Below are 60,948 nucleotides of genomic sequence, written 5' to 3' on the forward strand. Positions count from 1 at the left end.
AGGACTCATCCTGTGATTCAGCATATGTATGAATGAACGGTGTATAAATAACCGTGCAGTGCAGCCTTTTAAACTTGCCGCGGCAGTGACAAGCGCCTCTCTCTGCTCTGCTCCTCCGCTTCTGCTGGCTTCAGTCACGTGACGCTGGCTCTGAACGAAAACGCGCTGTGGAAATGCGTTGGCCTAGTACTTTTTGTCCCTCTCTGCTATTATAGTTTTTCAAGATGGCGGAACTACATGGAAGCCTCCGTGGACCTACCCGTCCCATGTGTATAAAGATAATAAATTCTTCGTTTACGAGGATTAGTCTGATCATTGGCATAGGTATTTGTACACCATTGAGGGCATATTTATTAATAAAAAATATTGATTTTAGATAATAAAATACCTAAAAAGCTACACATAGTCCCTTTAACTTTACGTTTGCTTGATCCCCCTCCCTGCCCCATTTTTTCAAAAGGACCCATATGAACAGCGTTATACGGACCGTAAATTACAGTTTTTTACAATCACTTTGCTACTATTTTCAGAACCTTGATGTCATTTGTCAAGACACAAAACTCAAAACGGTTATCACTTGTACAGGCTGTCTAATGTTCAAAACATTGCATTGTGCATTCACATCTTTAAAGAAATCTTGCACTGGCACAATCATTGGTTCAAAAAACTAATTTACTGTGAAATACCATTGAAACATAACTATAGATCACTCACACACAAGCAACCGATAGTTTCACTGTGTCATTGTTCGTACAATCATTAAATATTGTAGAACAAAATAGGTGATACAGGTTTCATTATGGTACAACATGTACAGTAAATACATCTCTGTAAAAGTACTGCAGTAGTAGAGAGAATACTACAGACACAGTGGAATCATTGAACAAAGTTTGTAATATATTGATGCAAAACACTACAGTACAATCACAACATAGGTTTATTTGAATCAAAGCAAAAATAATTAGCTATGAAATAGAATAGAAAAGAAAAAACAGTACTGTAAAACATCTAATGCAGTGTTCCTCAACTTGCTTGCTTGTACTGTAGGAAACAAAACAGGAGTGATTATCTATACAGTGCAGTACTGTCAATACTGTAAATAGTCGGAAAAGGTGGTACAGTATTTGGGACCATAGACAGTGTCTGATGAAGCATTATGATAAAATATTAGGCTACATCCATGGATATTGTAGTCTAATTGGTTCATGCTCCACGCTAATTGGTGACAATGAATCTCGTTATCTTGAAACTTTCATGATTTAAACATGGAAGATTGTTTGTCTGTTTCCATACAGCTACTGTATGCATTAAGAGTAATGCAACAGTTACTTATTATTTTGAGCAGTTGTATCAATAGATAGTTAGATCATTGTAAGGAAATGAATAGACACGCATTTGAAATGTGATATGTGAATTGCCTTTTGAAATAGTAGTACTTTGATGTTAAGTTGTGTCATATTGAACAGGTGATTTTTGTTGAATGAACAAATGATCTAAGTTTTATGTGTATTGTATCCAAGCAATTGAGAAAAAGGTTAGAGTTTTGAAAAATGTGCATTTTGATCATTGGTTGTGAGTTTTGTTTAGAGTTGTGAAAAATTACATCAAGGTTCTGAAAATAGTAACAAAGTGATTGTAAAAAACTGTAAACTATTAGTCGAGTTCATAACTAGCCTTCTTTGAAATGTGATAGTCTTTTTTAACAGTATTTATATATTCTGTAGGCATATGTGGTGAGCGCACTGGCGCCGTTGTACTGTGGCTGCCGTCGCATCATCCAAGTGGATGCTGCACACTGGTGGTGGTTGAGGAGAGATCCCCTGATATGATTGTAAAGCGCTTTGGGTGTACAGTAGTACATATGAAAGCGCTATATAAATGCCCGATTCTATTCTATTCTATTCTATGTATTTGTGTGCATATCATTTCTTCACTTTCTGTTTCCATTTGCATTTTTACAAACATGCACATTTTTAAATAAAAGTAGAAGTAGTTTTTTTGTAGTTCAAAAAATCTTTTGACTCCTTTCCTCTGTGGACTTTTTCAGTGTGTGTGTGTGTGTGTGGTTTAGGTATGTTATGAGCACAAAGTGTACCAGAAAATACCAGAAATTTTTTATCTTGTGGGGACATTTTTTTTTTGGACCCCATGAGTAAAACAGCTTATAAATCATACTAAATTATGTTTTCTGAAAATGTAAAAATGCAGAAGGTTTTCTGAGATGTGTAGGATTGTTTTGGGTTAGGGGATAGAATACAGTTTGCACAGTATAAAAATCATTATGTCTATGGAAACTCCCCATAAAACATGGAAACTCGTGTGTATTTTCGTTCTTGTCTAACCTACATCAAGAGGACCAAATGTCCCCTCAAAGATAGAAAATTAACTGTTGTTAATACATTGATAATGTAAAAATGCAGAAGGTTTTCTGTGATGGGTTAAGTTCCTATTGGGTCACTGAAGAGTTAAAGGCCAATCTCTTCTTCTCTCTTCTCTGCGTCTTCTGGTTGCTGTTCGAGTGTGACCTCACCCGGCCTCAGAGCTGACACACCACATCAAGACACAGGCCTCAACACATCAAGACATGTGTAACTTCCTCAACCATCACAGAGTCAAACTAACATTGCAAGTTCATCATGAAGCCCGGTTGAAATTTATTCATATAGTTTGGGTATTCATTTGGTTTAGTCATATTTCCTTAATATTATTTTCTAATATTTTATTTATATACATGTATTGTATGTGTATTGGTTTCCTTGTATAATATTATTTTCATTGAAAAGGAAGGAAAATGTATGATTATGTGTTGAGTTAAAAGTACTTGCCACTGTTAAGAGCTGGGATTGGTTAAATGTTGAGGGGGCGGGGATGGGAGTGACGTCCGGGAAGAAGAGGTGATGGCTGGAAGATCGATCTGTGTCTGAGTACTAGTTTGATAAAATATACCATTTTAGGACAGTTGTCCATACGAGAACTGATTTAAAGTTGGTAAAATGTTGTTTGAACGTGTGGGGATAGTAATTTCCCCTTTGATTTTCAAATGACTGAGTAGCGCGATTCTCAAGAAACCGCGCTTATTACACGTGAGAGACACGAGGTCGCGTGTGTGGAAAACTACCGTGAATCGTCTCTCTTACCAAATCCATAGAAGACATCCCAGATAGCGCCCTGAGATACCAGGGATTCTCAGTGGCTCCTCTGGCAGCGTTGGACGAGTTCACTGATCTGTCGTCAGTTAATCGGACCGCAATCCCCCTCGTGCTGGAAAGTGTGTGCGTCATGAAAGCTGGCTCGAACTAACGATTGGTAAGACAGTTGTTTATTTTGTTTACTCATTGAGTGAAGCGGCAACCTGTTTTGTGCCTCAACGAACCCAAGCATCGTATCAGGCCTGCAACAGGGTATTTATTTTATTTAGATTTATTTGAATTGACACCCGGGTGTTTTTGATTACTGTTGGGGAATGTTTATTTGAGCCATAACCGTTGTGTTGAAACAACAAAGACTTGTTGGACTTGAGTATACGAATCAACACATTGGTGATATTTGGGGCATTTTGTGTATTTACTGTCCATCTTATTAGTGTATCTGTTATCTAAATCACCAGAGTAATACGGAATATTAATACAGTGTTGTATTTGTAAATTGTTGATTTGAGTTTGAAGGAGGAAAGATCCTTTTATTGTAAAACTTTAAAGGGTTAACTTTTTTTTTTTTTTTTTGAGTAAACTACTAAAAGTTTATATTTTACTTAAGACTCTGTGGTTATTTTAGTCTATTATTAAGCACACCAATTGAGAAGATAAGGGTTTATTGAAATACAATTAATAATATTCAGAGGCTACTTAGAGAGATCTAAAAAATAAACTAACCCAGGGCCCCTCCCACTTAAATCGAAGGGAGAAGGGCGCTACATCATCTTTTCTTTGTTTAACATGGAAGAAATTGATTGCAACTTTAACACCATTGACTCAAGTATCAAGTCTTTATCCTGAGACTACATGTTCAACGGACCGTCTACTCTCCACCTACTGACATAATGCGTTAACATTATGGGAAGTGCGCTAGCCAGACGGGATTTAAAGTTTGGCTGGAGACCCAAGTGTGGTTTGAAGACGAAAAACGTACCAAGCACAATGTTCTCTCACCATTCCTGATTTCTACTCAACACATTCGGCTGGTCTAGTGGCTGTCAGAGCAGAAACGAAAGCTACTGCTCTCTGTGTGTTTTTCTGGTTTCTCCGGTCATTTGTTAATATGTAAATTGTGTGAGCTTATTTCATCCATTAGATCGAAAGATCTGAAAAAGTCCATAAATGTACCCGCCTAAAGACCCTCCCCTCGAAGAAATCAGGACAGAAGTGTTTGAAAGTGGACAAAAGAGACGGATTAAAACACCTGGTGTAAACATGTATGTGTCTCCCTCGTCTACTTGTGATCCAATCGACCAAAAACATCTTAATACCAGCTGTAAACAGGGCTAAAGATACTGAAACCTAACGTGTGTGTGTGTTCTGTTTTGTTTGCCTTTGGCTTCATGTTCTATTGTCCTGTCTTGTTTTGTAATGTGTAGGGAAGACCTGAAATGATTGTAACACATGTTAATTTTAACGCTTCAAATTTTTCCAACTAGGAACAACACACTCAAACACACAAATAGTGTTCAACTGTTGAAGCTGGTGCACATTTGCTCATTTTATTCAGTTTTGTTACACACACACACACACACACACACACACACACACACACAGCAATTATGTTAAAAAACCTGTGTTGAATAAAAATCTTTCAAAATTAATTTTTTATACATTTTCTAATGTTACATCTCACCTCTGGGTGTGTTTCAACTAACCCGGACTATGCGGTGTATTGAAACATTTCACTCATTTGAAACTAAGCCACACATTTTTCTGTTTGTGCTCCAAAGATAACAGCCATGTCATTTAATAGCTGACACTTGTAACTAGTTCCTGAATCACATTTTGAACTGGCTTAAAAAAACTCCAAGATACAGACAGAAATGTCAAAAATGTTACAGCCATCCCTGGTCTGTCGTCTGGTGCATACAGTATGTTGCGATATATTCTGGATATACACTACTTTTTTCTTTTGAATGGCCGTCAGAGACATCAGTTTTTTTGTCTGCCCATATACTGGATGTATCACACTGTATCTGATGTCCATGTGGTGAACAGTGCCGGTGGAGCTGAGGTCAGTCTCTGTGTGAATGTGTTGCTTCTTTACTGACTCGTGTGTTTTTGTAGTTGGTTTCTGTCCAAAGGCCACAGTGCAGATTCACACTCACACATTATTATTTTACTTGCACACTCACTACAGGAACCAATGTAGCCACAACACATTGTTAAATATTTTAAAGGATGACAAGGAAATATGAGACACTGGGGATGATTGCAATACTTTTTTATCTCAAACTTTAATATAATTTTCCATATTCTTTGCTATGAATTGTGTTTTAAAATATTTTGTGTTGTAATATTTGAAATATATATATTGTAAAACCCATGATTAAAAAACTAATAACAATTAAACATAACAGTTTGTGTTAATCACTTTCACAGTTTTGTCAAAATGGTGACTTGAATAATGTAACATTTTGTTCAGTAATTGTGGGTGAAGAAAGTGTTTTATTTAGTATTTTTGAGTAAATGTTTTATATCAAATTGAACAAGAGAATCTGCTTATTCAGATTATACCACTACTACAGTATCTTTTAACATGCTTTAACCTGTTCACAAATCAAATTAGCCATAGTAAAATGTTGATTGTTGTTGTGATGTGGCTAGTTTGAGTTTGCTGCTGCTACTCTGCTTGCTGACGCTTATGTGGTTTCAGGCGATGATGATATTTCTGCTCTGAAACGGAAACAGGAGGAAACAGAGACAGTTCAAGAAGAGACCAGATCCTCTCATGCACACACACTCCACTATAGCACACACACTCCACTATAGACATGATTTACCTTCTGATTCTCTCTGGGATTTTACTTTACATCTCAGGTAAAAATAATATATATATATATAATTTTGTTTAAAGTATTACTAAACCATTGTACAGTCTGTTGTTAATTTTTTAAAATGGTTTAAGTTAAAATTATTCTATACACATCATGTGCAGTTTGTGTTTTATGTTTTCTCCCCTACGTTTATTCTTGTCTACAGGTGGTGCTAGAGTTAATACACTGGAACTTAATATAGCAGTGAAATCTGGATCATCTGGCATTATTCCATGTGTGTATGGTAAACAACACAAAGAAAACCGCAAATATTTGTGTTGGGGGAGATATTGGACCTCTTGCCATATATTGGCATATGCAGGAAAGACAGGAAAATATTCCATCAGTGATTATCCAGACCAGAGTATTTTTACAGTGCGATGGGACAAACTGGAGATCTCCGACTCTGGATATTACTGGTGCGCTGTGGAGATTGGTGACTATGGCACTGTAGACGCTGGTTATAAATTGTATCTGACGGTACAATCAGGTAAAAAACTTCTTTCCAAATTACGATTTACGAATTAGCCTACAGTTTTTTTTCTGACAATGCAATTTATTAAAATAATAATGTTATAAATAATGTAAAAGGTAAGTGTTGTTGTTGGGTTATATATTTATTATAAAGATAATATAATACAATATAAAAATGAAATAATGAAGCTATAAATAACATTGTAAATAATATAAAAGGTAGGCTAAAAGTGTTGCTAAGTGTTGGGTTATAATATGTATCTCTGTACACACAAGCAAACTGAATTACACCTTTAAAGTATTGGGTTTCAACTTACTCAAATATCTAATGATATACGTAAAAAAAAAAAAAAAAAAAACTTAAAAAAGATTGAAAGTGATTCCAATTTTGACTTATATTACTAAGATGCGATTAGTTAGTTTACAGATTTATATATTAGCCTATATACTCTTTATCATAGAAATGGACCATGGTGAACATACACTATCATTCAAAAGTTTGGGGTCAGTAAGATTTTTTTAAATGTTTTTAAAAGAAGTATCTTCTGCTCACCAAGGCTGCATTTATTTGATTAAAAAAAAAAAAAAACATATATAAAAAATATATATTTTAAACTGTAATTTATTCCTGTGATCAAAGCTGAATTTTCAGCATCATTACTCCAGTCTTCAGTGTCACATGATCCTTCAGAAATCATTCTAATATGATGATTTGATGCTCAAGAAACATTCATTATTATTATCAATGTTGAAAACAGTTGTTCATTTAACATTTTTTCAAAATTCTTTGATGAATAGAAAGTTCAAAAGAGCAGCATTTATTTAAAATAGAATATTTTCTAACATTATAAATGTCTTTACTGTAACTTTTGATCAGTGTAACTCATCCTCGATAAATAAAAGTATTGATTTATTTTATTTATTTCCCCCAAAAATAAAATTAAAATTCTTACTGACCCCAAACTTTTGAAGGGTAGTGTTTAATGTTACAAAAGCTTTCCATTTCAGATAAATGCTGTACTTTTGAACTTTCTATTCATCATAGCATCATGAAATAAAAATGTAAATAACTGTTTTCAACATTGATAATAATCATAAATGTTTCTTGAGCATCAAATCAGCATATTAGAATGATTTCTGAAGGATCATGTGACACTGAAGACTGGAGTAATGATGCTGAAAATTCAGCTTTGATCACAGGAATAAATTACAGTTTAAAATATATTAAAATAGAAAACAGTCATTTTAAATTGTCATAATATTTCACAATATTATTATTATTATTATAATTTTTTTATCAAATAAATGTAGCCTTGGTGAGCAGAAGATACTTCTTTTAAAAACATTCAAAAATCTAAAAACATTCAAAACTTTTGAATGGTAGTGTATAATTTGTGAACCCCTTTAAGAGAGTTTAATTAATATAAAGTACAAACGTTACTGCCACTCATCAACGGCAGCTGTCACAGTTGGCGACAAGAACAATCCTCAGGCTAGACCGTCCCATTTAAAGTCCAACTGAAATCAAAATGGCAATGTGAACAAGCCTAAAACTTAATAAAAAGAACTGACTCATAAAGTCATAAGGCTCGTTTGAGGTGCGCATCGCCTGAATATAGGCAAGACTAGTATGCGGCTACAGTGAGGGGAGGAGTGAAAAAAGTGCAGGCAAGATAGATGAGATGGCAAATAAACAAATAAACAATTCTGAATAAGAAACAAATTGACTAATTTTATTTTCTCTTAAGTTAAGGCCAGCAGTCATACAGTCACACAGAGTGGCTGCAGTGTGACAGTGAAGGGAGGGCATCCTTCCTCTTTTATAGTCTTAACTCTCAGAATGGTATCTCTCTCTAGGCCAATGATGGTATTTTCAACCATATGTGGAACATTTTTAGATTTGTTCATCATATTCTACCCTTGAGTGGAGGCCTTACGGTGACAGAGAGCACAATGCAACTGAATAAAACACATGCAAATAGAAAAAAACGGCCGCAAATTAAGAAAACATCTTCATCAGCTTTTTAACACACGTGTGCTCCAAATACTCACAATACAACTAAATACAGAAACACGGTGCAAAAGTTCATAACTTTTCTTTTCTTTCCTTTTTTTTTTTTTGCAAAACATACAGAGATGACATGTTTATGACAAACAACTTTGAATGCAATATACAAAATGCATTAACAATATGTTCAATGTCATCAGATGAGAAAAGAGTTAACAATGAGCTGAAATGAAAAAAGAGAGAGAAATAGAACATCAGGGTAAGATATTAATCTATACATCAGTTACATTGTACAAATATTGTCATGTTATGTTTAAATAAGTTTCATAAGAAACTTTAGGGAATGCAGGGTCCAAAGATGAGATGGCAAGTTTTAAAGTTGAGGCACTCACTCACACACAGATATATAACATCTAAAACTTTTTGTATAAAATGTATATTTGCAACAGTAATGTTAACAGCAATAATAAGAAATGTCTGTTGCAAGAACAGCCTATTCAGCTGATGGACACCGTCTGCGTTGTCATAGGAACATCCCAGGTGAAAATAATGAGGAAATTACGTTGTCTTTCGTTGCTCACTTCGCCAAGTGGCACAGCTACATAATGGCACACAAGTGCCCTGCTCACTCCAAAGTCCCCACTTCAAGCGCTCTGCCCTTCGAAGGGAGTAGGGCATAGGAATGCTCACGAGCAATAAGCATGTCCCAGTCTGGTTCGTCACTTATTGGGGTCCCCTGGAAACATTCCCTTGTGTTATGTGCTATTTGAAGCGCGTTTCTATATTTGGTTGTGTTGTGAGTATTTGGAGTACACGTGTGTTATAAAACTGATGAAGATGTTTTCTTAAAGGGGTGGTATAATGCCCTTTTCTCAAGATGTAAAATAAGTCTCTAATGTCCCCAGAGTGTGTATGTGAAGTTTTAGCTCAAAATACCCCACAGATATATTTTATATAGCATGTTAAAGGTGTCACTTTTTGAGGGTGAGCAAAAACGCACCGTTTTTGTGTCTGTTCCTTTAAATGCAAAGCTTCAAGAGCTTGTGTCCTTTTACCTCACACAGACACGCACTGAAAATTTCAAAAACTTTTATCCTTTTATGTTCAAACCGGAGTCAGAAAGATGGAGAGACTCAAGAAGTGACAACATGTAGAGAACATTTCTGAATGGTTAGTTGGTGAATTTATGTAACTTATGTGTAGTTATCTTCTAGTCATTGATTAGCATATTCTGTCTTGATAATCTATAAATCGTGTTCAGGGGGCGGGGTTTATGTAAATTCTAGGGTTGGTGATGTCACTAACCCGGGAGGAATGTCGTGTAGTTCCTACCAGCCGTTTGTTGTAGTCCTTAAAAAGTAATTTCTTTAATTTAAAAGAAAATATCTCCCTTTGCATTGAACTTTGAGCGTTGTAACTTTGCAGATGTTGTGTATGCTCAAACAGCAACATTACACACCAACTAAAGTTAGAAAAGTGAAATCATAATCAACCACCCCTTTAATTTGCGGGTGTTTTTCTATTTGCATGTGTGTTCTTCAGTTGCAGCGCGTTGAGCTCTCTCGGCCACCGTAGGGCCTCCTGTCACGTACCAACACCCTTTTACCATTCCATTCCAATTAGAATAGGGATTGTGTGTGCTCTTTTACTGTCCATATGATGGTCACACACATCTTAAAGATAAAACTTCTCGTAGTGGATCAGACACCTTTGATATTCAATAAATATGATGAACGAGACACCCAACGTACTTGTTATTTATTTCCATTTAAAAGACATGTTTATTAGGCCCACAGATATGCTTTTATTTATTTTTAAATAATTATTTTACAGGCCTAAATATGACAACAATCACATAACCCATAGAGAAATCGCACTGTCAGAAAGTTTAGGAATAGTCACACATAATTTATACACATAAAAGCAGGATATCAGGGTTTTAAAATCAAACATTGTAAAAGAAAATAATATATTACGGTTGTTTAAACCAATGAACATTAAGCTGTGTCGTCAGCAAATCGTTTCCCATCGCTTTTACTCAGCGCAGTCGGTGGAGATCAACTGCAGAATCCGACACGTCCGCCTCGCCTTCACAAGAGTTTTTTTTTACATAGCCTACGTCAGCAGGACATCAGAGCCTTTTATACAGTCTACGGTACAGGACCACACTCGGACACTTTCTAACCGGCATTTCGCGGTGATCACCGGTGATCGCTTCTGCGCAGATTTTGCTCTTCTCAAACAAGCCTATTCAATCTGGAGTTGGACTGGTTGCTCTGTAGCCTATTTTTTAATGCACTGAAAAGAACCGTCTCATAAGAGTGATTCGTTCTGGATCACATTACTCGCTGAATGTCGTTTAAAAAAGCAGTTAAGCGGTATCAGTGCAGGAGACTTTTTTTGAATACGGAAACAAAAATTATATTATTTTTTGTTAATTTTTTGTGTTTTAGAACAGCGTTCCTGCATATCGGTGGAACAATGAACTTTCTATAGTACAGGAACCAAACTTCCACGTTTTTCGGTTCTGTGACTGTAACTGTTAAAAATAAAACCAGTTTTGAATAAAGTGTGTTACCAACCATAACAAGTAAACACTTACAAATATCAAATATATCAATATCAAGGGAATTTGGATAGGCCTATTTACATTTTATAGCCAATAAGACACTTGATGGACAAATCTTATTGTCTTTTTGACTGTTTTCAGCTCCTGATGTGTATGTGAAGAGCAGCAGTGTATCTGGACATGAAGGTGATAATGTCAGTGTCCAGTGTTTCTACACTTCTGGATATAAGAATAAACTCAAACAGTGGTGCAGATATAAAGATGAGGGCTGTTACACTGAGAAGAGGACTGACACATCCCAGAAATCATCAGTCCAGATCAGTGATGATGGGAGAAGCTCCTTCACTGTGTTGATGACTGGACTGAGACTCAGTGATTCTGGATGGTACCTCTGCTCTGCTGGAGATCTCCAGGTTTCTGTTCAACTCACTGTCAATGAACCCAAACCTGGTAAGATCACAAATCAGTTCAGCTATAAAAATGTTGACACTCTTAATGGCCTAAAAATATCTGCATGTTTTTCTCCTTTCTGTGACACATATTCCAACAACTACACCATCTGACCCCGAGACAGACAAGTAGGTGTACTTTTTGACCATTTAAAAGAATCAAATGCATCTAAATACTTTTGTAGCCCAAAAACCTGTTGATCCTGTTCCCAAAACTGGTCTAAATGATTTGCTCACAATTTGGACTGATTAGGTATTTTTTAAGGAAAGAAGTACACGAGAAGAGCATACAAGTACATTGTTTTTGTGTTCCACAGAAGCAAGAAAGTATAAGTATACAGATGACAGGTTTGGAATAAGACTCGATTGTACTTTCATATTTGAGTGAACATATTTTTCTTTCTCTTTTTGCATTGTTTTGCAGGTACACAACTCAGACATCTGCAAACAGAAATCCCACAAGTGTGAATGAAATAATAACCAGTAAGGAGCAGCTGAACTGGGTTAATCAGATCAAATATTTTTAATGTGTTTAATTACCAGTTATGAAATGACATGTGTAATCATTTATCCATCAGAAAAAAAAAATACTCTGGAGACAGTCGTTGTTTAGATGCACTGCATACAATGGAAGCCAATTTCAGCCACATACGCAAATAATAATGCTTTAGTAAATCATATTTATGACATAAAAGTAGAATTTATGACATAAAAAGTCATAATTGTGACACAAAAAGCTGAAATTCTATAAAATGTCAGAATTATGACAAAAGTCTAAATTATCTGACATGAGTCAAAATTATAACATAAAAAGTCATAATTACGACTACATTTTTAATTATGACATTAAAAAGTATGAAAAACGTATAAAATCATGCTTAATTCATAATTATAACAGAAAATTATGACATAAGTCTAAATTATAAGAAAAAAAGTCATAATTATGAAATCAAAAAACACTATAATGACATAGTCAACTTTTTATGTCATAATTATGATTTACAAAAGCATTAGTTTTTTCCTTATGTGGTGGAAACGGGCTCCCATAACAAACAGCTTCTTTCATTAATGATAACACTAAGAAACTTGTTTCTCTGTTTCTGTTTCTGTTCAGTAGTTATGATTACTGATTCAAGACCTGAGACACGCATGTAAGTGTGAACATTGTTATTCAGTCATTCATAGCAACTGATACCAAACTATTACATGTCAACATAATGTAATGTTAATTTTAATTGCAGAGATGAAGCTCATCCATCTCTAACAACAGCCTCAGCGACTATTAATACAAAAGTACACCGCCAGGAGGAGCAAAACAACTATTTAAGGCATGTAAATTAATTAATTTGCTTATAATGCATCTCTAAATAGAAACAAAGCTTTAACAGATGAATTTGCTGCACATTAAAAGTGAGAATAGTTCTGTATGATAAACACAAATATGTCTCTCCATCACTGCAGGCATGATGTGATTCTGCTCATGAGTCTTGTAGCGACGCTTGTGCTGTTCCTGCTTGTTTTTCTCGTTGTAATAGTAACCTGGAGGCTGAGAAAGAAGCCGGGTGAGTTTTCTCTTTACACTTCTGGAGGACTGACAGTATATTATTGTGCTTCATTTACAGCTATTTAATAAAGAAATTAAAAAAATGACATAATATTTACCTTATATATAGATTTCATTACAGTATGTGAGAAGAAAGAGGCTGTAAAGTGACTCGAGAGGCATCAAACTAGCACAATTACAAAAACAGGGACAAAAAATGGGTCAAATTTACAGTTTTGCATCATGATACACACACATTTGACAACAAAATGATACGACTGACCAATCAGAATCAAGTATTTTATATCTTTTGTATATGCCATTCATAAACCCTGTCAACTTTAATTGTAAAATCTTAAAAATAAAGGTTCCAAAAGCTGGTTTTCACAACAATACCATAGAAGAACATTTTTTGTTCCCCAAAAAACCTTTCAGTGCAAGAACTTAATAAAATAACCATTTTGAAAACACTAAAGAACTTTTTTCCATTATAAAGAAACTTTTATGCAATGGAAAGATTCAATAAAGTTTTTTTTAACAGTGTCTATGGAAAATATTATGATATTTAATCTTCATATCTCACTCTGACAGAGAGGGGTCACATTAGAGAAGAAGAACATTTTAACACCAGTAATACAGTAAGTAGAATACAGTAATACAGCAGCCGCTACTGTAAGTCATCAGTCCTCTCTGTAGACATTTACTGAGATGATGATTGAAAATGAATGATCATCAGTTGTGTTTCTTCACAGTCTTCTGCCTCAGTGGACGGCTGTTTGGTGACGGTGATTTACAGTTCTGTGATCTTTCATAAGGCAGTAAGTGTCGTCTTTGAATGCTCTGAATGACTGAGTCACACTGCAGTTTGTGCTGGGACGTCCCGTTTGTCCAAATCAAAAGGGAAACTTGTTTTAGGATGGGGTGCTGGGGGAGGGGGGTCAACACATTTGATTAAGAAACAATATCGTGTCTATAAAACACATCAAACTCCACGAAGAGTATTGGTGAGAAGAACACTTGTTACACAAAAATACACACCGGGACAAATTACACACCGTATTTTTAACTGCACATAACATTAGTGACATCATCGACACTGCTTGCAACTGTAATGCAATGGGAATTGTCTACGGGAAGTAAATTTCGCCTTTAAATAAAAGGGTTTTGAGCTGTTGTTTACACTGCCACATACAATAAAAGTGCATGCACAGCGACAGGAAATTAAAATTAGCACAAAAACTTTTGCCTACCTTGCAGAACACTGAAGGTGGACTTGGATTTTCTATTTTGAGATTCAGTTTCTTCACATCATTTACAGCTCATGTCTGACACGAGAGGAAGGATTGGGATAGGCTTATCCAGTTTCGAGAAAGAAAACATCACATGCTAAATGAAATGAATCCTAGTTAGAAAGAACTAGGTTTAGTGCCCACATACAATTTATATTATGTTTATTAAAAATTAATTACTAAATGCTTAAATGGAAATAAATGGAAATCCTCAGCACCCCTGCTTCCCATTGCCCTTTTTTGTAAATGATCACTATTTTTGCATTTCTGTTATGTGACATTTGTAGCACAAAAAATGACAGACTAATGGTTGTGATACAGAACTCTTAAAGCTGATCATGTTTATTCACAGCCTTTATCATCAGTGTATCCAGAGGACGACGGGATCTACAGCTGTGTGAACTTGAAACTTGAAAGGCTGTGAGTTCATATCCATTCACACCCTGCTCCTTAATGACGTTTTGAGCAAATGAGAGTCATTTGTGAAAGTAAATGAAAGTCATTGTAAATTAATAATAAATCTATTTGTACCATTTCAGTTTTTAGTTAGTGTAAACCTGTTAAATGTCATTTTGGAATAAGACTGCTGAAGTAAAAACACTTTAAAAAAAAGTTACTTTAAGTTTACTGTAAAGAAAATGTTCTGTACTAAACTTATTTTATGCAAACATATATATTTTACAAAAAAATTTGGACTCTGAAATTGCTAAAACATCAAAGCCACATGATAACCAAGCTGTGCTCCAAAGTTGGCTATAGGCCTAAAAATAGCCACCAAGTGTCACGGTTTGTTGTAAACACGCGTATGAAGATGAAGGATCAAAAGTCTTTAATATCGGCAACAGGACCACAGGATAAACTTCCACAAAGTATTGACGAGGCCGAACAAACTGAACAGAGAGAAAGTACTAGGCTGAATCTGAAATCGCCCCCTATACCCACAAAAAGGGCATTATTTGAGGGGACAGACATTTGTAGTGGTGTCCGAAACCATAGTGGACGTTATTGAGTGCACTTATTCAATCCCATAATGCACCGCAATTAGTGCAATAAAGAGTGTACAACCGATGTACGCTCAACGGTTGTCCGAATTCGCTCACTCCTTTTCATTCTCTCCCTCAAGTGAACAGTGTTAGTGGACTAACGTAGGGAATAGTGAATGAGGGATTAGGGAGCGATTTCGGATTCAGCCCTAGAGATCCTGAGGTGCACACCGCTGAACTACCGTTTTCAAGGCAATGTCTGATTTGAACAAGATGAATACTGAGATCACTCAATGTGCTGCAAGTGCAACTGAAGAAAACACAAGCAAATAGAAGAAAACTCCAGCAAATTAAGAAAACATCATCAGTTTGATAACACACACGTGCTGCAAATACAGACACGTGTTTAGCGCTGTGAGTGCGTTTTGAGTTTTTGCAGCACGTTTTCTTAATTTGCTGGTGTTTTTTTCTATTTGCATGTGTTTTCTTAAGTTGAGCTCTCTCGGCCACCGTAGTTTAAGCTTTCGAATGATACCTAATTTAAGATGAATAATAAGATATGTGATAGGAAAAAAAGGCAATACAAAAGAGCACTAAGCTTCCCACTGGTGGGACACTGACAGTTAACAGGTTGTATGCAGCTAAAACTGTGTGTGTGTGTGTGTGTGTGTGTGTGTGTGTGTGTGTGTGTGTGTGTGTGTGTGTGTGTGTGTTTAAATGTAGTTGGCTTTTATAGTTGAAACAAAATGAATAATTCCAGTCTTGAAGTGCATTTCATTTCTCTGCATCTTTACATCACAGGGACATTCCAAAATGGATTCTTGACCAAATGGAGGACAAAAGGGACACAACAACACGTTAGAAAGAGCTGAAACCTTCATTTTTCTTTTCATGCATGTCCAAATTAGGCCTACATAAATTTTGTTAGTAGTTATTAAATTACAGTTCATTTAAAAAAAAAGTTTTGTTTTTAGTTTATGTTTTGTTTTTAATTAATTTTAATTGCACAATAAATAAGGACATTAAATTCTCTGTGTAAAATTGCTCATATGTGACCCTGGATCAAAAAACCAGTCACATGTCACACACGGGTATATTTGTGGCAATAGCCAACAATACATTGTATGGGTCAAAATTATCGATTTTTCTTTTATGCCAAAAATAGGATATTAAGTAAAGATCATGTTCCATGAAGATATTTTTTAAATTTCCTATCGTAAATATATAAAACATTTATTTTGTGAGTGAATGCAGCACAATCGCGAACATTAATCAACAACTTTAAAGGAGATTTTCTCAATGTTTCGATTTTTTGCACCTTCAGATTCCAGATTTTCAAATAGTTTTATCTCGGACAAATATTGTCCTATCCTAACAAACCACACATCAATGAAAATCTTATTTATTCAGCTTTCAGATGATGTATAAATCACAATTTTAAAAAACTGACCCATGTGACTGGTTTTGTGGTCCAGGGTCACATATAGCCTAATACACATCTGTCCTGCAAGTGTGACGCCATCTGATGGTGAATTTTATCTACAGTTTTACCATGTACCTCTTCATCTGCTCAAATTTATATCAGCAATTTTTAAAACCAAGTAATGTATCATTCGTGATGCCTTGACCTGTTCAACAATCATCTCATATGTGTGATGTTCTCATTGTAACTTTTTAACATCTCAGTGATGTTTTCGTTTTTCTTTAAGATTTGATGTGAAACTTCCTGAAATTTTTAAAGGAATAGTTCAACTAAATTTTTTAATTCTGTCATTAATTTCTCACCCTCATGTCGTTCCAAACCCGTTCGACTTTCGTTCATCTTCGGAACACAAATGAAGCTCTTTTTAATGAAATCTGAGATCTTTCTGTCCCTCCATTGACAGCTACGCAACTACCACTTTCAAGCCCCAGAAAGGTAGTAAAGACATCATTAAAGTGATCCATGTGGTTTAGCCTCAGTTTTATTGAAAGTGGAAGTTACGTTGGCTGTCAATGGAGGGACAGAAAGCTCTCAGATTAACCTCAGAACTAACCCTTTAATACAGGGTTCCTAAAACTCGGTCCTGGAGGGCCACTGTCCTGCACAGTTTAGCTCCAACCCTGATCAAACACACCTAGCTGTGAATTTCTAGTGATCCTGAAGACATTGATTAGCTTGCTCAGGTGTTGGAGCTAAACTCTGCAGGACAGTGGCCCTCCAGGACCGAGTTTGAGGAACCGTGCTTTAATATCTGCCTTTAGATGCTATAGAGACCATGCAGCGCCGGTTCTCTGTAATATTCTGCAATTATGCGTACAATAACTGAGTTAAATGGTTTAATCAGTTCAGTCTCGTGTGTATCATATGATGTATTTATATTGTTACTGACCAGCATAGTTTAGCAGTTTAATGATTTATTGGGTATATACTTGTAATTCAGGCATTATCTGAGTGTTTTGTTCTACTGTGCTGTATTCTATAGAGTCTCTGTCTCCCTCTTCTGGTTCTGTTTGGGATCTACACCCCTGTAATGGGCTAATGATGTGGGTTGAGATGATCAGTGGAGGCAGGTGTTTCAGGTTAATGAGAAGCCTTAAAAACCCTCAGATTGTGGCGTTCCTGGAGGAGAAGGAGGGGGTGAAGATATTGCTGGGTTTAGTCAGCTGGTGCTTTGTGTGGCTGTTGAAGGAATCAGTGTGTTTTTATTGAAAGAGTGGGATGATGTTGCCCCCCCCAAAAAAGCAAGGTTGGAAAAACAATGAGGGATACAAATGCTTCCCTTTGCTTTTTGGGGCTTTATTTTGTTTAGTTTCAAAGAGTCAGTGAAGCAGGGTTACTTGTCTTTTTTATCTTTTTAAGCCTGGAAATAAAGTTTAGTTTGTCTTTCAACATGAAAAATGTGTACCCTTTAAAAATCTGTTTAATGCACTAACAAATGCTTGCCTTCTATATGAACCTGACCATTTAAATAAACCGTGTTTGAACAGTCTTGTATTGTTTTAGTCTTATTTGCATTCGTCATTATTTATTTTGCTTATTATTAGTTTGAATTTGAACTTTGGACATGTTTTTATGGTTTCGACTTTATTAGTGAATATTTATAATTATTTTTTGAAAGTCATTCGAATTAAGACAAAAAGCTGTAGAAAATGTCTGCAATTATTACCCAAGATAAAAGGTACAGACTCATTCTGTGATCTCATGAGAATACGTGTATGTATTTTTTACGTAAAGTGTAGTTCTATCACACGTACATTTACTTACGTTTTATACACACAAAAACGTATAATACTGACGTATTTACAGCACTAAAACGTAAAATATTTACGTATGAACAACTCTACTGACCTACAAATTTGTACGTATTGCTATTATGCATAATGTTTTGCATTCAATTGTCTTATCAATTACATCTTGAGTCGCATTTATTAAATGCAGTTTACTCTTTTAAGAAATAATAACATTTCGCTCTGTTCGTGTCTTCTGCTGCAAACTAGTTTCGGAGGATAAGCCTACATGGTGTTAAACAAGAATACACTTTAAAACCTTAAAAATCTTTGTTTGCAAGAAAGAGATCCAAATTCAGCCCTTTATCCAGCGATCTTCATCTCCATTCTCAGCAGCAACCATAAACTCCAAATCCCGCGCTCGTGATGAATTAAAATAAAAAAATGGCGCCCTCAAGAAGCGTTACGACATGTTTTACGGCAGTGATATTATCAAACGCTCATTGGCTATCGCCTGCTTCGTCACAAATTGCGACATGCCGTGTTTCAGTCGGTGAACTACACTTGAAATGGAGAAGCGCGCGCGCCTAGCCTGGCAAGCCAGACCTACATCAAGATGTTAGGTCTGGCAACTCACCATTGGCACGGCTCAATCTGACGGACGGGGTAAACGCTTGTCTCTCAAAATCCCTCTGCACGCAATAGGATAGCGCTACAACCAATCAGAGCAACGAAGAAGGCTAGTTGGTATATTAAACTTTTGCCGTATCCACTCAGCAAAACTCCGAACACATCTTCCTTTTTTCTAAATTACTTAAGTGCCGTTCTTTGCTCTTTTCTCAAAGAAAAGCTTAACTCCAAGTCCTCCAGAGTCGCGGCCAAAGCCAATTCGAAAGACCGCTGTTCGCCAGGAGCAGCAGCCATTCTTTGTTTTCAAGTAGCAGGGAACCGTCGCAACTCTGTCGTCATTATGTTAAGCCCGCCCCGCCTACTCTATACACAATGTGATTGGCCTGACCTGAGTTTGGTTTTTCCAGCTCAAAAGTCAACTGAGAGTTGCTAGACCACACTGGCTGTAAAATACATTTAGCTGTCACTAGAGTGCGTCTAGATTTCTAGGCTAGCGCGTGCCTTCACCAAGGGGGTAATCTTTCAGAAAAAACTGAAGTTTCCCCGGGGGCCGCCATTGATTAGCAGACCATCACCTGCTGTTAGCATTCCATTGACTCCCATTCATTTTGGCGTCACTTTGACAGCGAATAACTTTACATCTGAGGCGTTTAAAGACTCCATTTGTCCATTATTTATTTGTAAAGAAACACGAAAATGTATAAAAGGCTCCATTACCTTGTATCTTACGTTATGCAGAAGCAGTTTTTGTAAAAATAGGCTAACGATTGCGTCATAACCACGCGACTCTCTGTCGCACAGTAGAGAGATTACCGTATAGACAGGAGGAGAAGCTCGCGCGCAATCGGGGGGACGTGGAGGCAAAATGACAAAATAATTAATCAGAATACTTAGCAAAAGTTTCTCCTGCTCCAAGCTCATGGACACCTCCTACTCACACTCTCCGTCTCTTGCAAGTTTCGGAGGGGAATGATTCAGATTTCTCTTGGCACAGCTACTAGAAGACAGACGGGTTGCTCACGTCACATCTACGTCGTCAAGCTCAGTTTGAGTCTGCGCAGTACGCTCAGCCATCAGGAAGTGAGTGCTTCTAATTGACTTCACTTTTCTCCGTTGAATCCAATGTGTCCATTTCTTTTACTGTCTATGGCCTTCACGCAGAGCGAAGCCGGATTAACATGGATTAATCATTTAAATTCTGATCTTTACCTCATACAAAACTTTTTTATACTGCCAGAGAGGACTGTGACTGCAACACATCGTCATGTGAACGACTTTTGGTACCGGTTTTGACATTTTCGCAATAAATCAATTATTGTGATTACACATGTCTGTTGTTTTTCTTCATAATTGTAGCCTATGTAGTTTTAAGAAATGATTATGGGTAGGTTAGGGGTAGGAGTAGGATTAGTGGCTCAAAATATCTTTTAATGCTATATTGTTAATAAAACTGCCATTTCCCTACACATCTCTGTCCATTACGTTTTATCCTTTTTATATTCTGTATAAAATGGGTATGTTTAGGTTTGGGAGTAGGGTTAAGGGATCTTACATTTATCTATAAAACGGTAAAAGGGAAATTATACAGATATATATGATATGAAAGATTCGTAAATAGTTAACGTTTTGTAGCTGTAAAATCGTAATAATGGTAGGTTTAAATGTTGCAGATACGTCCATATCATACGTTTCAGCATCTATCCAAACGTACAAAAAGTACGTTTTCTATCTTTGAAAATTACGTATTAATACCTACGTATTAACAATGAGACCAGGCTGCATTACACTAACCAATCTAGTGGGGCATGTTGTCACAATGATGGAACCTGCCATTTCAAAGCAAAATTTTAATGGTAAAACGATTATGAAACGTCAAAGAAAAAAAGAAAGAAAAAAACTTTTTAAATTATTTTGGCCAGCCAATGTTATAAATGTATCCATTTATTTGACATAACTGTGATAACTGTCACTGTGTCACAACCACCAGCTGAGGGCACTCCATCATTCTGCTTTATCTCACCATGAACTACATTTCCCATAACCCATTGCCTGGATAATCATGTTCTGATTACTTCCACTTCTGTGTTATTATCTTGTTCATTTTTGTCTATTTAAGCCCTGTGTATTCACTCTTATTTTGTGAAATGTCTTGTTGCACTGCAGTTCTGAGCGTTATCCTAGTCTCCTGTGTCTTGGGTTTTTGATTCTCTGCCTGTGTGTTTGACCTTTTTCCTGTAATCTGTATTACGATTCTGGACTGTCCCAATAAATCTGCATTTGGATCTTCACCCCAAGTCTCTGAGCAGTTCGTAACACCCTGAAATTGATAATGTATGAAAAGGTTCTCAATTCTGCTTTTTACATTACATCCCTGACTCTTGTCTGAATGTGTGTCAGTGATGTTTTGTTGGGCTTGATACTCAAACAAGAATGGAATTGTAAGATGCTTGTGTAAATTCTGTTCTGCCTGGTTCGTATGATGCATGAAGCACACCATGCACTATTATATAAAATATCTCTTTTTATGAATTAAGGGTCAATAATATAAGGCCTTCAGTGTTTTGTACATTATATTTGTGCATATTTCTTTGGGAAGTGTTGTACTGTAAGGCTGCCTCGGCTCTTTGCTTTGATCTGAATCTTTTCAAGTGCATGTTTAACTAAAATACTCTTGTGTCAAACCATTCCTATAGCATTTCTGTGTGTGTGTGTGTGTGTGTGTGCGTGTGTGTGTGCGCGCGCGCAGGATTGATGATGTCTCTGCAGACTTCAGTTTTCATTACATAAATGAGTACAGAAACAGGAACGGCTCATTATCAGAGATCAGAGGAAGTCAGATTTTCATTTCAGGTTCTGTCTTTTACTCATTCGGACGGTCACATGGCTCTTCCTCCGATTCTCCTTGGTGTTTTACTTTACACTGCAGGTAAGAAAGAAATTACATTCTACCCTCAAAACATGCGTTTGTGTTTGTTTGTATAAACTAGCCTGTTCTTCTGTTGTTTCTTTACTTTGATTTCACTTCTTAAAGACAGCAGGGTGAGCAAGTACTGCATGTAGATTTGATAATAAGTTAATAAGTGTGTATATATAATATATTCTACTTTACAGCCACTGTTCAGTTTATATCCAGCTGTGTAAGACTTGAACATTGCATAAAAAACCTTTAAACAGCTTAAAAAATGACAGTACTTCCAGTAACCGTACAGTTGCAACACTCATTGTTGACATTTGGGAAATGTGGATTGTTGACTTTTGGAATTTTTTTAAAATGACAGTTTTATAATAAATCACTAGAATGTTCTTAACACAAATGTACCATTTCATTTGATGTCTATATCCCACTACTTCTAAAATCACCTTCCTCAGACCATGACTTAACACTTTCATATTGTCATATTATTATGTTACATTATATTGTATTAAACTTAAAAAGTCCCCCTTTCCATATTTCACCTGCTGTAAGTTCAACAACATCAAACACATTCATAAGTTAATGGAGGCAGGAGGTCAAACCAAATAAAAACCACTGAACACGCTGAACAAATAATTATTTGATGCATATCATTTTTATTTAATTTGAAACTTGTTTTAGCTATTTCGTACCAGTATTATCATTAAAGCTAAGTGTTCTAAAGTAGAAGACTTGTTAACGTGTGTGTGTGTGTGTGTGTGTGTGTGTGTGTGTGTGTGTGTGTGTGTGTGTGTGTGTGTTTGTGTTTGTTTGTTTGTTTGTTTTCTACAGATACTTTGAGCATGAAGACATTAGATAATGTAACTGTGAGAGAAGGAGGATCTGTTACAATCCCGTGTCTGTATGACAGTCAGTATATGTAACGGTCACCAGCTGGAGTGCCCTTGAAAGCCACCAGAGGGCACTCCACACCAGACTATCTTGTTCACTCACAGACTACATCTCCCATCATTCTCTGCCTGGACTCATCAGCACTCATTATCACATTCACCTTTAACTCATTATCTTGTTTAGTTCACCCCATATAGCCTGGTTCACTCCATTACTCACTGTGAAGTTTTGTATGTTGTTGCACTGCTGAGCTTTTTCCCTGGTTTTCTTGTCTCTTGGTTTTTTGGATTTCTTGCCTGTCCCGTGGTTTACTCTTGTGCCTCTGACCCCTGCCTGTTTTGTTTTGTTTGGACTGTCTTCCTGTGCTTGACCTTCTGCTTGTTGGATTACGATTCTGGATATATTTAATAAAAGCTGCATTTGGATCCTCTACCCTCGTGTCTCGGAGCAGTTCGTAACAGTATAAACCAAACTCTTAGAGGGTTTTATTGGACATTCTGCCATATCACAGCCCGTGCAAATGATACAGGGAAATGGACAAATAACTGATTATCCAGGCCACAATATTTTTACTGTAAAACTCAACAATGCAACATCTTCAAAAAATATTTATGACTTTTTTGTTTGTTTGTTTGCTGTCTGTGTTCAGCTCCTGATGTGTCTGTGATGAACAGCAGTGTATCTGGACATGAAGGTGATAATGTCAGTGTCCAGTGTTTCTACACTTCTGGATATCAGAATAAACTCGAACAGTGGTGCAGATATAAAGATCAGAGCTGTTACACTGAGAAGAGGACTGACACATCCCAGAATCCATCAGTCCAGATCAGTGATGATGGGAGAAGCTCCTTCACTGTGTTGATGACTGGACTGAGACTCAGTGATTCTGGATGGTACTTCTGCTCTGTAGGAGATCACCGGGTTCCTGTTCAACTCACGGTTCAGAAGGACAATAATACATATAAAAATACATGTAAGTCATTTATTTCAGTAATCTTGTGGAAAAGTATTTAATTGACACAAGACATTATATCTGGACTATGTTATGTATATTTATACTATGGGGCTGTTGAATGCTTGAATCTGATAAATGATTTCAAAGGTCCTTACAGACTACAACAGCAGAAGAACCAACACTGACCAGCAAATAAATATAGCAAATAATAGTATATATATATAAAAAAAAAAAAAAATGATTTCCATGTTTTTGGCACAAAATTACACTTTATGGTGTTTTATTAAAGGGATACTTCAGGATTTAGCATTAAGCTTTGTATTAGTAGAAAACCTGTAGTATTTTCGAATTACCGTGCTTTGTTGTGGAAAAAAATTATCTTTTCTTTGTATTTTATTTTCAATGATTTAGCAAGTGAATGCCATGCGTTCTTTGGATGTATTTTGAGTTTCTTTTATGATGCTGATACAGCTGGAAGGTGTGTGTGAGACTTCAGAGGTGAGAAGACCCCCGGGCTGGGGAGGGTTCAAGGGGGGGTCCCTTTTGTTATTTTGTTTAGTGGGGGCTGTAAGAGATAGCCTTTGAATAGAACACTATAAAGTAGCTGGTCAACCTCTGCTCTGGGTCTCACTCTGCCTGCAGCTGGACTGTGGGTAGACTGGGAACATTTCTTGCAAGAAATAAATATCTTTTAAGGACAATTTGAATCCTGATGTCTCTTATGCCTGATGCTGTTTTGTTAGTTATTGTTTTTGCCACAACAATTGGTGTCAGAAGTGCGATCCATGAGGTTTCTTCTGGCCCCGAGAAAGCGTATTGACGGACTGATCACCCTAAAGCACAAAAGGCTTTAGTCTTACCTCGCCGAATTGAGAGAAGAGCCAAAACTGCTATCAGGGCCAGGAGGAACCCACTGGAATCAGAAAGAACTCGGTGGCAGTAAAAGCATCTCGGGTAAGAGACAGTAAAATTATTTTAATTTGTGTGGTGTAATTTGATACAACTGTGGGTGAACCATAGTGGCTGGAACTATCTCTTTGGTACGGGCAGAGAAGGTTTTCGAGGGGGAGATTGTCAAATCAAGTATATTTGTATAGCGCTTTTCACAATACAGATTGTATCAAAGCAGCTTCACAAACACAAAAGTCGAGTCAAATTTTATGCCGAAAACTAGCTCGTAAGTGGACGGAAGAGCCACACGGACGGAAGAGCCACACCTGATTAATTAGTTTTACTCAAAATCTCTGTAACCTGAGGAAGTCTTGTAAAAGTGGACGGAAGAGCCACACCTGATTAATTAGGTGAACCAGAATTAATCGAACGCTAGAAAGTGCTCACGGAAAGATTGAGTAGACCGTAATTACAGGAAGCATATTTGCTAAACCTTGCCGATTTGAGGTGACAAAATCGGATCTGTTGAAGACGTTTAACAGATTATTAGACGCGCGTCGAAGGAAAATCCAGGAGAGATAGAAATCAGCCAATATGGGGTCATCTCAAAGAAAGCTTGAACAAAATTTTATAGGCTACACCAGTTTTTCTGTAAAATGGGAAAAAAATTACAGCCAGAAATGCATGCAAGAATTTGGGAAACGGAAAATTGTTAAACAAAGGGTTGTTGTTTTGTTCATGAGTGTAAAACTGTGAACAGACAGTAGTTTGTTGAACTGAAGAAGATAGAAGAAAACGAAAATAAATGCAGAAAGGATTAGCATTTAGGGAAAGATAGAATGTTTTTAGAACGTTTTTCTTGATAGAATTTACAAACAGTGAATTGTTGAATGGAAAAGAAGCAGATAAAAAGAGAACAGAGTCGATGCAGAAAGAACTGGCATGTACTGTAAGAGATAGAATTCATGGAACTATTTATGAACGCCTGTTAAGGTAAATTAAGTTGAAATGGTATGAAAAGTGAGTTTTAGATAAAAATAAGGCATTGAGTATGATTAACAGGGATTAACATGATATAAAGATAAGGAATGTTTATTAAGTAAAACGATTGTCTTTTGAACCTAAAGGGTCCAGCTATGCTGGGAGTACAGCAACAGCGCTTGCTTGTTCAAACCAGCTTCTGGATGTTAAATGTATACTTGTTTTGTAATCAGTGTTGTTGATGATAATATCAAATTAGAAAATGTCCAAAGATTGGATATTTTGTTGATATTAAGCCATTTAAGGAAATATATTGTTTTATAAAGGAAATTATGGGTTGGAGATAATTTCCCTAGACACGTGTGACTAAAGTTAATCAGAAACTTTGTGAAACCCATTTAGAATATTTAGATTTTCCGTGTCGCTTATGAAAATTAATGTTCTGCCAATAATAATGATGTGAATGTGCTTTATTGTATTAATGTTATGAAAACAAGGGTATTTAAGAATAGATTGCCATATTTTTGTAACAAGAGTTGAAGGTGCAAGCGGCTAGGATAGCTGTCTGTGTAATTTAGAGACTGAGAAGATTTAGAGAATCTTGTGGTTTCTGTGAAACAGTAGAGATAAGTGGGACTGAATAATTGTAATACAATCTTGTGATTTAAGTTGAATCTGCAAACTAACCATTTGATAGAAGAATAAGCTTTTAAAACCAGTGTTGATGAAATTAATGACACGTTGAAGTTTTAATACTGTATTGTTGGATTACAAATTTATTAAATGTTTAATTTAGTTTGCAACATACAGTATAACAGTAAAAGTTGAGTAAGTTAGCATTTTAAGGTTAGGTTAGGATAATGGTATCAACAGTTTCTGCCAGGCTGTTTTCTCTATTATAATTCACCCTATTGTCGTTAATGGCTCGAGCCAGTAGCCCCAAGACACACCTTTTGTCTTTAATGGCTCTTCGAGTCCCAGTATCACTCAGACTGATGGGATTAGCACACGAATGATTCGTCTATGCAATTTGCAATGCAATAGACTGTTATGCTGACTGAATTAGGATAGGCCAGACATTCAGTCTAGGGTGGTAACTGAACAGTCCTGATAAATAGTGAGATAAAAGAGAGCAAATGCTGTAAGCAGCTGCAGAGATTTGCAGATGATGTTTTGTAAAAGTTTGATTGTGATTGGAAAGATAAACAATAACTTAACTGGCTCCAAACAAAGAAAGTGCCAAAATGACACAAATTTAGAGAAAAGTCTGTGTTAATATGGGTTAGAAAGTAGATCAATGTTAATATGATGAAGATTGTTTCAGCTATTGAAATTGAATTTGCAACTGGGACTGTAAAAGAAAAGACAGAGAACTGCTTATCAATGGCTCTGTTTGCATTTCCTGAATACAACACAATGTTTCAGAAGTGCAAAATAGGGTGAAGCTGTTAGAAAGATAAAAGGCAGAATAACAGAGAGTGTTTTATTGCGGTCAGCGGGGTCATTCAGTGACTGTATGCGCACTGTATGACTGTAAAAGTAAATGAGGGAGAAATAAAGTTGATAGTTGGAACTTTTGAAAGTTGTAAGAAGATTGAAAGATTTAAGTGTAAGGAATTCCTTTTGAAAGGAAAGAACTATAAAAAGTACCGGTTGACGTAAAATTACGGATAAGACTAAATGAGTTGCAAAATATTTTAAAAGTACCGGTCACTAAAAGGATGATTGTGTTTTGAATGAAACGCTTTGATAAGGTTTTAGATGGTATGGAGAGACAAATCTAATGAATGATTTATAATGATAATCAAAAAAATTATCACAAGCAGAGAGCGCAGCCTCAAAAGTTGAATCATAGAAGCAGATTGATAAACTCCTAGAGAAAACATTGAAGTCAGGTATTAAATTATGGCAGTTGAAAACCTGACAACTAAAATTGAAATGAAATTTTCAACGTTATTAAGAACTAGAATAATTCTTATTATTTCTTTAAGATAAAATAAACAGAAGCAGTGTTACAGGATTAACAGTTGCTAAATGTAAAATGTGTAAAAGGCATTTGATTAAACAAAGGCTTGTTAATGTTGATTTTAAAAGATAAGATTGTGATTTGGCCAAATCAGGTTTGCTTATCTGAATCTGGCATGTGCTGTGACTGAAACTGCCACAGTTTCAGTGCAACAGAGACTCATTCTGAGTGGATATTTGTAATGTCTAAATTACAATACATGTAATTTATGGAAAAGATGCCTTAAGATGGGCTACAGTTGAAAAAGATGGTAGATAAAGTCTGAAGTTAAAAGTTTATGAGAATGCAGTGTACCAGTCCTGATGCCTCAAGAGTCTCTCTCTCTCATTCAATATCAGCTGAAAGCTGTTGTCTGAGCCTGTGTAAAGCACAGTGTTTCAGTTGAAAATCATAGACACAGAGATGTTAAAGGAAATCGTTGCCATTCAAAGGGCAATTTGTACTAAATGTTCTAGAAGTAAAACTGAATGACTTTAAAGAAGTCTTTAAAATAATACTGTTTAGGACTTGTTTATTTTAGGACCAGAGACTTTTAGCTCTCATTTTAGCTTCCACCATAAAACAGGGCCGATGGCTCCGGCTACAGAAGTAACAGTACACTGAATGTACGGTTGTGATCTAAATTCACTGACTATAATCTAAGCAGCTAGGTTGCTACCTTTAAGATGATTAATGAATTTAAGTGATTAAATACTGTTGTTATTAACTTGTCTCCCTGTGAACACTATTAGGTCCGAATGGCTCTGATGACTCTTGAATGCGCCTTTTCCTAAGCTCCAGAAAACAACAGATTATGTTGAAGAAAACGGTCACAGATTCTGTGATGGTAAAGAGCGGTAACCACGTGTGTACGAAGTGTTTACCCCAGAGACGGGTAAGACCCTCTGGCCAAAAGGGCAACCTAAGACAGGGGAATTCACGCCACAAACACTGGGCATCTCCTGATGGAGGTGTTTTTATGTGAGAAAGGTATTAGAGTTGAGCGGTGACTGTGAGGCCAGCAGCATCAGCAAATCATTGAGAGGCGAGATGAGCTGTAAGAAGTTACGGCCGTCTGACCCAGAAAATGTGAGTTCCTCTATATACCACTCACCAGAAACCGCGTTGATTGAATGGCTTGTTTTTCTGACAAGTGTCTGCAACTATGCCAGGGGACAACACCCTGAAGAAAAGACAATTATAGGTTAAGAGCTGATCTGAATGGGCATTCAGGAGCCAGCAGAGACCATTGAACTAATGGTTATCTGTTGTAGAGACAGTTTAAAAAAAAAAAAAAAAGTTGTAATGTTAGTTGCCTGATGGGCAAGGAAAACACAGAGATTTGTGTCGATGCTGAACTAATGTGTCAGTTCTGACTCCTGTAGATCATTTAGACATGACAAAGGACCACTATAAGACATGGTGGTGGCTAAAGATGACTCAAGAGAATTTTCTGGAAAACAAAGGTTAGGTAAATTGAGTATTTAAACTAAAGATAACCTTAGAAAAGATCATAGAACGATTGAATATGACTATGATTATTTTAGTTACAGTCCTAGGAGGCTGTTGAAAAGATTATTTGCTTATAGTGAGAGAGAAAGAGACTGCTTGGGATGGTACTCTGTCTGTTCTTCTGTTATCAGTCAGCCAAAGAAAGCTGAAGCAAAGTAATAATTATGCACCAAAACAATCCAGCTGACTTTTCTAAAATCAGATGAATAATGAACAGACATGCTTTGAAACTGGTTAAGAGGCCATAAAAACATTAGATAAAAAATACAGGAAAATGTAAGGTTAAAATGTCATTTAAAATTTAAATCTTTTTAGAGAAAAGATATGAATAAGAAATATGAGCAGTTCATAGTCAGGGATGAGTGTGAGTGTTAATTCATGTTTGTACAGTATGTGTTAGTTTAGGACAACTATTCTGTCTGAATAGTGTGTATAAATTTGTCATTAACCTCTGGAAAGAGTGTTTTAGCATTATAGATGGGTTAAGGCAAATGACAAATTTGAAAATAAGCTGAGGATTGTGAGTCAATCTGATGAGAAGGCAACACAGAACATAGGATGAGCTTTAAGTTGATTGATCATCGAGCTCTGTCTGTTAGATATTACTTTGGTAATTTATGATGTACAGTAAATTTGATTTACTTTCTGGACAGGTTTAAGTATTGATGTGTAAATTAGAATTGTGAAGTCGTAGATAGCCGTCAGTCATGTGTTGAGAAAAAAGTTATAAATTTGACAGCAACAAACACGTACAGTAGGCTAAGTAAATATCAGATTATCCAGAGAGCCCTTAACAGTTATGTATTGTAAAAAGGGGAGATTGTTATTCGACTGACGTTGACGAAGTGTACACGACCTGACCTGACCAATTGATGACCTGGAGAATGTTCGTAGATGACAGTTGATTAAGAGACCAAACAATAGGCCTGAAAATCAAGAAACGCTGTGAGACTAGGGGCCGTTGCCTTAAAAAACAATTTGATAAGAAGATGAAATTGTGGCTTTAAGTAATATTTTTATTTCAGAGGCAGAGAAAGATGGGAAATTTGGCTGAAGGACAACGTTTGGGTTAGCAAACTTTATCCAAACAAATGTTACCAAATAAATATGAACAAATATTGCAGTTTTCCTTTAGCTCAAACATTAGAGTTTGGCACCTGTAACGCCAAGATCATGGGTTTGATTTCCGAGGGAAAGCAAGAACTAATAAGAATGTAAATGTGTACCTTGAAATGTGGGTCGCTTTGGATAAAAGCGTCTGATAAAAGCAAGAGAATTGTAAGTTGTAAGTTAAGAGAATTGAGACATGAATCTGTCTGTAAGTGTGCAAATAACAAAGATTGTTTCAACAGGAAACGCCAGGGCAGATGTGGCAACAAAGGCCACGGCATGACAGCCGACAAAATCAGGGCAGAATGTGCCCAATAAAATAATGGCTACGGCTAAACATCCTAGCCTGGGCTATTATTGTGGCAGAAAGAAACAGTGCCTAACCTTGCGCAGCGCTTAACTTAAAATGTTAATTTTGCAGGATGTCAGGATGGATTGAATCTAACAGAACTGATTCTGTATTGTTTTGTTAACATGAGCAATGTGGGTTGAGTGTTTTTTTCAGGGGAAAAGGACCCTGAGTGCTATTCAATGAGCAAGAAATTATCAGATGATATGTTTCAGGTTGAAAATTCCACAGGTCACAACCAAAAGGGACGACAAGACAAGCGGTCACTAACAAAATCACTTAAGGTCTGCTTTCACAGGTGACAGCAGACAGTAAATGACTCATTCCAGTGGGGGTGCGATCGTGATCTAAGGGAAAATCTTGTAAGGATTTGAAAATGATTGAAGAGTGTTAGACCTGAGTCCAAGCATCTCACCTTAAACTACAAAACCAACGTCAGCAACCCCACACGCCAACGCAAAGAATAAAGTGGGGGGGATCAATGATATGTGCTAGAAACATATCTCCCCTGCCTACGGTGGAAAATCCTCTCTACGGCATGCAAAGTGTCATATTGGTGAAAACGGAACATCCATGGGGCAACGAGATGATCAACATATCTGGAGAAAATGTTGACCAATTAATGGTTGAAGAAAAGTTTTGTGATTTTATTTGATTGAATCAAATTAGGGCTTAGTATTGATATAAATCTAATAATTTGACTTGTGCAAAGAAAAATGTGTTTTCAGGTAGAAGATCTATTAATTAATGTGAAGTATGGTGATAAGAAAAAAGACGGTATGTAATGGAAAAGTCAGGGATAATTTCAAACAACGAATGATCAAATTATAAAACTTTTCTGGTTAGATTTTATTAAATAGATTTTAATTAAATATAGCTTTAGAAGTAAAACCATTTCCTGACAAAATATTGTGATTAATTGAAAAAGGCTGAATACATAGTGTTATGATTGTATGTGTTATTCTGATAATTTTCTTATCAATGGGTACGGTCTATCCTAAGGGTGAACAAAATTATGCAGATCGTACGAGTAACAGAAGTTGAAATTATAATCATTTATGTTTTTTCGGTATTATAATATCCTTTATTCTTACTATACTTTAAGTTATACTGGAGTGACTGAGGGTCCGATTTATCGGGAATGCGGTAGCAGTGCTTATCCATTTAGCCCGGCTTCAGATAAAATGTTTACTTGCTTGCTGCTAAATTTTATTTTATTTTTATTTTTATTATTTCTTTCAAGGTTCAAGTAGAGTGATCAGGTATATGAAAATCAGATATGAAAGGTAACTGTGATGTAAAGACTTGAAACAACTCTTATCATTTATGGGTTTGATGCAGAATTAGAAACAATCGTTTTTTTTTTTTTTTGAAAAAAAAAAAAAAAAAAAAAAAAAAAAAGTAAGTTGTTATGACCAAACCTAATGTTAATGAAACCAAATTGTTTATCAGAGAATGATAAAGAGGAGGAATTGTTGTGGAAAAAAATGATCTTTTCTTTGTATTTTATTTTCAATGATTTAGCAAGTGAATGCCATGCGTTCTTTGGATGTATTTTGAGTTTCTTTTATGATGCTGATACAGCTGGAAGGTGTGTGTGAGATTTCAGAGGTGAGAAGACCCCCGGGCTGGGGAGGGTTCAAGGGGGGGTCCCTTTTGTTATTTTGTTTAGTGGGGGCTGTAAGAGATAGCCTTTGAATAGAACACTATAAAGTAGCTGGTCAACCTCTGCTCTGGGTCTCACTCTGCCTGCAGCTGGACTGTGGGTAGACTGGGAACATTTCTTGCAAGAAATAAATATCTTTTAAGGACAATTTGAATCCTGATGTCTCTTATGCCTGATGCTGTTTTGTTAGTTATTGTTTTTGCCACAACAGCTTTCTACCCTCATATCCCCCTGAGACGAGAGATTTAGGTATTTTTTGTCTGGAAAAAATCCTCCGATGATGCAAAAATCTTCATTTTGCGTCATCTGAGGATTTTTTGGCCAGAGGCTAAAGACTACAGCCAGTAGTAGGGGCTGTCCCGCATGTGTTCAACCCGCCCATAGAGGGTGGGATCTCACTCAGAGAATGTACACATAGTGTCAGCCATCTTTTTTTGGAAGCTAAGCTAGCAGGCTCTTGTTCTGTGGAGAAAGCTGAGTAGTAGGGGTTGCCATCCTCTTTTTCCCGGACATGTCCGGCTGTCGAGATTGTCCAAAATATCCAGGATTCGGCTTTTGCTTTCTGCGGTCGCCATTCATTGTTTACATGCACACCTTTTGTTTCAATCTAACTGAATTCATTCCGGTTGGTGAATCTGAATGTAGTGTTTACATGAACGCTAAACAAGTGATCAGTTGATGTGCGTTTTAATGGTGCGTTCCAGGCCATCTGTAACCCGTGTTTTTCCAACCTTATACCCGTGAAAGTGCACTGGAACGGCAGTCAAACCCATGACTTCCCACCCGTGAACTCGTACTAGATCGATGTACTCCCAGTTACGAGCTCTGACGTCACATAGCCCGCGAAACCATACAAAACAACAATGGCAGCCCCTACGGATGCAGTGTTTCTGCAGGCGGTACACGGTGAGAATACACTTTAGGACAATATAACGTTGCAGTCAAATTAATAATAATATAATAATAATAATAATAAATAAACAAGGAGTAAGCACCTTTGGCGACAGAAATTATTACAAATGCGCATAAGCCCTGTTAGGTCCTCCATGCTGGTTTGTTTACATCTAGCTACCACAATTCCTTGCGCTCAGGTAGTTTGGCGTGACTGGCCTGGAACGCTACAAAGTCGTGAGTCGTGGTTTGAAGTTGTGATTTACGTGCTCAAAAACCTGCCTGGAACGCAGCATAACATTGCTAAGAAAATTCCCGCTCCTCCGTGAGAGATACGAGACCGGTGCGTCTTTGACTGCAGCGCGTCCTGCTCAACGGTAATCACGCCACCGGCCTCTCATCGTTCTCCCACGGCTCTGGGTTCGGGCCAAACAGCACCCGGGCAGCACGCCAAATACGCATTAAACTTTACCCCCTCTAATTGTATGTAGCCTAAATGTGAACTAGTGAAATTATGTACGGAAAGCACATATTCTTTCTCCCGCTCTCCAGGAGTCTCTCTCTGAACGATGTTTTGAGGTGTGGTAACCGTATATAAGCAGAATAATTGACTCCAGCCCATTGAATTATTGAAATCCCGGGTGTGCATTCTTTTTTAATAATTCAACGGCCCGTCTGCAATTATTCCTTACATAATTCACCTATTATAGGTGTAATTTCATATTTATAAATATTATTTTATGTTGATATAATAAAACATAATTGCAATAAACTAGAATCAAACATTATTACATTACATTACCTTGGTGAAAACTCACTTTTTTTTTTTTTTTTTTTTGCAAGTTATGTTTTTGGTCTTTTTTTTGATAGGACAGTAGAGATTTTGACAGGAAAGCGTGGGGTGGAGAGAGAGGGGAAGGGGATCGGCAAAGGACCTCGAGCTGGGAATCAAACTCGGGTCGCCGGAGGCGCAGTTGCGCTATGTCGGCGCGTTAACCATGGGGCTATTGGCGCCGACCAAAAAAAAAAAAAAAACTCACATTTTAGTCTTTAGTCTTTTTTCATTTGTATAGCATTTTGCCTGCAAGTAGTTTTTTTTATTTATTTGCATGTGGTTTTATGATGTGATTCTTCCTGTTTTAAGATTTCCCCACACAAGGACAAGACGTCTGTTCTGAGGTATGTGTTTAGGCCTTGAAATATCTACACATCAGACATACACATCTAAAACTGCAGCATGACTTTAGATTCATACCATCTGAATTATCTTTAAAGTTTTGTTTGCGCTCTAATCAGCATCTTGATATGCCACACCTGTGAGGTGGATGGATTATCTCAGAAAAGGAGAAGTGCTCACTAACACAGATTTAGACAGATTTGTGAACAATATTTGAGAAAAATAGGCCTTTTGTGTACATAGAAAAAGTCTTAGATCTTTGTGTTCAGCTCATGAAAAATGGGGGCAAAAACAAAAGTGTTGCGTTTATAATTTTGTTCAGTAATTAACAATAAGAGATATATATACAGCAGACTTGCCTCTGTTCGTTTACAGTTTATCAGCATCCCTCCACCACCCCTTTAGTTAGCCAAATGCGCATAAAGCTTTACTCCATCTAATTACATATAAGTGTGAACTTGTGAACAACAACAGTGAGAATAACACAGGAACAGAAGAGAACTAACTATCACAAGACAATTTTTTTTAAAGTTTTTTTAGGCTTGTATGGAGAATTACAGTTCCATGAAGCTGGAACTCCTCGCCCTTAAATGGGCGATGGCGGAAAAGTTTAGGGATTATCTCCTGGGCCATCAGTGTACTGTCTACCGATAACAACCCACTGAGCTACCTGAATTCAGCCAAGCTGGGTGCAGCTGAGCAGCGTTGGGTGTCTCAGTTGGCAATTTTTGATTTTGAAATCAAGTATCACCCTGGTCGGGTTAAAGGTAATGCCGACTCATTGTCAAGGCAGTATTCCTCTTGCATTCCGACACAGTCCTTTGGTACACCATTGCCCAAGACACTCTGCCCAGTTGACATCCGCCAGGAGGTTGAAGGTGAGTTGGTAGGTGCAGAGCAGCATGCTATTGTCGCTTTCCCATCTCGTTCTAAGGAAGAGCTCCAGCAGATGCAGTTAGATGATCCAACATTGAGAGGATTTCTTGCATTTTTTTTCCAGAAATAAGTACCCATCTAAGGTGGAGCGACAGTTAATGTCTAAATCTGGGCTTGAGCTCTTGCGGCAATGGGGTCGATTGTTTGTTATGGAGGGATTGCTGTACCGCCACCTCCAACTTCCCGATGGTGGGGAGGAGGTAGATCAATTGGCATTACCAGAGGTTTTATGGAATGAGGTATTTACGCAGTTACAGAATGGGCATGGCCATCAAGGCAGGGAACGGACCTATGAGTTAATTCATAGGAGATGCTATTGGCCAAGCATGAGTGCCTATGTTCATGAGCGCCTATGTTCATGAGCATTGTCAGAACTGCCGACTGCGCCACTTGTGACCGTATGACTCGATCAACTTACACTAGTAAGGCCCGTACTCAAGACCCCAAATTTTCAAGCCTCCCCAAACAGGCTTTCAACTACAGGAAAAGGACGAGCAGAGACAAAACCACAGACTACAATTTTATTTATCAGTTAGTTACTAAAAACACCTTGAGCTCAACATCAATGATTAAAAAAACACACAAAAAAAACACACTTTAATCAATGTGAATGAATCAGCCCAATGGGCTTCATTTTAGTCGGTTCACATGGACCGGCCACCCATACACTGGCCAAAAAAAAAAAAATATATATATATATATATATATAATAATAATAAGAAGAAAAAAAGAAAAAAAAGAAAAAGAAAACATTTTTATATATAGGCTATATATATATATTTTTTTTTTTGTTAGTGTGTATATATATAAAAGAAATTCTACACATGAGGAAACTAACTCTCACCTGTGTCTATATAGCTACGTGATTACCTGACGTAGGCTACCCACCCACTTTATGCAATCTGTGCGCTATTTTTAAAGGGGCCACGCAGACTATTGTTAAAGGGGCAATCCCACTACAATTGCTTTACATGAACATCTAACAGATCCACAGATATAAACACATTAAGTTAAAGGGACTGTGTGTAGGAATTTCTCCCATCTAGTGGTGAAATTGTATTTTGCATTCAAACGAACAATGCTCTCCAGCGCCTCACTTTTTCAAATGCGCGTTGCATCTACGGTAGCCGTTATGTACCAAAAAGCTATGACAGGATGTCTTATAATAGCACTTCGAGTTTTTCTTCGGGTGAACAGGTTTGTTATTTAAAACAAACTTAAACTTGAAACAATGAAAAAAAGAATGTTACAGTATGAATTACTGACTGTGAAAAACATTAACTATGGTAATTAGTAGTAATGCCTTTACTCGTTATATTTTTTGAAGTACGTGCATAGATATCATCATCATCAGAGCCTTCTCTAACGTTACTTTACTCAATAGCTGCTATTCATCAAAGAGCCTGTTTAACTTTTAACTATAAATGTTCTACTGTCAATATAATAAAGTACACAACCAAGCAATGAAAAAAAAGCTTGTAATTAAGACCGTAACATTGACTTACCTGTCGAGAAGAAAGCAGGCATCTTCAGGGTCTCTTTTGAAAGCTTTCTCCTGCATTAGCTATCCCGACATTAACCCTTGTTTTTGTAATCTCCGGTCACGTTTCCTTTTACGGTCTATTTTGGACTTTTTCGACGACGAGGACTCATCCTGTGACTCAGTATATGTATGAATGAACGGTGTATAAATAACCGTGCAGTGCAGCCTTTTAAACTTGCCGCGGCAGTGACAAGCGCCTCTCTCTGCTCTGCTCCTCCGCTTCTGCTGGCTTCAGTCACGTGATGCTGGCTCTGAACGAAAACGCGCTGTGGAAACGCGTTGGCCTAGTACTTTTTGTCCCTCTCTGCTATTATAGTTTTTCAAGATGGCGGAACTACATGGAAGCCTCCGTGGACCTACCCGTCCCATGTGTATAAAGATAATAAATTCTTCGTTTACGAGGATTAGTCTGATCATTGGCATAGGTATTTGTACACCATTGAGGGCATATTTATTAATAAAAAATATTGATTTTAGATAATAAAATACCTAAAAAGCTACACATAGTCCCTTTAACTTTACGTTTGCTTGATCCCCCTCCCTGCCCCATTTTTTCAAAAGGACCCATATGAACAGCGTTATACGGACTGTAAATTACAGTTTTTTACAATCACTTTGCTACTATTTTCAGAACCTTGATGTCATTTTTCAAAACTCTAGACACAAAACTCAAAACGGTTATCACTTGTACAGGCTGTCTAATGTTCATAACATTGCATTGTGCATTCACATCTTTAAAGAAATCTTGCACTGGCACAATCATTGGTTCAAAAAACAAATTTACTGTGAAATACAGTACCATTGAAACATAACTATAGATCACCCACACACAAGCAACCGATAGTTTCACTGTGTCATTGTTCGTACAATCATTAAATATTGTAGAACAAAATAGGTGATACAGGTTTCATTATGGTACAACATGTACAGTAAATACATCTCTGTAAAAGTACTGCAGTAGTAGAGAGAATACTACAGACACAGTGGAATCATTGAACAAAGTTTGTAATATATTGATGCAAAACACTACAGTACAATCACAACATAGGTTTATTTGAATCAAAGCAAAAATAATTAGCTATGAAATAGAATAGAAAAGAAAAGACAGGACTGTAAAACATCAAATGCAGTGTTCCTCAACTTGCTTGCTTGTACTGTAGGAAACAAAACAGGAGTGATTATCTATACAGTGCTGTACTGTCAATACTGTAAATAGTCGGAAAAGGTGGTACAGTATTTGGGACCATAGACAGTGTCTGATGAAGCATTATGATAAAATATTAGGCTACATCCATGGATATTGTAGTCTAATTGGTTCATGCTCCACGCTAATTGGTGACAATGAATCTCGTTATCTTGAAACTTTCATGATTTAAACATTGTCTGTTTCCATACAACTACTGTATGCATTAAGAGTAATGCAACAGTTACTTATTATTTTGAGCAGTTGTATCAATAGATAGTTAGATCATTGTAAGGAAATGAATAGACACGCATTTGAAATGTGATATGTGAATTGCCTTTTGAAATAGTAGTACTTTGATGTTAAGTTGTGTCATATTGAACAGGTGATTTTTGTTGAATGAACAAATGATCTAAGTTTTATGTGTATTGTATCCAAGCAATTGAGAAAAAGGTTAGAGTTTTGAAAAATGTGCATTTTGATCATTGGTTGTGAGTTTTGTTTAGAGTTGTGAAAAATTACATCAAGGTTCTGAAAATAGTAACAAAGTGATTGTAAAAAACTGTAAACTATTAGTCGAGTTCATAACTAGCCTTCTTTGAAATGTGATAGTCTTTTTTAACAGTATTTATATATTCTGTAGGCATATGTGGTGAGCGCACTGGCGCCGTTGTACTGTGGCTGCCGTCGCATCATCCAAGTGGATGCTGCACACTGGTGGTGGTTGAGGAGAGATCCCCTGATATGATTGTAAAGCGCTTTGGGTGTACAGTAGTACATATGAAAGCGCTATATAAATGCCCGATTCTATTCTATTCTATTCTATGTATTTGTGTGCATATCATTTCTTCACTTTCTGTTTCCATTTGCATTTTTACAAACATGCACATTTTAAAATAAAAGTAGAAGTAGTTTTTTTGTAGTTCAAAAAATCTTTTGACTCCTTTCCTCTGTGGACTTTTTCAGTGTGTGTGTGTGTGTGTGTGGTTTAGGTATGTTATGAGCACAAAGTGTACCAGAAAATACCAGAAATTTTTTATCTTGTGGGGACATTTTTTTTTTGGACCCCATGAGTAAAACAGCTTATAAATCATACTAAATTATGTTTTCTGAAAATGTAAAAATGCAGAAGGTTTTCTGAGATGTGTAGGATTGTTTTGGGTTAGGGGATAGAATACAGTTTGCACAGTATAAAAATCATTATGTCTATGGAAACTCCCCATAAAACATGGAAACTCGTGTGTATTTTCGTTCTTGTCTAACCTACATCAAGAGGACCAAATGTCCCCTCAAAGATAGAAAATTAACTGTTGTTAATACATTGATAATGTAAAAATGCAGAAGGTTTTCTGTGATGGGTTAAGTTCCTATTGGGTCACTGAAGAGTTAAAGGCCAATCTCTTCTTCTCTCTTCTCTGCGTCTTCTGGTTGCTGTTCGAGTGTGACCTCACCCGGCCTCAGAGCTGACACACCACATCAAGACACAGGCCTCAACACATCAAGACATGTGTAACTTCCTCAACCATCACAGAGTCAAACTAACATTGCAAGTTCATCATGAAGCCCGGTTGAAATTTATTCATATAGTTTGGGTATTCATTTGGTTTAGTCATATTTCCTTAATATTATTTTCTAATATTTTATTTATATACATGTATTGTATGTGTATTGGTTTCCTTGTATAATATTATTTTCATTGAAAAGGAAGGAAAATGTATGATTATGTGTTGAGTTAAAAGTACTTGCCACTGTTAAGAGCTGGGATTGGTTAAATGTTGAGGGGGCGGGGATGGGAGTGACGTCCGGGAAGAAGAGGTGATGGCTGGAAGATCGATCTGTGTCTGAGTACTAGTTTGATAAAATATACCATTTTAGGACAGTTGTCCATACGAGAACTGATTTAAAGTTGGTAAAATGTTGTTTGAACGTGTGGGGATAGTAATTTCCCCTTTGATTTTCAAATGACTGAGTAGCGCGATTCTCAAGAAACCGCGCTTATTACACGTGAGAGACACGAGGTCGCGTGTGTGGAAAACTACCGTGAATCGTCTCTCTTACCAAATCCATAGAAGACATCCCAGATAGCGCCCTGAGATACCAGGGATTCTCAGTGGCTCCTCTGGCAGCGTTGGACGAGTTCACTGATCTGTCGTCAGTTAATCGGACCGCAATCCCCCTCGTGCTGGAAAGTGTGTGCGTCATGAAAGCTGGCTCGAACTAACGATTGGTAAGACAGTTGTTTATTTTGTTTACTCATTGAGTGAAGCGGCAACCTGTTTTGTGCCTCAACGAACCCAAGCATCGTATCAGGCCTGCAACAGGGTATTTATTTTATTTAGATTTATTTGAATTGACACCCGGGTGTTTTTGATTACTGTTGGGGAATGTTTATTTGAGCCATAACCGTTGTGTTGAAACAACAAAGACTTGTTGGACTTGAGTATACGAATCAACACATTGGTGATATTTGGGGCATTTTGTGTATTTACTGTCAATCTTATTAGTGTATCTGTTATCTAAATCACCAGAGTAATACGGAATATTAATACAGTGTTGTATTTGTAAATTGTTGATTTGAGTTTGAAGGAGGAAAGATCCTTTTATTGTAAAACTTTAAAGGGTTAACTTTTTTTTTTTTTTTATTTGAGTAAACTACTAAAAGTTTATATTTTACTTAAGACTCTGTGGTTATTTTAGTCTATTATTAAGCACACCAATTGAGAAGATAAGGGTTTATTGAAATACAATTAATAATATTCAGAGGCTTTTTTAGAGAGATCTAAAAAATAAACTAACCCAGGGCCCCTCCCACTTAAATCGAAGGGAGAAGGGCGCTACATCATCTTTTCTTTTAGCCTGACGTCGTCATACTCAATTCTAGTCAGAATGTGAGTCTGATACTTCTCCATTGAGCTTTGATTATGGGGCGTGTTTCAACCGAACCAGGAAAAAAAATTCCTCTGCACTCAATTGGATAGACCTACAACCAATCAGAGCAACGGAGTAAGTGACGTATGTTTTTCATTCATGTTTCCGATCGCGGTTCTCTGTTCCTCTTTTAAAATTAATGCGCTGTCGATATCTTCTATAACAGACGCGATGGCGGAATCTCCACATGATGTTTTATAAACAAATTTCAGGAGGAGCACATTCAAATAATCAATCCAATCAACCGTCTATCAGCATGAGAGGAAAGCATATATTTATTCACTCGGTCAACTCACCTAACATGACAGTTTTCAGCATCCCTGCACTCACTCTTGGCTTGTTCTTCCACAGCCAGGAATACGGGGGGAGTACTTTGGGTTCGGGCCGAATACCGAGCCCGAAGCCTCTCCTCAGACAGCACGCCAAATATGCATTTATTCTATCTGACTTATTTGTAAGCGTGAACTCATGAAATCTCAATTCTTCAGCGGCAGTCATTTGAATTCAACCCAAGCGCTCGTTGATGACGTGGATGATGACGTTACCGTTGCTTATCTGTCCATCATCGTATAAAGCCCGCCCTGACAATTTGATTGGTCCGAACAATTTTTGTTCGGGCATAATAGCTCCTCAACGGAGCGAGTCCAGACCGAACTTCCCGACCAAAAAATATTGTGGGCGGGGTTCGGGCTGGCACCCAGGCTACTTTTCTTTGTTTAACATGGAAGAAATTGATTGCAACTTTAACACCATTGACTCAAGTATCAAGTCTTTATCCTGAGACTACATGTTCAACGGACCGTCTACTCTCCACCTACTGACATAATGCATTAACATTATGGGAAGTGCGCTAGCCAGACGGGATTTAAAGTTTGGCTGGAGACCCAAGTGTGGTTTGAAGACGAAAAACGTACCAAGCACAATGTTCTCTCACCATTCCTGATTTCTACTCAACACATTCGGCTGGTCTAGTGGCTGTCAGAGCAGAAACGAAAGCTACTGCTCTCTGTGTGTTTTTCTGGTTTCTCCGGTCATTTGTTAATATGTAAATTGTGTGAGCTTATTTCATCCATTAGATCGAAAGATCTGAAAAAGTCCATAAATGTACCCGCCTAAAGACCCTCCCCTCGAAGAAATCAGGACAGAAGTGTTTGAAAGTGGACAAAAGAGACGGATTAAAACACCTGGTGTAAACATGTATGTGTCTCCCTCGTCTACTTGTGATCCAATCGACCAAAAACATCTTAATACCAGCTGTAAACAGGGCTAAAGATACTGAAACCTAACGTGTGTGTGTGTTCTGTTTTGTTTGCCTTTGGCTTCATGTTCTATTGTCCTGTCTTGTTTTGTAATGTGTAGGGAAGACCTGAAATGATTGTAACACATGTTAATTTTAACGCTTCAAATTTTTCCAACTAGGAACAACACACTCAAACACACAAATAGTGTTCAACTGTTGAAGCTGGTGCACATTTGCTCATTTTATTCAGTTTTGTTACACACACTCACACACACACACACACACACACACACACACACACACACACACACAGCAATTATGTTAAAAAACCTGTGTTGAATAAAAATCTTTCAAAATTAATTTTTTATACATTTTCTAATGTTACATCTCACCTCTGGGTGTGTTTCAACTAACCCGGACTATGCGGTGTATTGAAACATTTCACTCATTTGAAACTAAGCCACACATTTTTCTGTTTGTGCTCCAAAGATAACAGCCATGTCATTTAATAGCTGACACTTGTAACTAGTTCCTGAATCACATTTTGAACTGGCTTAAAAAAACTCCAAGATACAGACAGAAATGTCAAAAATGTTACAGCCATCCCTGGTCTGTCGTCTGGTGCATACAGTATGTTGCGATATATTCTGGATATACACTACTTTTTTCTTTTGAATGGCCGTCAGAGACATCAGTTTTTTTGTCTGCCCATATACTGGATGTATCACACTGTATCTGATGTCCATGTGGTGAACAGTGCCGGTGGAGCTGAGGTCAGTCTCTGTGTGAATGTGTTGCTTCTTTACTGACTCGTGTGTTTTTGTGGTTGGTTTCTGTCCAAAGGCCACAGTGCAGATTCACACTCACACATTATTATTTTACTTGCACACTCACTACAGGAACCAATGTAGCCACGACACATTGTTAAATATTTTAAAGGATGACAAGGAAATATGAGACACTGGGGATGATTGCAATACTTTTTTATCTCAAACTTTAATATAATTTTCCATATTCTTTGCTATGAATTGTGTTTTAAAATATTTTGTGTTGTAATATTTGAAATATATATATTGTAAAACCCATGATTAAAAAACTAATAACAATTAAACATAACAGTTTGTGTTAATCACTTTCACAGTTTTGTCAAAATGGTGACTTGAATAATGTAACATTTTGTTCAGTAATTGTGGGTGAAGAAAGTGTTTTATTTAGTATTTTTGAGTAAATGTTTTATATCAAATTGAACAAGAGAATCTGCTTATTCAGATTATACCACTACTACAGTATCTTTTAACATGCTTTAACCTGTTCACAAATCAAATTAGCCATAGTAAAATGTTGATTGTTGTTGTGATGTGGCTAGTTTGAGTTTGCTGCTGCTACTCTGCTTGCTGACGCTTATGTGGTTTCAGGCGATGATGATATTTCTGCTCTGAAACGGAAACAGGAGGAAACAGAGACAGTTCAAGAAGAGACCAGATCCTCTCATGCACACACACTCCACTATAGCACACACACTCCACTATAGACATGATTTACCTTCTGATTCTCTCTGGGATTTTACTTTACATCTCAGGTAAAAATAATATATATATATATATATATATATATATATATATATATATATATATATATATATATAATTTTGTTTAAAGTATTACTAAACCATTGTACAGTCTGTTGTTAATTTTTTAAAATGGTTTAAGTTAAAATTATTCTATACACATCATGTGCAGTTTGTGTTTTATGTTTTCTCCCCTACGTTTATTCTTGTCTACAGGTGCTGCTAGAGTTAATACACTGGAACTTAATATAGCAGTGAAATCTGGATCATCTGGCATTATTCCATGTGTGTATGGTAAACAACACAAAGAAAACCGCAAATATTTGTGTTGGGGGAGATATTGGACCTCTTGCCATATATTGGCATATGCAGGAAAGACAGGAAAATATTCCATCAGTGATTATCCAGACCAGAGTATTTTTACAGTGCGATGGGACAAACTGGAGATCTCCGACTCTGGATATTACTGGTGCGCTGTGGAGATTGGTGACCATGGCACTGTAGACGCTGGTTATAAATTGTATCTGACGGTACAATCAGGTAAAAAACTTCTTTCCAAATTACGATTTACGAATTAGCCTACAGTTTTTTTTCTGACAATGCAATTTATTAAAATAATAATGTTATAAATAATGTAAAAGGTAAGTGTTGTTGTTGGGTTATATATTTATTATAAAGATAATATAATACAATATAAAAATGAAATAATGAAGCTATAAATAACATTGTAAATAATATAAAAGGTAGGCTTAAAGTGTTGGTTATAATATGTATCTCTGTACACACAAGCAAACTGAATTACACCTTTAAAGTATTGGGTTTCAACTTACTCGAATATCTAATGATATACGTTAAAAAAAAAAAAAAAACTTTTAAAAAAGATTGAAAGTGATTCCAATTTTGACTTATATTACTAAGATGCGATTAGTTAGTTTACAGATTTATATATTAGCCTATACTCTTTATCATAGAAATGGACCATGGTGAACATACACTACCGTTCAAAAGTTTGGGGTCAGTAAGATTTTTTTAAATGTTTTTAAAAGAAGTATCTTCTGCTCACCAAGGCTGCATTTATTTAAAAAAAAAAAAAAAAACATATATAAACAAATATATAAAAAATATATATTTTAAACTGTAATTTATTCCTGTGATCAAAGCTGAATTTTCAGCATCATTACTCCAGTCTTCAGTGTCACATAATCCTTCAGAAATCATTCTAATATGATGATTTGATGCTCAAGAAACATTCATTATTATTATCAATGTTGAAAACAGTTGTTCATTTAACATTTTTTCAAAATTCTTTGATGAATAGAAAGTTCAAAAGAGCAGCATTTATTTAAAATAGAATATTTTCTAACATTATAAATGTCTTTACTGTAACTTTTGATCAGTTTAACTCATCCTCGATAAATAAAAGTATTGATTTATTTTATTTATTTCCCCCAAAAATAAAATAAAAACTCTTACTGACCCCAAACTTTTGAAGGGTAGTGTTTAATGTTACAAAAGCTTTCCATTTCAGATAAATGCTGTACTTTTGAACTTTCTATTCATCATAGCATCATGAAATAAAAATGTAAATAACTGTTTTCAACATTGATAATAATCATAAATGTTTCTTGAGCATCAAATCAGCATATTAGAATGATTTCTGAAGGATCATGTGACACTGAAGACTGGAGTAATGATGCTGAAAATTCAGCTTTGATCACAGGAATAAATTACAGTTTAAAATATATTAAACTAGAAAACAGTAATTTTAAATTGTCATAATATTTCACAATATTATTATTATTATAATTTTTTTATCAAATAAATGTAGCCTTGGTGAGCAGAAGATACTTCTTTTAAAAACATTCAAAAATCTAAAAACATTCAAAACTTTTGAATGGTAGTGTATAATTTGTGAACCCCTTTAAGAGAGTTTAATTAATATAAAGTACAAACGTTACTGCCACTCATCAACGGCAGCTGTCACAGTTGGCGACAAGAACAATCCTCAGGCTAGACCGTCCCATTTAAAGTCCAACTGAAATCAAAATGGCAGCGTGAACAAGCCTAAAACTTAATAAAAAGAACCGACTCATAAAGTCATAAGGCTCGTTTGAGGTGCGCATCGCCTGAATATAGGCAAGACTAGTATGCGGCTACAGTGATGGGGAGGAGTGAAAAAAGTGCAGGCAAGATAGATGAGATGGCAAATAAACAAATAAACAATTCTGAATAAGAAACAAATTGACTAATTTTATTTTCTCTTAAGTTAAGGCCAGCAGTCATACAGTCACACAGAGTGGCTGCAGTGTGACAGTGAAGGAAGGGCATCCTTCCTCTTTTATAGTCTTAACTCTCAGAATGTTATCTCTCTTTAGGCCAATGATGGTATTTTCAACCATATGTGGAACATTTTTAGATTTGTTCATCATATTCTACCCTTGAGTGGAGGCCTTACGGTGACAGAGAGCACAATGCAACTGAATAAAACACATGCAAATAGAAAAAAACGGCCGCAAATTAAGAAAACATCTTCATCAGCTTTTTAACACACGTGTGCTCCAAATACTCACAATACAACTAAATACAGAAACACGGTGCAAAAGTTCATAACTTTTCTTTTCTTTCCTTTTTTTTTTTTTTTTTTGCAAAACATACAGAGATGACATGTTTATGACAAACAACTTTGAATGCAATATACACAATGCATTAACAATATGTTCAATGTCATCAGATGAGAAAAGAGTTAACAATGAGCTGAAATGAAAAAAGAGAGAGAAATAGAACATCAGGGTAAGATATTAATCTATACATCAGTTACATTGTACACATTTTGTCATGTTTTGTTTAAATAAGTTTCATAAGAAACTTTAGGGAATGCAGGGTCCAAAGATGAGATGGCAAGTTTTAAAGTTGAGGCACTCACTCACACACAGATATATAACGTCTAAAACTTTTTGTATAAAATGTATATTTGCAACAGTTATGTTAACAGCAATAATAAGAAATGTCTGTTGTAAGAACAGCCTATTCAGCTGATGGACACCGTCTGCGTTGTCATAGGAACATCCCAGGTGAAAATAATGAGGAAATTACGTTGTCTTTCGTTGCTCCCTTCGCCAAGTGGCACCGCTACATAATGGCACACAAGTGCCCTGCTCACTCCAAAGTCCCCACTTCAAGCGCTCTGCCCTTCGAAGGGAGTAGGGCATAGGAATGCTCACGAGCAATAAGCATGTCCCAGTCTGGTTCGTCACTTATTGGGGTCCCCTGGAAACATTCCCTTGTGTTATGTGCTATTTGCAGCGCGTTTCTATATTTGGTTGTGTTGTGAGTATTTGGAGTACTACACGTGTGTTATAAAACTGATGAAGATGTTTTCTTAAAGGGGTGGTATAATGCCCTTTTCTCAAGATGTAAAATAAGTCTCTAATGTCCCCAGAGTGTGTATGTGAAGTTTTAGCTCAAAATACCCCACAGATATATTTTATATAGCATGTTAAAGTTGTCACTTTTTGAGGGTGAGCAAAAACGCACCGTTTTTGTGTCTGTTCCTTTAAATGCAAAGCTTCAAGAGCTTGTGTCCTATCACAGACACGCACTGAAAATTTCAAAAACTTTTATCCTTTTATGTTCAAACCGGAGTCAGAAAGATGGAGAGACTCAAGAAGAAGTGACAACATGTAGACAACATTTCTGAATGGTTAGTTGGTGAATTTATGTAACTTATGTGTAGTTATCTTCTAGTCATTGATTAGCATATTCTGTCTTGATAATCTATAAATCGTGTTCAGGGGGCGGGGTTTATGTAAATTCTAGGGTTGGTGATGTCACTAACCCGGGAGAAATGTCGTGTAGTTCCTACCAGCCGTTTGTTGTAGTCCTTAAAAAGTAATTTCTTTAAAAGAAAATATCTCCCTTTGCATTGAACTTTGAGCGTTGTAACTTTGCAGATGTTGTGTATGCTCAAACAGCAACATTACACACCAACTAAAGTTAGAAAATTGAAATCATAATCAACCACCCCTTTAATTTGCGGGTGTTTTTCTATTTGCATGTGTGTTCTTCAGTTGCAGCGCGTTGAGCTCTCTCGGCCACCGTAGGGCCTCCTGTCACGTACCAACACGCTTTTACCATTCCATTCCAATTAGAATAGGGATTGTGTGTGCTCTTTTACTGTCCATATGATGGTCACACACATCTTAAAGATAAAACTTCTCGTAGTGGATCAGACACCTTTGATATTCAATAAATATGATGAACGAGACACCCAACGTACTTGTTATTTATTTCCATTTAAAAGACATGTTTATTAGGCCCACAGATATGCTTTTATTTATTTTTAAATAATTATTTTACAGGCCTAAATATGACAACAATCACATAACCCATAGAGAAATCGCACTGTCAGAAAGTTTAGGAATAGTCCCACATCATTTATACACATAAAAGCAGGATATCAGGGTTTTAAAATCAAACATTGTAAAAGAAAATAATATATTACGGTTGTTTAAACCAATGAACATTAAGCTGTGTCGTCAGCAAATCGTTTCCCAACGCTTTTACTCAGCGCAGTCGGTGGAGATCAACTGCAGAATCCGACACGTCCGCCTCGCCTTCACTAGAGTTTTTTTTACATAGCCTACGTCAGCAGGACATCAGAGCCTTTTATACAGTCTACGGTACAGGACCACACTCGGACACTTTCTAACCGGCATTTCGCGGTGATCACCGGTGATCGCTTCTGCGCAGATTTTGCTCTTCTCAAACAAGCCTATTCATTCTGGAGTTGGACTGGTTGCTCTGTAGCCTATTTTTTAATACACTGAAAAGAACCGTCTCATAAGAGTGATTCGTTCTGGATCACATTACTCGCTGAATGTGGTTTAAAAAAGCAGTTAAGCGGTATCAGTGCAGGAGACATTTTTTGAATACGGAAACAAAAATTATGTTATTTTTTGTTAATTTTGAGTATTTTAGAACAACGTTCCTGCATATCGGTGGAACAATGAACTTTCTATAGTACAGGAACCAAATTTCCACATTTTTCGGTTCTGTGACTGTAACTGTAAAAATAAAACCAGTTTTTAATAAAGTGTGTTACCAACTGTAACAAGTAAACACTTACAAATATCAAATATATCAATATCAAGGGAATTTAGATAGGCCTATTTACATTTTATAGCCAATAAGACAATTGATGGACAAATCTTATTGTCTTTTTGACTGTGTTCAGCTCCTGATGTGTCTGTGAAGAGCAGCAGTGTATCTGGACATGAAAGTGATAATGTCAGTGTCCAGTGTTTCTACAGTTCTGGATATAAGTATAAACTCAAACAGTGGTGCAGATATAAAGATGAGAGCTGTTACACTGGGAAGAGGACTGACACATCCCAGAAATCATCAGTCCAGATCAGTGATGATGGGAGAAGCTCCTTCACTGTGTTGATGACTGGACTGAAACGCAGTGATTCTGGATGGTACCTCTGCTCTGCTGGAGATCTGCAGGTTCCTGTTCAACTCACTGTCAATGAACCCAAACCTGGTAAGATCACAAATCAGTTCAGCTATAAAAATGTTGACACTCTTAATGGCCTAAAAATATCTGCATGTTTTTCTCCTTTCTGTGACACATATTCCAACAACTACACCATCTGACCCCGAGACAGACAAGTAGGTGTACTTTTTGACCATTTAAAAGAATCAAATGCATCTAAATACTTTTGTAGCCCAAAAACCTGTTGATCCTGTTCCCAAAACTGGTCTAAATGATTTGCTCAATTTGGACTGATTAGGTATTTTTTAAGGAAAGAAGTACACGAGAAGAGCATACAAGTACATTGTTTTTGTGTTCCACAGAAGAAAGAAAGTATAAGTATACAGATGACAGGTTTGGAATGATAAGACTCGATTGTACTTTCATTTTTGAGTGAACATATTTTTCTTTCTCTTTTTGCATTGTTTTGCAGGTACACAACTCAGACATCTGCAAACAGAAATCCCACAAGTGTGAATGAAATAATAAACAGTAAGGAGCAGCTGACCTGGGTTAATCAGATCAAATATTTTAATGTGTTTAATTACCAGTTATGAAATGACATGTGTAATCATTTATCCATCAGAAAAAAATACTCTGGAGACAGTCGTTGTTTAGATGCACTGCATACAATGGAAGCCCATTTCAGCCACATACGAAAAAAATTATACTTTAGTAAATCATATTTTTTACATAAAAGTAGAATTTATGACATAAAAAGTCATAGTTATGATACAAAAAGCTGAAATTCTATAAAATGTCATAATTATGACTAAAGTCTAAATTATATGACACAAGTCAAAATTATAACATAAAAAGTCATAATTACGACAACATTTTTAATTATGACATTAAAAAGTATGAAAATTTATAAAATCATGCTTAATTCATAATTATAACAGAAAATTATGACATAAGTCTAAATTATAAGAAAAAAAAGTCATAATTATGACATCAAAAGTCACGATTATGACATAAAGTCAACTTTTTATGTCATAATTATGATTTACCAAAGCATTAATTTTTTCCTTATGTGGTGGAAACGGGCTCCCATAACAAACAGCTTCTTTCATTAATGATAACACTCTGATCAAACTAAGAAACTTGTTTCTCTGTTTCTGTTTTTGGCAGCAGTTATGATTACTGAATCTGATTTAAGACCTGAGACACGCATGTAAGTGTGAACATTGTTATTCAGTCATTCATAGCAACTGATACCAAACTATTACATGTCAACATGTAATGTTAATTTTAATTGCAGAGATGAAGCTCATCCATCTCTAACAACAGCCTCAGTGATTTGCTTATATTGCATCTCTAAAGTAGAAACAAAGCTTTAACAGATGAATTTGCTGCACATTAAAAGTAAGAATAGTTCTGTATGATAAACACAAATATGTCTCTCCATCACTGCAGGCATGATGTGATTCTGCTCATGAGTCTTGTAGCGACGCTTGTGCTGTTCCTGCTTGTTTTTCTCGTTGTAATAGTAACCTGGAGGCTGAGAAAGAAGCCGGGTGAGTTTTCTCTTTACACTTCTGGAGGACTGACAGTATATTATTGTGCTTCATTTACAGCTGTTTAATAAAGAAATAAATAAATGGGCATAATATACTGTATATATAGATTACAGTATGTGAGAAGAAAGAGGCTGTAAAGTGACTCGAGAGGCATACAACTAGCACAGTTACAAAAACGGGGACAAAAAAACGGGTTTCAAATTTAGTTTTGCATCATGATACACACACATCTGACAATAAAAAGATACAACTGACCAATCAGAATCAAGTATTTTATATCTTTTGTATATGCCATTCATAAACCCTGTCAACTGTAAGTGTATAATCTTAAAAATAAAGGTTCCAAAAGCTGGTTTTCACAACAAAACAAACAAAAAAAGGTTTTTCTTTAACAGTGTCTATGGAAAATATGATGATATTTAATCTTCATATCTCACTCTGACAGAGAGGGGTCACATTAGAGAAGAAGAACATTGTAACACCATCAGAAATACAGTAAGTAGTTTACACACTGATGGAATTCAGAAATCTTCAGAAAATAATCTAAATCTGTGTTTGTGTTTGATGCAGACCGCCTCTGAAAACCAGATGACATCCATCAGTCCAGCAGCCGCTACTGTAAGTCATCAGTCCTCTCTGTAGACATTTACTGAGATGATGATTGAAAATGAATGATCATCAGTTGTGTTTCTTCACAGTCTTCTGCCTCAGTGGACGGCTGTTCGGTGATTTACAGTTCTGTGATCTTTCATAAGCCAGTAAGTGTCGTCTTTGAATGCTCTGAATGACTGAGTCAGACTGCAGTTTGGGCTGGGACGTCCCGTTTGTCCAAATCAAAAGGGAAACTTGTTTTAGGATGGGGTGCTGGGGGAGGGGGGTCAACACATTTGATTAAGAAACAATATCGTGTCTATAAAACACATCAAACTCCACGACGCACAACAAGCGTATTGGTGAGAAGAACACTTGTTACACAAAATTACACACCGGGATATTTAACTGCACATAACATTAGTGACATCATCGACACTGCTTGCAACTGTAATGCAATGGGAATTGTCTGCGGGAAGTAAATTTAGCCTTTAAATAAAAGAGTTTTGAGCTGTTGTTTACACTGCCACATACAATAAAAGTGCATGCACAGCGACAGGAAATTAAAATTAGCACAAAAACTTTTGCCTACCTTGCAGAACACTGAAGGTGGACTTGGATTTTCTATTTTGAGATTCAGTTTCTTCACATCATTTACAGCTCATGTCTGACACGAGAGGAAGGATTGGGATAGGCTTATCCAGTTTCGAGAAAGAAAACATCACATGCTAAATGAAATGAATCCTAGTTGGAAAGAACTGGGTTTAATTCCCACTTACAATTTATATTTAAAGTGTTTATTGCAAATTAATTACTAAATGCTAAAAAGGAAATAAATGGAAATCTCCAGAATTCTTATTCTTAAGCTGATCATGTTTATTCACAGGCTTTATCGTCAGTGGATCCAGAGGGCGACGTGATCTACAGCTCTGTGAAAAAACCTCGAAAGGCTGTGAGTTCATATCCATACACACCCTGCTCCTTCTTAATGACGTTATGAGCAAATGAAAGTAATTGATTGTAAATTAATAATAAATCTATTTGTACCATTTCAGTTTTTAGTTAGTGTAAACCTGTGAAATGTCACTTTGGAATAAGATTGCTGAAGTAAAAACACTTTAAAAAAAGTAACTTTAAGTTTACTGTAAATAAAATGTTCTGTACTAAACTTATTTTATGCAAAAATATATATTTTACAAAACAATTTGGACTCTGAAATTGCTAAAACATCAAAGCCACATGCTAACCAAGCTGTGCTCCAAAGTTGGCTATAGGCCTAAAAATAGCCACCAAGTGTCACGGTTTGTTGTAAACACGCGTATGAAGATGAAGGATCAAAAGTCTTTAATATCGGCAACAGGACCACAGGATAAACTTCCACAAAGTATTGACGAGGCCGAACAAACTGAACAAAGAGAGAAAGTACTAGGCTGAATCTGAAATCGCCCCCTATACCCACAAAAAGGGCATTATTTGAGGGGACAGCCATTTGTAGTGGTGTCCGAAACCGTAGTGGATGTTATTGAGTGCACTTATTCAATCCCATAATGCACCGCTATTAGTCCAATAAAGAGTGTACAACCGATGTACGCTCAACGGCTGTCCGAATTCACTCACTCCTTTTCATTCTCTCCCTCAAGTGAACAGTGTTAGTGGACTAACAAAGGGAATAGTGGATGAGGGATTAGGGAGCGATTTCGGATTCAGCCCTAGAGATCCTGAGGTGCACACCGCTGAACTACCGCTTTCATCGTAAGGCAATGTCTGAGTTGAACAAGTGCAACTGAAGAAAACACAAGCAAATAGAAAAAACACCAGCAAATTAAGAAAACATCATCAGTTTGATAACGCATGCTGCAAATACAGACACGTATTTAGCGTTGTGAGTGCGTTTTGAGTTTTTGCAGAACGTTTTCTTAATTTGTTGGTGTTTTTTTTCTATGTGCATGTGTTTTCTTTAGTTGAGCTCTCTCGTCCACCGTAGTTAAAAGGGATAGTTCGCCCAAAAATGCTGTCATCATTTACGCTTCCTCAAGTTGTTCCAAACCTGTATGACTTTCTTTCCTCTGCTGAACACAAAAGAAGATATTTTAAAGAAGGTTGGTAATTAAACAGTTGCTGGTCCCATTGACTTCCATAGTATTTTTTTTTTTCCTACTATGGAAGTCAATGGGGTCCATCAGTCGTTTGGTTACCGACTTTCTTCAAAATATCTTCTTTTGTGTTCAGCAGAAGAAAGAAAGTCATACAGGTTTGGAACAACTTGAGGAAGAGTAAATGATGACAGCATTTTCATTTTTGGGTGAACTATCCCTTTAAGCTTTCGAATGATACCTAATTTAAGATGAATAATAAGATATGTGATAGGAAAAAAAGAGCACCAAGCATCCCAATGGTGGGACACTGACAGTTAACAGGTTGTATCAGCTAAAACTGTAAATGTGTGAGCGTTGTGTGTGTGTGTGTGTGTGAGTGTTTAAATGTAGTTGGCTTTTATAGTTGAAACAAAATGAATAATTCCAGTCTTGCATAGAAGTGCATTTCATTTCTCTGCATCTTTACATCACAGGGACATTCCAGAATGGATTCTTGACCAAATGGAGGACAAAAGGGACACAACAACACGTTAGAAAGAGCTGAAACCTTCATTTTTCTTTTCATGCAAGTCCAAATTAGGCCTACATAAATTGTAGGCTTACGGAAATGCAATTTTGTTAGTAGTTATTAAATTACAGTTCATAAAAAAAAAAAAATTAATTAATTTTAATTGCACAATAAATAAGGACATTAAATTCTCTGCGTAGCCTAATACACATCTGTCCTGTAAGTGTGACGCCATCTGATGGTGAATTTTATCTACAGGTTTACCATGTACCTCTTCATCTGCTCAAATTTATATCAACAATTTTTAAAAGCAAGTAATGTATCATTCGTGATGCCTTGACCTGTTCAACAATCATCTCATATGTGTGATGTTCTCATTGTAACTTTTTAATATCTCAGTGATGTTTTTTCTTTAAGATTTGATGTGAAACTTCCTGAAATTTTTAAAGGAATAGTTCACCTAAAATTGTAAATTCTGTCATTAATTTCTCACCCTCATGTCGTTCCAAACCCGTTCGACTTTCGTTCATCTTCGGAACACAAATGAAGCTCTTTTTAATGAAATCTGAGATCTTTCTGACCCTCCATTGACAGCTACGCAACTACCACTCTCAAGCCCCAGAAAGGTAGTAAAGACATCATTAAAGTGATCCATGTGACTCCAGTGGTTTAGCCTCAGTTTTATTGAAAGTGGAAGTTACGTTGGCTGTCAATGGAGGGACAGAAAGCTCTCAGATTAACCTCAGAACTAACCCTTTAATATCTGCCTTTAGATGCTATAGAGACCAGCGCCGGTTCTCTGTAATATTCTGCAATTATGGGTACATTAACTAAGTTAAATGGTTAAATCAGTTCAGTCTCGTGTGTATCAGATGATGTATTTATATTGTTACTGACCAGCAATATTTAGCAGTTTAATGATGATTTTTTATTGGGTATATACTTGTAATTCAGGCATTATTTGAGTGTTTTGTTCTACTAATTACTTTTTGAAAGTCATTCGAATTAAGATAAAAAGCTGTAGAAAATGCCTGCAATTATTACCCAAGATAAAAGGTACAGACTCATTCGACAATGACCAATATAGTGGGACATGTTGTCACAATGGAACCTGCTATTTCAAAGCGACATTTAAATGGTAAACGATTATGAAACGGCAAAGATTTTATTTTGGCCAGCCAATGTTATAAATGTATCCATTTATTTGACATACCTGTGATAACTGTCACTGTGTCACAACCACCAGCTGAGGGCACTCCATCATTCTGCTTTATCTCACCATGAACTACATTTCCCATAACCCATTGCCTGGATAATCATGTTCTGATTACTTCCACTTCTGTGTTATTATCTTGTTCACTTATGTCTATTTAAGCCCTGTGTATTCACTCTTACTTGGTGAAATGTCTTGTTGCACTGCAGTTCTGAGCGTTATCCTAGTGTCCTGTGTCTTGGGTTTTTGATTCTCTGCCTGTGTGTTTGACCTTTTTCCTGTAATATGTATTATGATTCTGGATTGTCCCAATAAATCTGCATTTGGATCTTCACCCCAAGTCTCTGAGCAGTTCGTAACACCCTGAAATTGATAATGTATGAAAAGGTTCTCAATTCTGCTTTTTACATTACATCCCTGACTCTTGTCTGAATGTGTGTCAGTGATGTTTTGTTGGGCTTGATACCCAAACAAGAATGGAATTGTAAGATGCTTGTGTAAATTCTGTTCTGCCTGGTTCTTATGATGCATGAAGTACACCATGCACTATATATAAAATATCTCTTTTTATGAATTAAGGGTCAATAATCTATAAGGTCTTCAGCTTCAGTGTTTTGTACATTATATTTGTGCATATTTCTCTGGGAAATGTTGTTCTCTGTAACGCCTGGTTCACACCAGACGCCGAACGGAAAATCACGCGCGGTCCGGCGCCTGCCTGTTCACACCAGACGCGTATTCTCCGCGGCGGTCGACAAGCGCTTCTGCTCAGTTGTTGTTTATTCAGAGCTATTTTTTACTTAATGGGTAAGTAAATAACCTCATAAAATGAATACACCATGTTTCTGTAACCAAGAAGTTTGTACACTTCTTTTATTAATCCGTTGTCGAGACACACACGTGTTAATACTCGCGGTATTTTAATTTGAAAATTGCTTATATTTTGACAATTGACCGGATGTCTCGTGTTTCTTGGTGTGACTTCCTGCCGGAATGGACGCGAATCACTCGCGGCTCGCGCAAAAAATAGACCAGACGCCGAAACTGGTGTGAACGACACCATAGGTTAACATGGGCGCCGAAAGGAAACGGCCTCCGTTCCGCGCCGCTTCGGCGTCCGGTGTGAATGGGCCGTAACGCCTGGTTCACACCGGATGCGGAAGCGTCGCGGAACGGAAAATCACGCGCGGTCCGGCGCCTGCCTGTTCACACTAGAGGCGTATTGTTCGCAGCGGTCGACAAGCGCTTCTGCTCAGTTGTTGTTTATTCAGAGCTATTTTTTTACATCATGGGTAAGTAAATAACCTCATAAAATGAATACACCATGTTTCTGTAACCAAGAAGTTTGTACACTTCTTGTATTAATACTTTTTGTTAATACTCGCGGTATTTTAATTTGAAAATTGCTTATATTTTGACAATTGACCGGATGTCTCGTGTTTCTTGGTGTGACTTCCTGCCGGAATGGACGCGAATCACTCGCGGCTCGCGCAAAAAATAGACCAGACGCCGAAACTGGCGCTTCACGGCGCGGGCCGGCCGCGGCATGCCGCGGCGCTCCGTGTCTGGTGTGAACGACACCATAGGTTAACATGGGCGCCGAAAGGAAGCGGCCTCCGTTCCGCGCCGCTTCGGCGTCCGGTGTGAATGGGCCTTACCCCTCATTTACACTGCACACGTGTGCGGTGCATTACGTCTGCGACAAGGTTTTATTCCGTCCTCCACGCGGTGCCAACTCACACCAGGAGCATTTCAGAAGCGGAGCGACTGGATGCGTGAGACCACGTGATTTGCCTGACTGTGTGTTTTTCAAATTCCAGGATGAATCTCTCGTCGTCCATTTCTGGTCTCCTACCAAGGATATATTGCCAATATACGTGCAATACGTTTGGGAGTCTGCACAGGGTGTTTATTTTGAAATTGACAGGGTTTTTTTTACTTTTATTTTGTATTTCCGGTGCGACTTGGACGCGCGTCCGTCAAAAATAGACTAGGCGCCTATATTTAGCGAAGCGGCGCGGAGAGCCGTTTCTGGGAAGCTTCTGAAACGCGCCGCGTCGCGGCCGGTGTAAACACAAGCATTGACTAGAATGGGCGCGATCAGCTCCGGTAGCCGTGTCGCAGCCGTAATGCGCCGCAGACGTGTGCGGTGTAAATGAGGGGTTAAGGCTGCCTCGGCTCTTTGCTTTTATCCGAACCTTTTCAAGTGCATGTTTAACTAAAATACTCTTGTGTCAAACCATTCCTATAGCATTCCTGTGTGTGTGTGTGTGTGTGTGTGTGTGTGTGTGTGTGTGTGTGTGTGTGTGTGTGTGTGTGTGTGTGTGTGTGCGCAGGATTGATGATGTCTCTGCAGACTTCAGTTTTCATTACATAAATGAGTACAGAAACAGGAACGGCTCATTATCAGAGATCAGAGGAAGTCAGATTTTCATTTCAGGTTCTGTCTTTTACTCATTCGGACGGTCACATGGCTCTTCCTCCGATTCTCCTTGGTGTTTTACTTTACACTGCAGGTAAGAAAGAAATTACATTCTACCTTCAAAACATGCTTTTGTGTTTGTTTGTATAAACTAGCCTGTTCTTCTGTTGTTTCTTTGTATACTTTGATTGATTTCACTTCTTAAAGACAGCAGGGTGAGCAAGTACTGCATGTAGATTTGGTAATAAGTTAATAAGTGTGTATATATAATATATTCTACTTTACAGCCACTGTTCAGTTTATATCCAGCTGTGTAAGACTTGAACATTGCATAAAAAAACCTTTCAACAGCTTAAAAAAAAAAAAAGAACTTCCAGTAACCATACAGTTGCAACACTCATTGTTGACATTTGGGAAATGTGGATTGTTGACTTTTTGAATTTTTTAAAATGACAGTTTTATAATAAATCACTAGAATGTTCTTCACACAAATGTACCATTTCATTTGATGTCTATATCCCACTACTTCTAAAATCACCTTCCTCAGACCATGACTTAACACTTTCATATTGTCATATTATTATGTTACATTATATTGTATTAAACTTAAAAAGTCTCCCTTTCCATATTTCACCTGCTGTAAGTTCAACAACATCAAACACATTCATAAGTTAATGGAGGCAGGAGGTCAAACCAAATAAAAACCACTGAACACGCTGAACAAATAATTATTTGATGCATATCATTTTTATTTAATTTGAAACTTGTTTTAGCTATTTCGTACCAGTATTATCATTAAAGCTAAGTGTTCTAAAGTAGAAGACTTGTTAACGTGTGTGTGTGTGTGTGTGTGTGTGTGTGTGTGTGTGTGTGTTTGTGTTTGTTTGTTTGTTTGTTTGTTTGTTTTCTACAGATACTTTGAGCATGAAGACATAATGTAACTGTGAGATAAGGAGGATCTGTTACAATCCCGTGTCTGTATGACAGTCAGTATATGTAACGGTCACCAGCTGGAGTGCCCTTGAAAGCCACCAGAGGGCACTCCACACCAGACTATCTTGTTCACTCACAGACTACATCTCCCATTCTCTGCCTGGACTCATCAGCACTCATTATCACATTCACCTGTAACTCATTATCTTGTTTAGTTCACCCCATATAGCCTGGTTCACTCCATTACTCACTGTGAAGTTTTGTATGTTGTTGCACTGCTGAGCGTTTTCCCTGGTTTTCTTGTCTCTTGGTCTCTTGGTCTCTTGGTCTCTTGGTCTCTTGGTCACTTGGTCTCTTGGTCTCTTGGTCTCTTGGTCTCTTGGTCTCTTGGATTTCTTGCCTGTTCCGTGGTTTACTCTTGTGTCTCTGACCCCTGCCTGTTTTGTTTTGTTTGGACTGTCTTCCTGTGCTTGACCTTCTGCTTGTTGGATTACGATTCTGGATATATTTAATAAAAGCTGCATTTGGATCCTCTACCCTCGTGTCTCGGAGCAGTTCGTAACAGTATAAACCAAACTCTTAGAGGGTTTTATTGGACATTCTGCCATATCACAGCCCGTGCAAATGATACAGGGAAATGGACAAATAACTGATTATCCAGCCCACAATATTTTTACTGTAAAACTCAACAATGCAACATCTTCAAAAAATATTTATGACTTTTTTGTTTGTTTGTTTGCTGTCTGTGTTCAGCTCCTGATGTGTCTGTGATGAACAGCAGTGTATCTGGACATGAAGGTGATAATGTCAGTGTCCAGTGTTTCTACAGTTCTGGATATCAGAATAAACTCAAGCAGTGGTGCAGAATTAAAGATAAGGGCTGTTACACTGAGAAGAGGACTGACACATCCCAGAATTCATCAGTCCAGATCAGTGATGATGGGAGAAGCTCCTTCACTGTGTTGATGACTGGACTGAGACTCAGTGATTCTGGATGGTACTTCTTCTCTGCTGGAGATCTGCAGGCTCCTGTTCAACTCACGGTTCAGAAGGACAATAATACATATAAAAATACATGTAAGTCATTTATTTCAGTAATCTTGTGGAAAAGTATTTAATTGACACAAGACATTATATCTGGACTATGTTATGTATATTTATACTATGGGGCTGTTGAATGCTTGAATCTGATAAGTGATTTCAAAGGTCCTTACAGACTACAACAGCAGAAGAACCAACACTGACCAGCAAATAAATATAGCAAATAATAGTATATATATATATAAAAAAAAAAAAATGATTTCCATGTTTTTGGCACAAAATTACACTTTATGATGTTTTATTAAAGGGATACTTCAGGATTTGGCATTAAGCTTTGTATTAGTAGAAAACCTGTAGTATTTTCGAATTGCCGTGCTTTCTACCCTTATATCCCCCTGAGACAAGAGATTTAGGTATTTTTTGTCTGGAAAAAATCCTCCGATGATGCAAAAATCTTCATTTTGCGTCATCTGAAGATTTTTTGGCCAGAGGCTAAAGACTACAGCCAGTAGTAGGTGGCTGTCCCGCATGTGTTCAACCCGCCCATAGAGGGTGGGCTCTCACTCACAGAATGTACACATAGTGTCAGCCATCTTTTTTTGGAAGCTAAGCTAGCAGGCTCTTGTTCTGTGGAGAAAGCTGAGGTTGCCATCCTCTTTTTCCCAGACATGTCCGGCCGTCGAGATTGTCCAAAATATCCAGAATTCGGCTTTTGCTTTCTGCAGTCGCCATTCATTGTTTACATGCACACCTTTTGTTTCAATCTAACTGAATTCATTCCGGTTGGTGAATCTGAATGTAGTGTTTACATGAACGCTAAACAAGTGATCAGTTGATGTGCGTTTTAATGGTGCGTTCCAGGCCATCTGTAACCCGTGTTTTTCCAACCTTATACCCGTGAAAGTGCACTGGAACGGCAGTCAAACCCATGACTTCCCACCTGTGAACTCGTACTAGATCGATGTACTCCCAGTTACGAGCTCTGACGTCACATAGCCCGCGAAACCATACAAAACAACAATGGCAGCCCCTACGGATGCAGTGTTTCTGCAGGCGGTACACGGTGAGAATACACTTTAGGACAATATAACGTTGCAGTCAAATTAATAATAATATAATAATAATAATAATAAATAAACAAGGAGTAAGCACCTTTGGCGACAGAAATTATTACAAATGCGCAT

The 60,948-nt window shown here is 37.0% G+C and overlaps 3 protein-coding genes across 3 annotated transcripts; all 3 read left to right on the forward strand.

Moving 5' to 3' along the window:
* Window positions 1-5,879: 5,879 nt before the first annotated feature.
* LOC311291450 (polymeric immunoglobulin receptor-like) lies at window positions 5,880-24,748 on the forward strand (the record flags this gene model as incomplete). Its single annotated transcript, XM_084410485.1, has 5 exons — window positions 5,880-6,017; window positions 6,180-6,503; window positions 11,206-11,514; window positions 23,623-23,946; window positions 24,672-24,748. Exons 1-5 carry the CDS (start codon window positions 5,972-5,974, stop codon window positions 24,746-24,748), a joined length of 1,080 nt encoding a protein of 359 aa, XP_084266611.1. The 5' UTR covers window positions 5,880-5,971.
* A 19,010-nt stretch (window positions 24,749-43,758) lies between these two features.
* On the forward strand, window positions 43,759-60,721 carry LOC311291451 (polymeric immunoglobulin receptor-like; the record flags this gene model as incomplete). The annotated part of the gene is made up of 4 exons (XM_084410486.1): window positions 43,759-43,919; window positions 44,124-44,447; window positions 59,477-59,766; window positions 60,626-60,721. Exons 1-4 carry the CDS (start codon window positions 43,874-43,876, stop codon window positions 60,719-60,721), a joined length of 756 nt encoding a protein of 251 aa, XP_084266612.1. The 5' UTR covers window positions 43,759-43,873.
* Window positions 49,135-55,695, forward strand: LOC311292311 (uncharacterized protein). Its single transcript, XM_084411952.1, has 9 exons — window positions 49,135-49,449; window positions 49,874-49,932; window positions 50,572-50,614; window positions 50,857-50,957; window positions 51,406-51,455; window positions 51,531-51,578; window positions 51,659-51,718; window positions 52,438-52,503; window positions 54,121-55,695. Exons 3-9 carry the CDS (start codon window positions 50,577-50,579, stop codon window positions 54,142-54,144), a joined length of 387 nt encoding a protein of 128 aa, XP_084268078.1. The 5' UTR covers window positions 49,135-49,449; window positions 49,874-49,932; window positions 50,572-50,576; the 3' UTR covers window positions 54,145-55,695.
* Window positions 60,722-60,948: the final 227 nt, after the last annotated feature.

Source organism: Rutilus rutilus (assembly GCF_951802725.1).
Source record: "Rutilus rutilus genome assembly, chromosome: 6".
In the NCBI taxonomy this organism is placed as follows: Eukaryota; Metazoa; Chordata; class Actinopteri; order Cypriniformes; family Leuciscidae; genus Rutilus; species Rutilus rutilus.

Excerpts from the sequence above, each read along its gene's own strand:
- LOC311292311 (XM_084411952.1), top strand. The coding sequence starts at position 50,577 with ATGATTACTGAATCTGATTTAAGACCTGAGACACGCAT. Across the intron at positions 50,958-51,405 it reads GAGGCTGAGAAAGAAGCCGG|AGAGGGGTCACATTAGAGAA; the intron begins GTGAGTTTTCTC and ends TCACTCTGACAG. Across the intron at positions 52,504-54,120 it reads TGAAAAAACCTCGAAAGGCT|GGACATTCCAGAATGGATTC; the intron begins GTGAGTTCATAT and ends TTTACATCACAG.